This window comes from Scleropages formosus, chromosome 4 (assembly GCF_900964775.1).
Source record: "Scleropages formosus chromosome 4, fSclFor1.1, whole genome shotgun sequence".
Lineage (NCBI taxonomy): Eukaryota > Metazoa > Chordata > Actinopteri > Osteoglossiformes > Osteoglossidae > Scleropages > Scleropages formosus.
Genome location: NC_041809.1, coordinates 12,809,629 through 12,881,717, shown reverse-complemented (window position 1 = coordinate 12,881,717; position 72,089 = coordinate 12,809,629). Strand labels below are relative to the sequence as shown.

At 43.5% G+C, this 72,089-nt stretch overlaps 1 protein-coding gene across 1 annotated transcript; it reads right to left on the bottom strand.

Annotated features, from left to right (window-relative positions):
- Nucleotides 1-37,656: 37,656 nt before the first annotated feature.
- LOC108932784 (rho-related BTB domain-containing protein 1-like) lies at nt 37,657-55,724 on the bottom strand. Its single transcript, XM_018749359.2, has 10 exons — nt 55,637-55,724; nt 54,498-54,701; nt 54,158-54,261; nt 51,162-51,347; nt 49,519-50,474; nt 48,970-49,088; nt 44,682-44,832; nt 43,700-43,788; nt 43,433-43,538; nt 37,657-37,826 (listed from the first exon to the last, which is right to left on the bottom strand). The coding sequence occupies exons 2-10, from the start codon at nt 54,675-54,677 to the stop codon at nt 37,657-37,659; spliced, it is 2,061 nt and encodes a 686-aa protein (XP_018604875.2). The 5' UTR covers nt 54,678-54,701; nt 55,637-55,724.
- Between the last annotated feature and the right edge of the window lie 16,365 nt (nt 55,725-72,089).

Sequence of the window (72,089 nt, the reverse complement as noted above, 5' to 3'; positions counted from 1 at the left end):
CTACCACACAACTGTTGTGTATTGACAGAAAGATAAAATGTAGACATATAGTAAATGTTTATCAATTGACTATTGGCTTCACCAGGGGGTGCGGTGGCACAGTGGATTGGACCAGGTCCCCCTCTGGCCTTACGCCCTGTGTGCCGGGTTAGGCTCTGGTGTCCCGTATGGGATGAGTGGTTTGGACAGACAACAGTTGTATTTGAAACACAAATTATTTCACATGGCTTCAGTAGGAAAATATACCAATAGTTTTACAAAAGTTTGTAATGGCCTTTGCAATAACTTTCAAGGCCAGTATTGTGTTTAGAAAATAAGGGCTTATTTTGTCATGTGAATCTTTGCAGTGGCTGACATTTATCCAAGCACAGCCAATTACCCTGTTTTGAGCAAAAAGTAATCATAGAGCTATTCATAAAGTTACTGTCAGACAGCCTTCCATCTCCATGGATACTGCCATTCCATAGCCTGCTTAGTTCTACTCAGCTATATACTACTTGTGAATAACAATGACAGTGGGCACAAAGAGTTTGTCATGAGGATCACACAAGGCTACTTGTGATGCACCAGCAAACTGAAAGGTGACAATGTATTGTCAGTGCAGAACTCTAGTCAGAAAATAGTCACATTATAAAGGAAAGACCATTTCACTCTTTCTGAAGAAAAAAAGGTTTGCTGACTCCTACACTTCAGAAATACTACACCTCTCATTATCATGCTGTCAAAATCAAGATCATAACATAGAATGAGCAGTGCAGAAGGTCAGCAAACTAGGAATGAGAGATTATTTAAATGGAGATGCCCTTGAGGTCAGTGATCAACTCAATATACTTCAAAAATACATGCATACTACCAAGTTATCAATGTGGATTTTGAAAGCTGGTGATTAATAAAAAAGTAAAGGTTTTGTATTATTACAGCAAATAGTATAGTTCATGAAGGATACACAAACATGCAACATGGAAGCGGTTGTCACGCAGTACTTTCTGATGTACAGTATTTCATCTGAATTGCTACCATTAAAAATACTGAAATACATGTGAAAATTTAAAAGCCTAATAATAATTACTTTATACCACATGAGGATGCCCAGAATGATTTCAGAGTGCAGTCATTGTATCCAAATGTAATACATGTAATAGGGCTGTGTTCTTGCTCTATATTTGTCGAAAATCACAGGGATTGTAGCCTTGATTGGTTACACACCTCTTATACTACAAATAAAAGACCAACATATAATGGCTATGTCCTGTACATTTCTCATATAGGTGCAAACCGATTGCACCAGCAATGGTGTGCAAGTGTTGAATTAAAGTGAAAAAAATTACTAAGAAGACCATCCAGTATATCTGAAACCCTTTCTCCTCCAGCCACCATGCTGACTGGAGCAGCCTGTTGGGAAGGTTTATTTTCATTCAGCTCAGTGACACAACAAGGCTTGCTGATGCCCCTAGGAACACTGCCTGCTCTGTCATTACGAGTTTGAACAGCAGACCTTTATGGACAAAGATGGAGAGAAGGCATAATGCACTAGTGAAACGCTAAACAAATCTTTGCTGCATCTCTTTGGCTCTGCAATTGAAAGTCTGCAACATCTGCTCATTTTTAGATGTTAATACCAGTTATTAAAGACATTTCCTTTCAGTATCACGGCAAATGTCTGACGTGGCACGGTTATAGTTTTGTTTACAAACATAACATTTTTAGATCAAAGGACAGCCTGAAATTTAAAAAATAAAATTATGTATTAATGGACCTACCAATCTATCTAATTTATCACAAAATCATACCATTAGAAACATTAATTAACAGATAACAATAAAAGAACTATAAATAAAAGAGCCACACCGTGAGCCAATGTAACAGGAATTAAGATAACAGCAATAGCTTTGAAGCTGTGCAAGACCAGTAAATGTGTAGAAGTACACTCCAGGGAGTGATAGAGACAGAGTGCACATTTGTGCGTATGTCTCTTAGCACATAAAACCTTGTGACAGCAATGTCATGGGCTCTGAGGGACAACAATGCTGCCATTGCAAAAGCACAAAAGGAAACAAACAGCAGAATGTATCCCCCCATTATTGAAATACTGCATGCCAAACACTAACATTACAAATTAAAATGTAAATATGATAAAAATGATTTTCCTGATTTTTAATAATTAATAGACAGTAGGAATAATAAAACAGCATTCTTTTTTAATTTTATGCTTTTAAGCTCGCTTTCAAGGCAATGAAAGCATATATTTCTTTGGATTTTCAAATGCTCCCAAAGGGAGTTCCCAGACCAGTTCACATTAAAAACCATAGCAGGTATCTAAGTTTGATTGCTGAAGGTGCATTATGGCAGAAAGTTCCCATGGTAACCAAGCAAAACTGCATGATTTCTCCATGGCAACCAGGGCTCCTCGGGAATACTAATGCAGGCAGCTGCCCTTATGAAAGACACAGTAGCCTGCAAAAAGAGGTCTGCTGCCTAACAATACCAGCAATGTCTGGAATTTGATAATAGTACTCATAGGCAAAAAATACCTTTTTGAAAAAGCTTGTTGTATCATTACCCATTTCAAATATTTCCTGTTTTTACATGTGAACCACGCAATTTCCTTTTTAGCATATTTAAGCATCAGTTTAGTACTTCATTATGAGTTACTTATTCAAAATGAAAATACTCAAAATATTTCCAGCATTTATGCTTTTTTTGTCAATGTGGATGTAGAAGTTACATTTGTAGCAAGATTTAGTTTATCAGACAACCCAGTCTCCCGGGTTTCAATGGACTGGCCACACTCCCTCAACTATTCACCCATTTCAGGCTGTCCTCAAAGTTATTTGTGGCACTTGCCCACTTACATTCTCTATCACTTGGATCAGATGGTCCCCCCAGGACATGATTTCTCACTATGTAGGGCTTGGTTGCTAGGACCACAAACAGCTGGCCTGGAAAAAAATGACTGAGTGACATGTTTCGTCTTGCGGCACATACATCAACCAGGAAGAAATTCCCACTACACGCACAAGAACCACACAGGTCAAATTAAAAATTAACAGACTTAGAAAAAGAATTCATAATATCAAGATTCTTACTTGCTTATATTTTTCTGGCTGTTTCAAAATGATTTAACAATTTATCAAGCATAGTGATTGATTAATATGCAGAAATTTTATAATTATCAAATCTGAAATGCCCTGCTGCCTGTCAGTCATCTTCTGCTACACTGTTTCAGTCTCCTGGCAACTCCGAACAAAGCCCCATGTTACCTCCTCTCTAATTAAACAGGATTCTGCTGTGACTTCTGAATTAAGATTGTATCTATTCAACTTTAGCCTGTTAATATTAATGTGGTTATTTGAACGTGATGTGCCGAACTAAATTGACAGCTAACTACAAAAATTATTTAATCTCAGTAATGACTTACAGGGTTTCTGAACTCTAAAAGAAGCTTCAGGTTCAAGTCCCACAAGAGGCAGATTTATCAGGTGACTCCAACACAATCAAAACACAACTATAATCAAATATTTAATTACTTTTTCGGGGAATATATATATATATATATATAAAACAGGGGGTGCGGTGGCACAGTGAGTTGGACTGGGTCCTGCTCTCCAGTGGGTCTGGGGTTCGAGTCCCGCTTGGGGTGCCTTGCGGCGGACTGGCATCCTGTCCTGGGTGTGTCCCCTCCCCCTCTGGCCTTACGCCCTGTGTTGCCGGGTAGGCTCCGGTTCCACGTGACCCCGTATGGGATGGGTGGTTCAGAAGGTGTGTGTGTGTGTGTGTGTGTGTGTGTGTGTGTGTGTGTGTGTGTGTATATAAAAAAAAAATTCCCCACTCGCCCCCCTTTTTGCGGGCGGTCTTACTCCTTCAAGCTTGGGTCCTCTACCAGAGGCCTGGGAGCTTGAGGGTTCTGCGTAGTATCTTAGCTGTTCCTAGGACCGCGCTCTTCTGGACGTAGATCTCGGATGTTGTTCCCGGGATCTGCTGGAGCCACTCTCCCAGCTTAGGGGTCACAGCCCTAAGTGTTCCAATTACCACAGGGACCACTGTTCCCTTCACCTTCCACATCTTTTCTAGCTCCTCTATCAGTCCTTGGTATTTTTCAAGCTTCTCATGTTCTTTCTTCCTGATGTTGCCATCACTTGGGATAGCGACATCTATCACTACGGCTTTCTTCCTCTGTTTGTCCACCACTACTATGTCCGGTTGGTTAGCCATTACCAGTTTGTCAGTCTGGATCTGGAAGTCCCACAGGATATTACCTTGGTCATTCTCGACCACCCTTGGGGGTGTATCCCACTTTGATCTTGGGACTTCCAGCCCGTACTCGGCACAGATGTTCCTGTACACTATGCCAGCCACTTGGTTATGGCGTTCCATGTATGCCTTGCCTGCTGTTATGTGCTGGATTGTCTCAGGGGCATCTTTGCACAGCCTGCACCTGGGGTACTGCCTGGTGTGGTAGACCCTGGCCTCTATTGATCTTGTACTTAGAGCTTGTTCCTGTGCTGCTATGATTAGTGCCTCTGTGCTGTCTTTCAGTCCAGCTTTGTCCAGCCACTGGTATGATTTTTCTATATCAGCCACTTCTTCAATCTGCCGGTGGTACATACCGTGTAGGGGTTTGTCCTTCCATGATGGTTCCTCGTCCTCCTTCTTGGGTTTCTGCTGCCTGAGGTATTCACTAAGTATCTCATCAGTCTGGCCATCTTCCTGATGTAGTCAAGGATCTTTGTTGTTTCATCCTGGATAGTGGCTCTGACGCTCACTAGTCCTCGGCCTCCTTCTTTCCGCTTAGTGTACAGCCTCAGGGTGCTGGATTTGGGGTGAAACCCTCCATGCATTGTCAGGAGCTTCCTTGTCTTGATGTCAGTGGCTTCTATCTCCTCTTTTGGCCAGCTTATTATGCCAGCGGGGTATCTGATGATCGGCAGGGCGTAGGTGTTGATAGCCCGGACCTTGTTCTTCCCATTCAGCTGACTTCTCAGGACTTGCCTTACTCTCTGCAGGTATTTGGCGCTTGCTGCTTTCCTTGCAGCCTTTTCATGATTCCCATGCACCTGCACGATTCCAAGGTACTTGTAGTTGTCCTCAACATCTGCTATGTTGCCTTCTGGTAGTACAATCCCCTCAGTTCTGACTACCTTCCCTCTCTTTGTTACCATCCAGCTACACTTATCCAGTCCAAACAACATTCCAATAGATCAGGGAATCAATGCCTCATTCACTTTTGGCATACAGCTTGATGTCATCCATGTAAAGGAGGTGACTGATGTTTACTCCACTCCCCCTTGCCATAACATTTTGTGTTGTACCTCATCACTCTCTAGTTGTGATAGCAGTTGTTGGAACACTGAGCTACTAGTTGTTTAGGCATTAGTCTTGATGTGGGGTTTCAAAGTATCCATAGGTCCCACATCCTCTTCATGTAACCCCTTTCACTGGGGTTACTTGTGTAGTAGCATTCCAACAGTTCCTTATTCTCATCTCTTGTCCATGCATGCCTTGTTCTACTCCTAGTAGCCCACTTATCCCAAACATCCAGCACAGACCTTGTTAATCCAGGCAACATCTGAGCCAACATGACTCTTTTTGTTTGTTTCACTCTCATATCCAAGGTAGGCAGAGCCAAGCATAAGGAGGTCTTGTCTAGGACCCCCTACTGGAGGTAGGCCATGACTAGGATTCAAACCCCAGTCTCCCATGTGAAAGGCAGTGATCTTACCACTACACTATCCAGCTGCTAATATGTTATATTATATATGCATCTAAAGTTAAACTTTGACATGCTTTGAAATGCAAAATGGTACAGTTACACACCATTTAACATTGTGGCAATAATAAATAGTCATTTGAAGTAATACTTTACATTTAATGGTAAATACTTATTCAAGAAAACTAGGCATTACATTTACCCGACTCTTCAAAGCAACTTATAATGTCAGACTCTTTGCAATTACTAATTTATAAAGCTGTAAACTTCACTAGAGCAATTGAGGGTAAGTACCTTACTCAAGAATACAGGCTATAGGTAAACATTGAACCAGTGACCTTTGGGACTAAAGGCAGCAGTTCTAACCACAACTCCACCAGCCACATTTTAGAGTGCTGTCTCTGACACATTAGATTATCACTATAAAAGCTATCACTACTATAAAAAATAATAGCAGTAATCAATCGACAGAACTCCCTCTGGAGAACAACAGCAGGTTGCCTTTAGTAAAACAATAAACAAGTACTGCTCAGTCTAATAAGCACCTAATTGCTAAAGTCAGGTGCTAAAAAAGTACATGGAAAACTGCACTATGCAAAGCTAATCTTGAGAGAAGCCAGATACACCAATCACTATCTTAGCAGGGCTACTTTGTTCTGTGAAATCACCCTATTAGGCAAATTCCTGTTCTGAGGGGCTCACATTATTATCATTACAAAATCATGTTTGGTACAAATAATGTCACTTAAGAAAAACTTATATAGTACTTCTATGCACGAAAATAATACCTACATATTTTATAATTTTTTTAAAAAAAGGTATTATTTCTGGATTATATTTTAATGTTATACTTTCTTCGTTCGTTCATTCATTCATTCATTCATTCATTTATTCATGATGATTGTTCAATGCAAGATCATGGATCTATTTCACAAGCATAGGGTAAGAGACATGATACACTGGACACAGACGTTTTGATAATATCACTCATGGATGTTTCTCATATAGAAAGACAATATTTCAAAGGACATATTCTAAATCATTCTACAAAGCCTGAGTTAAGTTTCATGTTTATATTCTATTTCTAGAAGACGTTAAAGGACCCAGCTGTCATGCTGAAACAATGGAAGCTGGAGTGAAGGTGAGTGGGATCCAGTCGCGGGTTCTGTTTAATGAGCAACAAGTCCAAAAGCATGAGACAAGAGCAATAGTCGGGGACAGGTGTGGCTCAGGGGATGCGTGTTAGGGTTTCGGGGACAGACAAGGAACGTAGTCGATGAAAACAAAGCAAGGTCAGAAGCCAGGGGAGCAAGACATAAAATGGACGGGTTCACTGTAGAGATTGGAGATGTGGTTGCTCATGAGAGGTTCCACAATCACGCGTGGACTCCCAGTCCTTTTAACCCCTGCCGCCTTGATGAAAGGCAGGTGCTGGCTGGGTACATGTGACACCAGCTTCAAATGCCACCTCTTGCTGTAGTATCTTTGATCGAGGTTCCAACTCTGAATTGCTCCAGTGAAAATTACCAAGATGGTTAAATAATTATAAGCATCTTAACACCAGGAGTTACTTTGGAGAAGAGCATCAACCAAATGAAATAATAATGAATCTTCTGCTTCACTTGTGATATTAGATTGACATTAAGAAACGATTGTGACTGGCTGAAATTGTCTACATGATTTTACAGGACATTGTTCCCCCACTTTGCCTTACATTAAATTAATTTATTGTTTTCTAATTGTCTTAAATGTTCCCTTGAGTGTTTAGTTTATAGTTATGGTACCTACACCTTATCAGTGTGGGTTTCCTCCCACAGCCCAAAGACATTGTTGTTCAGGTTCTCCCATAATGTGTGAGTGACAGAGAGAGTGTGTTCCACTGATGTATGGGTGAGAGACCCACTGTAAGTAATGTATCTAGCAGTGTAAGTCACCTTGGTGAATAAGGTGTGTGGACTGATAACACTACATAGAGTAAATTGGATGTCATTTTAGAAAAAAGTGTCTGCTAAGTAAATAAAAGTAATATTTTTGTCAGTTCGTGTAGCACATAAGTGGAGCCTGAGTGAGAAAAAGTGACACTATCACTGAGTTATTTTCCTTAGCATGAGAGATAATGTTATGTGCTGTCATAGGTGTGGAAAAAATAACTGGCCCTTTATAGTCATTAACCGGTTGCACCATCTTCAGCTGCAATGACTGCAAATAAACGGTTCCTATAGCTACTAACCAGTATCTGATGGGATTGTGGAGGATGTTGTGACTCCCTCCCCTATGCAGAACTGATTTAGCTCAGCAACATTTGCAGGTCCTCCAGCACAAACGACTCTTTTCAGGCCTTGCCACAACATTACAATCAGATTCAGGTTAAGACTATCACTAGCCCATTCTGTACCTTTAATTTTTTCCTTAGCCATTCTAGTATAGTATCTAGTATATTCTAGACTCTACTGTAGTCTTTCAAACCATGGTGTCAGCACTGACTTGAGCTGTGGCAAGGGAGGTCTGCAAGTCCCTGTATGTGTTTTTTTTTTTGTACTCATTAATGGTTTTGTTTTGCTTGTTTACAGATTCTAGCAAAACAGCCCTTCCTAGGTAGGTGCTACACTACTACGAATTTGAGGTTCAGAGCCTTAGAAATGGCTCTGGAACCCTGTCTTACATGAAAAGATAGTACATTTTCAGAGGTCTTCATCAATTTACTGTAATCATGTTATGATACACCTCTATAAATGTTTTTGAAATTGAAAGTTATATTGGAGAGAGCTGGCCCAAATCAAAGGTGTTTGTATTCAAATTGTTGACCAATTGAACAGCTTAATTAAGGGCAATTGTTCTTTACAACTATGATTGAATATTCCATTACCTTTCACAGAAGGGAAATAAATTGCTGGGGTCATTTTTTTCTGTCTTGGGCTTTATTTGTATACTACTAGGAATTGTATAGCAATAGTAAAGGTTTGTTTAAAAAGTGTTTTAAGTAAATGAAAAATTATTTTACGAAGAATGTGTAAGAAACCAAACAAATGTGTTCCGTACTGCATTCCACCAGGATAAAAGAAAAAAAACATGCTGACAACATGGCGAGCCAGAGCCTAACCCTAACCCTAACCCAGTAACACACATGGCATAAGGCTGGAGGGGAAGGGGACACACCCAGGACGGGACACCAGTCCATCGCAAGGCACCCCAAGTGGGACTCAAACCCCAGACCTACGAGCAGGACCCGGTCCAACCCACTGCGCCACTGTGCCCCCCCAATAAATAATAATAAATTAATAAATAAATAATTAGTACAAACACAACACGCGTAATCATTTATAAGTGACTACTTGAAAGTGCAAGAAGGGTTCTGGATTATTAAAATAGTGCAATCAAATGAAATGTGCCATAAAAAATTTGAAACCCTACACCTAACATAAAACACATAACACACCACAAACCACAGCACTTGCATTCACCAAAAATAGGGGTTACGGTATTTTATAAGTGCGAAAGGATGTGTGTTACTTATCCCAGGATGGAGGATCTGCCACAAACCTGTGGGGTCACAGCCAGAAAAGGCCCTTCCACCTCTCTTTGGCTCTTTGAGTAACCCCATTGAGTGACATCTTTCTCCATCCTAAACGTGAGGTTGGCCCGGATTTTATGATACACACCCTGGACGCCCAAATCTACACCTGTTTGGACCAGCTGGGTTCTTGCGTTTCAAAGCATTTGCTTGGCCATGCTAATCACCAGGCACATTTAGACGGCTGCTGCCTTCTGAATGCCAGGGTTCCATCCCCTCAAAAGTTTGTCGTACGTCAAAACCATCTGCAGATCGAGATCTCTGCACAGGCAAGTCACCAAACGCCAGACCTCCCTCACCTGCCCGCAGTCCAAAAAAGCATGTGCAAGAGTTTCACTCTCGCCACACTGGAGTCGCGGGCAGAGTGGGTGGCTGGTCAATTTGTGCCTGTACAGGACTGCTTTGACCGACAACTTACTGTGTAGACAACGCCAGTTCAAATTTTGCAGATGGTGGTCAAGCCCCTTTAGCTGAATCCTGGCCCAAGTGCCCTCCTCGAGCCCTGGAAGAGCTCAAGTTCCTCTTCTCTCGACCAAGGCCCTGTGCTTAAGGAGGGTCTCTGCCTCGACCCTGGCCACCATGGTCTTACTCCACTTTACAGCGTGGCTGTAACGGGCGGGCCGTGTCTCGGCATTAGACTGTATTGGACTTCACCAACTGGCGCACTGGAAGGGCCAACCAAAGATGCACAAAGTACTGGTGTGGATGCTCAATCGGAGCTGCCAGTTGGTTACATAACTGGGAGAGGAAGAGACAATCCAGTTTAAGAGGAATGTCAGGCACATCCCTCCCTCCCTCCTCACGTACTCACACCTGCCCCCCTAGACGAGATCGAAAACGTCCTTTGTGAGGACTCGCCACATCATGCAGGGCAAGGCGTACACCTGCGCAAGGTAGAGCAAAGTGGGGAGGATGTCCACCTTCGGCATCAATGTTTTTCTTATTAAGGAGAGGGACCTTGTCCTTCACAAACCCATTTCCCATCTGGCTTTGGTCAAACATTCTTCCCAGTTAACCCTGGTGGCCCCTTCCGTAAGAAAGTTGACCCCCAACATCTTGAGAGGACCCTCGCATCGGGAAAAACCACCGATGCAATCTTCTTGATGTTTCCAGCTGCTGAAGAACTTGACAAGAGACTTTTCAAGGTTCAGCGTTGAGTCTGAGGCACGCCTGAACACCTGAACTAGGCCAAGTGCCTGACCGAGCAATCAGTCCGAACACAGGAACAGCGTAGTGTCATCTGCGTACTGGGCCAGCTTCACTGCCTCACCCTGTCAGAAGCAGACCGTCAACCCCCGGGTGGGCGTGTATGGCGACTGCCAGCGGCTCAATGTAAAGAACATAAAGGAGCGGGGATAGCGGTCAACCCTGCCTCACTCCACCCTGCTGGGGCACCTACCCACCGAGGGAGCCGTTGCTGGTGACTCGACTGCCCACCTCGGTGCAGAGCACACACACCCACCTCAGGAAATTAGGACCAAAGCCCAATCTGCTCAAGGTGTTAAATAGGAAGCGGTGATCCACTCAGTCAAACGCCTTTTTCTGGTCCAAACCAACCAGCACAAGGGGGACCTTTCGGTCCTCTGCCCAGACGATCGTGTCCCGGACCAGGTGCAAATTCCAGAACACAGAACGTCCAGGTACTCTGCACGTCTGGTCCCAGTGGACTAGGTCAGCCCTTACCTTCCTCAGGAGCTCAGTCAGGACTTTTGCTATGATCTTTGCATCGACGCAAAGCATCGGGAGGGGTCTCCAGCTGGCAAGATTGGCTTCATAGTCTTTCTTGTACAACAAGGAGAGCACCCCTGTCCTCATACTCTGTGTGAGCAAGCCCCTGCCCAGCACCTCCTTGACAACACGCAGAAAAACCGGCCCCAAGACATCCCAGAACGTGGAATAAAATTCCACTGGCAAACCGTCAATGCCGGTTCATCTTACCAAGCGCCTCCGACAGCTCGAGCAAAGTGATGGGGCTCTCTAAGCCGCCAAGGGTGTCCTCGGGAACCCGTGACGGCAAATTATCTAAAAAGCTCCTTTCTGTTACCTGGTCCGTTTCCCTGACTTTAAAAAGATTTCTATAAAAACAGGACGCAACCTCCACCATCTGGGTGGTGTCGGTGAAGGACTCACCCTGCTGATTCCGCAGAGAAGTAAAACCTCTCTTACGTTTCAAGCCCTTCACCTTATTAAAAAAATAGGAGGTACACTTCTCATTCTCCTCTACCTCCTTAACTCTGGTGCCAAATAGGAAGGCTTTGGCCTGCTGCTCATGCAGCCGCCTCAAAATAGCCTTTGTCTCCACGGTCCTATCATGATCAAAAGTCCCTCCGTTATTGTGGCAAGAATAAATCTTCTGGAGTTCCTCCTCAAACAAGCTGATATCCTGGCACCACAAAGCAGCACAGCGGATACATTAGTTGATGGTGAGGGTCTTGGCCTTCGCCTTGACCCCCTCCCACTAATCAGCCGCCGAGGGGTAAAAATCTATGAAATCCTGCCACAACGAAAAATTCTCATAAAAAAGGTCTCTAAACTCCTTTTCTTGCAGAACTTCAATCTTCATCTTCCAGTAGCCCTGGCCATGGGTCGGGGCCAAGATGGAAATTGTGGCTTCGATCATCATATGGTCCGTGGGACACTGGGCAGTTAAGAGAACCTTCTTAAAAGTAACGGAGGGTGATGCTAAAATGTAATCTAAACAACTACAGGCACTGCGACTGTTGCGCCAGGTAATACCCAGATCAGTGGGGTTGCATTTCCTAAAACCGTCAGTGAGGTTAAAATTGCTAATGAAGTTTTTAAAATGTTTGAAACTGGCATTATCCTTGCCCTCAAGAAAAATGTTGAAGTCTCCTAAACTAACAAATAATGCAGTTTATTCCTCTTCTTACTTCCCGCTTCCCGATTTACCGACTTGTGTCACCTATTGTCATTTAAAGCTCCACTGCCAAACCCCCGGAATCCGGATTGGTTCTCTCGAGCGCGTCGCAACGATCCAATTGGGTAGATGTGAATCGTTGCTCTGGCAGAGAAATGTGTATGCATCGTTCACTTGAAGTACTGTTTAGGGACTGCAAAGACTGCTTATTGTGAACCTGTTTGTCGATTCATTTATTGAATTAATTTATGGCCTACTTCGAAAAAATCATAATTCATTTTAATTGCTTTTCAGTAAATTAAATTATTTGAAAACCGATACACTTTAAATCTGTATATTTTTATCACCTACGTTGGTTTTTACGCTCATTGCATCATCACAGTATCATGGTATGACGACTGTGTTGGCTTATTTCTTGGTATTTAGCGACACCTAGCGTTTGTATCAAAACACAGTTTACGCGCAGAAAGTGCTTCATGAGGGTTTTTTTTTTCCGGAGAGTTACTTAAAGATCGAGAAAATATGGAGAATATGTCAAAATATTTTTCCAAGTTGCAAGATTTTGCTTTCATTCACTGAGTTTTCTATAATGCTTACGGTTCCGTTACTTCATTTTACCTCATCTCATGTCTGGTTTCTCTGCACCTTCCAATTCATTCTAGTGTGTAGGACTTAACAGTTTCTTTACGTGAACCTGGGTTTGTTTTTGCCCATTTGGTCAGGAACCTGTGGGGCTGTGTTCAAAATCAGACATAATTTCAGAAGCCAGGTAATCCCCATGAAAAAAATCAGACTGGAACGTGAAGAGGAGGGGTTCACACTACACCCGTTGGGGAAGTCTCATTGCTCAGAAGTTCAGTGTAACAGTGTTGTATGGTACAATTGTGTCAAGATGTTGCTTAAATAGAGTGTGGCTTTAAATGCACTACAGGTATTCTTTGTTTAGCCCAAATGGATTTGGACTTCTGTAGGTCATTTAAAACTCATGTTTTCATGCTCCTGTAGCCTTGTAGATGTCCTGATGCAGAGATCGAGTTTATACTTAATTTTTGAGTTTCTCTGAATAGCTTTGAAGAAGCACAGACAAATCTCTACTTATGTAAATTCAATTTACGTAAATCCGGATTTCCGTAAAAAAAATTCTGGGCATACACATTATTTACGGATAGCGCTTTTATTTTGCACAAAACATCTGAAATGCTACATGCACGCAGGTCGGCGTAGCCAGACAAGGCAGGAAGCTGCATCTTCCCAGTTTTTGTGTGTTTTCAGACATGAACTCATCTCCTTTCCTTTTCGTAGTGCTTTTTTGCATATTTTCTACCCTTTTCAGTATTCACAATTCCTGGTAGTAAATGTGCACCAACATATGAAGGTGGACAGAGATTATTGTTTATAACATGGGAACCAGGTTTAGCCATATCGACTGTGAATACAATAGTGAAGGATGCTGCACGTATAAAGAAGCACGTGAAAGGAACAGCTAGCATGAAAACAACAATAATAACAAAGAAAAGTCAAGGTGCAATAACTGAGATGGAAAATTTATAAATTGCACAACAACAGCACCCTCTTGTGTGCCAGCATACTACTAAATATAAGGTAAGCACGCACAGTACAATACCGTACACGTACCGTATGCAGTAGTCTATTTTTTAAATAAAATTTATGCTTTATAGAAAGGTAAAAAATTATTTAATTGACTAGGCCTATGTCTCATTACAGTATTTAATATTTCTAACATTTACTAGAGGATTATATTGTGTAATTTTTTATACCTGTGTTTGCAACAAATGCAAAGGAAATGAGAAGGCTTGGCTCTGTAACTGAGAGGGAGGGGGAATCTGACATGTTAATTTCAATTTATGTCAGGGATTGAGGAACGGTCTGCTTGCGTAAATCGAGGGGTGTCTGTATCTGATTCCATATCTTCTCTCCAGTGCATAGACCCTATTGTTGTCAAGGTGTGGTACATTGAACATCTATAACCCAGTCTCTTTAGCTAGGTGTTTGGTGCATTTTTCCAGTCCATCCAGTTTCAATTACCCCTTTCTCATGAGCAGGGTGGCGGTAATCTGGAGCCTATCCCAGAAGCATTGGTCACAAGGCTAGGGGTATACCAGTCCATTTCAGGGTAGCCACACACCCATTCACCTAGGGCAATTTAGAGTCTCTAATTCATCTGAACTGTTTGTCTTTGGACTATGGGAGGAAACCAGACCAGCTGGAAAACATGCAAACTCCACACATACTGAGCAGAGTCTAAACCCATATCCTCTTGCACCACCTAGGTGTGGTAAGGCAGCAACACTACTCCCTGTGCTACCATGTTGTCTGGTGCATTGTTTCTTTCCATATTTATTGAGGACAGAAATATACATTTTGCATTCATATAATGGGGTCCTCTGCAATGAAAAACTGCATTGTCTCATGAAAATTGTCTCACAGAGTGGACTGGAGACCCGGGTGTGGACCCAATCGTGGAATTGTTTATTATAAAGGTACAAGGGGCAAAGCGATACTCGTGGTCGGGGACAGGGGTGGTTCAATCTAAAGCACAAACGTTGTTCAGGAGGAGAATCCCAAGACGTGGTCAATGAAGCGAAGTGAGGGTCGATGCCGTGGGAGACAAGAACAGGAACAGGGAGACAGGCAAGGGAACAAGGAGGGAGATGCACAGAGAAGGACAGGTCAGGCGATTTAAATGTGTTGTGAGGAAGGGATGGTTGTCTCAAAGAGATTCGGCAACCAGGGAGTGTGGAATGTAGCAGTGAGCCCTGGTGCTCTTTATACCCAGCTGCTTTGATTGTGACCAGGTGCTTGGGCGTGACAAAAATATATAACTTTTTTCATGCAATGGTATTAGAAGAACACATCAGTATTTCTTTGCTTGATCAATTTTTGTCTTGATCAGAGAAAAAAGATTATTCCAGTTTCAGGGGGATTGATAGCCTGTAGAATCAACAAACTGTTGGAATACCTCTGACATATAGTACTTGATATTAGCTCAGTTGCTGACTGGTGCTTTTGACCATTTTGATTGATCTTTCAGTGTCTACAGATGCCATTTATTCAAGCAAATGTGATAATTGATGAAAATGTAAATTTGTTTACAAACCAGAGACAGCTAAACAACTTTCTATCATAGAATTAGATTTAATTACTTGTACACTGGTATATTATATTTATGATTTTGGTGTATTGCAATAGTCTGTTTTGAAGGACTGCATGTGTTTGGTCAGGTGGTGAAGCTGTTGTACTGACCTCCAGAGGTACTGCATAGAGTTTCTTGCTACTCCATTCCTGTGGGCATCTGGAGCATTGGTACAATTTTTGCTGAATTTGCCACAAAAAAAAAAACAGTATTTCACAGTGATTCAGAGACTGATCTGCTTTTCAGAATTTTTCGGTATTTCAACCTTCTGTAGTCCATCCATCCATCCATTTTCTTGCCCGCTTGTCCTACAAGGGTCACAGTGGCAATATGGAGGGCAGAGAGGCCCAGACATCTCTGTCCCCCGCAACTTCCTCCAGCACATCCTGGGTGATCCCCAGCCGCACCCAAGCCAACTGGGAGATTTTAATATCTCCAGCGGGACCTGGGCCGACCTCAGGGTCTTGTCCCAGTTGGCCGTGCCCGGTATACCTCCAAAGGGAGGTGCCCAGGGGGCATCCTTACCAGATGCCCGAACCACCTCAACAAGCTCCTCTCAATGCGGAAGAGTAGCGGTTCTACTCTGAGTCCCTCCCGGATGGCCAAACTCCTCACCGTGTCTCTCCTCACCACAAGATCTACCATATAATATGGATAGGCTCAGCACAGACTCAGTTCTGTTCTATTTTGTAACCAATAAAAAAGATATCGTTAACAACAAAAATATTACAATAATAAAGGAACAGTAGAATCCAAACATTATTTATAATCGCTTGTCCAGCACAGGGTTCTAATCAGGAGCCTATGGTGGCAGCATATGACACGAGGCAAGTACATAATTCATTCACGTGCACACACTGGGCAATTTAGAATCCATTATTAATCTGAAACAAACAGCTCTAGTTTTGCTGTCTTTTGTTCCTCCGTTTTGTTTTTTAACCACTAGATGTCTGTCTTTCCAATAACTTTGCAGAGGGTACAGTTCATTGAAAAAGAAAGTTTTCTTAAGTCATTATGTAAATAACTGCTGCATCTCCTTAGACATATGGGAAAACATATCTCAGAGAATAATACAAAAAGTGTATTACATCAGCGTTGACAAAAGGAGACATTTGGATGCAGACTTGTGATTCCTGAGTACAGTTAACTTGTCACATACCCCGTATAAACCAGTATACATTACACAAGTAGCTGCATATTGGATTTGTCAACAATTAGACAAACTGTTATTAAAAATGACCAAGCAAATAATGAACATAGGTTGACAGTTTGACATTACGACTACTATGTCTTGATTGAGGATTCAAATTTTTATCTTTCTTTGGCATTTTAAAAAGAGGCTGCTTCAAGTAATCATTTCAACTTTAGTAAAATATAAAAGTTATGGGACAACCACAAACGCACAAATTTTTGTGTTTTTTTTTTTTTTTTTTGGAATCATCATGCTTTCTCATGGTGCCTGCTGATGAAAACATTCTCTCTGTGTACCCCAGTAATTTGGCTAATTTCATTATGACTTATTTTATTAATTAGTTCTAATGCAAATCATTATTTAATTCCTTAGTACTTTTAAGCTCTTAAGAGTACAAAATGGTATAATGACTAATGAGTAATTAAAAGAGTTTGCTTAAGCATTGCCTAAATGAGTTAAGTAAAAAATGTTTAAATGGGCTGGAACTAATTGATCTTAGGGATTCCAAGTGAATTAGTTATTTGCTACCAAAGGACAGCAGTTGGAAATTTTGATTAATGTCTAAATTTAAAACAGGTAGTACTTACATGTTTAAAATGTATATCTGCTTTGGTGAAATAATGGCACACCACCTCCTGATTCACTGCTACTTATAACAAGTATCACGTGCTTGTCCAAATTATTCCAAAAAGTATCACAATAGTATTTAACACAGTATTAGTTTGTGAGAGGTTTTAGCAGGCAGTCCCTTTCTTCTGTGATTCTTAAAACACATTTTGCTTTTGTTAAACTTTTGAGATTGAATCTTGCATGAAACTGTGCAAAGCAAACACTGTTAAGGACTAGACCGTATTGTTTTGAATCTCCACTGTTCAGGGATTCCATGAAGAATTTCCTGAATTATTTTTGTCAATTTACTGTGTCATGCAGAACCAAGGGATCAGGCGAGTTCTCATTGTCGGGGATAGGCAAAGAGTCAGTCCATCGGCGGTCAGGGTGAGAGCAAGGATCCATGGATGTGGTCAGGGGCTGATGCAAAGGGTCGAAAGCCGAGGAACAGAGACAGGAAGTTTGGGACAAGGAAGCCCAGGCCATGGCACAGACAGGACAGTTACCCTACTGAGATTCCAGAAGTGCACAGGAGCTGAGGAGGATCTTTTAAGGGTGTGTACTCTAATTGGTGTCGGGTGCTTGACTGGTGTCAGGTGTTGTTGACTGTGATGCGGGCATGGACGTGACACTATGTAAGAACTGGAAATATTTTTTTCTTCTATAAATGTTGTTTAATTTTTTGCCCAAAACTCCATTTTTGATTTTTATTTACATTTATGCATTTAGCTGATGCTTTTCTCTAAAGGAACTTACAATTATTTACCCATTTATACAGCTGAGTTATTTTACTAGAGCAATTTTTGGGTAAGTATCTTACTCATAGGTACTACAGCCAGAGATGAGATTTAAACCTGTGACCTTTGGGTGCAGCAGCATAGTGTTAACCACTTTGCCATGGCAATGCAATACTTACCAGTTAACATTACATCATAACATTACAGCTCAGTGTAAGTCCATGGTGTTCTGTATTTTGAACCTAGTAGTAATTATTCATTTTGTCTTGTTTAAAGCACTATTTAATGTTCCACCATGACAACCCTCAAAATGTATGTTCTGCATTGTAAAAATGCTATGTTCAATAGTGACTGGAAGTTTGTGTTTAAAATGGTATTTACAGTATCTCATATACTGTAAAATAAAAATGGCTAGAATTTGTGAGACTCAGTGATCATTTCCAAATGGCTGAGCAATTGATGAATTAATGGATTAGAAATAATGTAGTGTTGCTGATAATATGTATTCTGCAAAATCCGTGCATCTGTTGTCAATAACCACTTGTCCTATTCAGGATCATGGTTACTGAAAGCTTATTCCTGAAACATATGCTGAGGCACAGTACACTGGTACACTCTAGATGGGATGCCAGTTAATAACAGGTCAGGAATGCACATCCTTATTCGGTCACACATAATACAGGCAATTTAGATTCAACAATTGACATGAAACACTTCTTTCGGATATGGGAAGAAACCAGAGCAGCCATAAGAAATGGATGCTAATGGTGAGGAAATGAAAACTCTACACAGATGAACCTGAACTGGAACCCACTTCTGAAAACACAGTCCAGGAGCTGTAGGGCACTAGTGCTACCAACTGGACTTCTGTCTTGCCCTAATCTGACCAAAAGAAGGCCAATGTAAATTTTATTTAAAATAAATTTAAATGTTTCCAAAGGTCCCCCCTGCATTGTTATTAGAGAGAGAATGAATGAATGAATTTACCATGTTAAACAATGTCTTGCTCTGCTTGTTTTGGTTAAAATCGAATATTCACATATCTTTGAGAATTCTAATAGTTTTTCATGTCAATGTGCATCATTTCAATTTCCTATATTGTAAATATAAAGGTCCATTTGTTCAGCTGAGGAAAAGTTGATTCACCATCATGCCTAAAATGGTTTAAAATAGGGACAGTGGAGCACATTCATAGCAACTGTACAAGGACTTTTTGGGCTGCTATTGCTGGCATCAAAACTGGGTGCTCAAGACTGTGGCACAGTCAATCTATATGAGGGCAGCATATATTAGGACATAACAACTGGCAAGGCAGACTGTTGTGTTTTTCAAAGAAGGTAAAAAAAATACACTTTGCATCCAACAGCAGTTCAAGGCTCTTAATGACACCCCAAGACTGGCAATTGATAACTGACTCAGAAAGACAACTTGGTTTCTGGGTACATCTCTGAAGCTAAAGGTCTGTCACTATGTCTTACTTTCTGAAAACTGTCAGTAAGTCACATTGCTTATAGTTCCTTGGGAATAATCTATTGAAGAGACTGCTGAGAAAAAGGTGGTGAGATATGAGGAACTAGTGGGATATTGCCACTTGAAAACTTGACGGCAAATTGCCACTGCTTGCAAATACTTCACAGGAAAGCCACTGTATAGCTTCGACACTGTGCTGGGTACCACAGATAGTTCAGAGGATGAAATGCATCAAAACTGTTATTGAGGCTCTGGAAAAAGCTTCTACATGGCTGTGAATCAGGAGTGCAGAGCCATTGATGAGTTCAAGGTATCACCACCTGGATGTAGGCTAGGATCTGACCAGCTCTGGTTGGGGCACCTTAGTCAGGGTGTCTGAGATTGAGCATGCTGAAAGACCCAACACACCCAGTGACCCCAGGTCACTAATGATGTATGCATGTGCATTTTAAGATGTATAAAAAAATACAGATGTTGCATGGATTTTAAATGCAAAATGTGTTGATGGATGATTGATCTTTTAATGATAAACATGTAAGTGTAATAATTTTTAAATAAGAATGTGTTGAATAGGGGGGTGCGGTGGCGCAGTGGGTTGGACCACAGTCCTGCTCTCTGGTGGGTCTGGGGTTCAAGTCCCGCTTAGGGTGCCTTGTGACAGACTGGCGTCCCGTCCTGGGTGTGTCCCCTCGCCCTCTGGCCTTATGCCCTGTGTTGCCGGGTTAGGCTCCGGTTCCCTGCAACCCCATATGGGACAAGCGGTTCTGAAAGTGTGTGTGTTGAATAGGGGGGTGTGGTGGTGGTGCAGTGGGTTGGACTGAGTCCTGCTCTCTGGTGGGTCTGAGGTTCAAGTCCCACTTGGGGTGCCTTGTAACGGGCTGGTGTTCCATCCTGGGTGTGTCCCTTCCCCCTCCAGCCTTATTCCCTGTGTTGCTGGGTTAGGCTCTGGCTTCCTGTGACCCTGTATGGGACAAGCAGTTCAGGAATGTGTGTGTGAATTTGCTGAATAATGGATAAACCTTTATGCAGTTACAGATGCTCCTTGACTTACGATGGATCAACTTAAGATTTTTCGACTTTGCAATGGTGAGCAGGCGATAGACATTCAGTAGAAACCGTACTTTGAATTTTGATTTTTTTTTCCCAGGGAAGTGATATGCAATGCAATACTCTCTCGCGATTCCCCTTTATCTATATTGTGCTTTGTGCTTCCATAATGTCACAGAAATTCCCATCTGTGTCTCCTGCTCCTGGTGGGAAGAAGAAAAGGAGTGCAATTACTCTTAAGGAGAAACTGATGATAATTGCCCAGCATGAAGGCAACAAGCCTGTAATGGCCATCGCATGTATGCTGGGCTGTGATGTTCGATTGGTTAGGTGTATTAAATGCATTTTCAGCTTACGATGGGTTTCGCGGAATGTAACCCCATCATAAGTCAGGAACTACCTGTACTCATGTAATGTGCTTTATTACACCTGTACATTTGCTTATTCATGCAATTATCTAATCAGCCAATCATGTGGCAGTAGTGCACTGCATAAAATCATGCAGATACAGGTTAAGAGCTTCAGTTGATGTTGACATCAAACACCATAATGGGGCAAAAATACGATCTCAGTGATTTTGACTGTGGCATAATTGTTGGTGCCAGAACGGCTGTTTGAATATTTCTGTAACTGCTGATCTCCTGAAATTTTCATGCACAACAGTCTCTAGAATTTATTGAAAATGTTGCAAAAAAAAAACATCCATTCAGTTGCAGCAGTTCTCCAAATAAAAGTCTCTTGATGATTAGAAAAGTCAGAGGAGAATGGCCAGACTGCTTTGAGCTGACAGAAAGGCTACAGTAACTCAGATAACCACCCTTTACAACTGCAGTGAGCAGGAAAGCTTCTCGGAATGCACAACACGTCGAACCTTGAGGGGGATGGGCTACAACAGCACAAGACCACATCAGGTTCCACTCTCGTCAGCCAAGAACAGAAAGCTGAGCATGCAGTAGGCACAGGCTCACCAAAACTGGACAGCTGAAGACTGGAAAAATGTAGCTTTGTCTGATAAATCTTGATTTCTGCTGAGGCACACAGATGGCAGGGTCAGAGTTTGGTGTCAACAGCACAAATCCATGGACCCAACTTGTACTGTGTCAACAGTCCAGGCTGGTACACACACACACACACTTTTGGAACCGCTTGTCCCATACGGGGTCACGGGGAACCGGAGCCTACCCAGCAACACAGGGCGTAAGGCCTGGAGGGGGAGGGGACACACCCAGGACAGGACGCCAGTCCGTCGCAAGGCACCTCAAACGGGACTCGAACCCCAGACCCACTGGAGAGCAGGACTGTGGCCCAACCCACTGCGCCACCGCACCCCCCTCCAGGCTGGTAGTGGTAGTGTAATGGTGTGGGGAATGTTTTCGTGGTACACTCTGGGTCCATCGATACCAATCAATCATTGCTTGAGTGCCACAGCCTATTTGAGCTGACTATGTGCATCCCTTTATGTCTACAATTTGCCCATCTTCTAATGGCTGCTTCCAGCATGAAAATACACCATGTCACAAAGTGAAAGTCATCTCAGAATGGTTTCATGGGTTAGGGTGAGTAATTGCACATGGAGTTCAGTGTTCATTGGTGGCGCTCCCAGTCATCAGATCTGAATCCAATAGAACACCTTTGGGTGTGGTAGAAGGGGAGGTTCCCAACATGAACATGTAGCTAACAAATCAGCAGAAACTGCATGATGCAATCATGTGAACATGCACCAGAATATCAAAGTAATGTCTGAGGCTGTTTTAGTATTAGCATAGTGTTCTTAAAGTGCTCAGTGAGTATACTGGTTCATATGGCGGTATGTGACAAATTGATTGTATTCAAGAATCATGTGTTTTCATTCAAATCTCTACTTTTGTTGATGTAATGCACTTTTTCTACTGTTCTCTGAGATGTGCGTTGCTTTGGAGGAAAGCATCTACTAAACGAAAAAACTAAACGTAATAGATGAGGCTACCGATGTACAGTATTCTTGATGAAAGTAAAAACCTATTTAATCATATTTCACTTTAAAAAATAAATAATTGAATTTATAAATTAACAAATACTGACAAGAAAGGTAAGATTCCTGAACCAGTTTCTAGTAGCTCCATAGGGAGATGCTACACTGGTGTCAGAGGCAGGATGGAGCAGGGTTCGAGCAAACAGACGGAGAGAACTCACCACAGAAGAGAACATTCTCTGAAGAAAGGAGACATTCACCAGAGGACAACTGAACTGCTGACCACTCTGGAGCAGCTGTGGAGATCACCACCACTGTGCTGGTAAGAGGCTTCCCTCATGATGGCGTGCGAGAGAAGCGGTATTCCCCAGCATGCCTGCCTTAGGGGGGAGCACTGTAGCGAACGGCGCTCTGCCTGCCGCGGTATTCAGGAACAGAGCTGTGGGAAACCTGCAAGGCACAGCTTCACCTAGCAGCGCATCACAATGGCTGGGATGTGGCGACTACAGCAGCACAGCTGGGGCTAGCCTTGGAGAGGAAAGCGCTGACTGTCCTGCTGGACGTGAGAGCGGACCAACATCACAACTTGCCCGTGCTCACGGCTGCCCTGAGATGCTGTTTCAGCCAACAGGAAATAGCGGACTATTACCACAGGCAGCTTGCAGCCAGGTGACACAGCAAAGGGGAAGCCCTTGGAGCACTGGCTGCGGATATCCAGCTCCTGGCGCGGCGGGCGTACCCGCAATACCCCACAGCCATCCAGGAAGACTTGGAATGCCTGCAGCAACACGTCAGGTTTGCCGCCCCGGCTAACCTGGACGCAGCGCAGCATGAGGCGGAATGCGTGTAAGCTGTCCTGAGGGACGCAAAGGAGCCCACGCACTCTTGCCGCTCGCTGGAAGATGTCACTGATGATGAGGCTGAGGGAGAAGCTGCGTGCCAAGTGAAGGCACCGCCCCCGCCCCAACGGCCATCTATCATCTGCTAGCGTTGTCGGCGAGGTCATCAGGCGAGTCACTGCAGGGAGCCTGCCCCCGCCTCGTCTCAGGGAAACAGCAGAGGGGCAATGCTGTGAGGGGGGTTTTGCCCTGTGACTCCGCCCCCTCTTGGGACATACCCTCATTCCCAGTGGGACACCTGGGGAAACTCCGCTGCCTTCAGCTGCCCTGCCTAATGGAGGGTGTGCCCTGCGAAGTCCTCTTGGACGCGGGATCTATGATCTCAATCATCCGGACCTGGGTGCTGCATGGAATGAAGCGCCATCCCCCCAAGGGATGGACTGAGGTGTTGGTGGGCCTGCACACGGTCACGGGAGAGACCGTGGCAATGTGGTGGAGAAAACATTTGCGCGTGGCCTTGGGCAGTCAGCTGCTGGAGCATGAGCTCTGGCTCACAGAGATCCAGGATCCGTGCATTATAGGAATGGACCTCCAAGTCGGGGGCGGTTCTGGACCTGGGCAGACGGTTGCTCCAGCTCGCAGATGAGACCATTGCCCTCACTTGCACACAGCAGCGGCGGAAGATCCTCAAAGCATGTGCCCTCTTCCCCGGTTTGTGAGTGGAGGAGACCGGGGCCACGCACGAAACGGCGCCAGAGGAAGAGCCTCGCGCCGCCGGTGCGAAGCGCATCCCACAACCTTCAGCCGCGACTTGCGGAGCGGTGCAGGCGTTATGGCAGCGCAGCAGGGCAAAGTTAGGAATGGATCAATGAGAGCAGTTGAGAGAGCTCCTGGACGCTTTCATGGACATCTTCACGGCCAGGGATAAAGACTGCACCAGGACGGACCTGGTGCAGCACCGCATTGAGACAGGTGACGCGGCCCCCATCTGCCTGTGGCTGCATCACCTGGCACTGACAAAGAGGCAGATCGCGGAGGAAAAGGTGAAGGAGATGGCAGCTGCGGGCATCATTGAGCAGTCCAGTAGCCCCTGGTCAGCGCCAGCAGTACTGGTGCAGAAGAAGGACGGCAGCTGGTGGTTCTGCGTGGATTATCGTTGCCTAAACGCGGTGACCAAGCAGGACTCCTATCCCCTGCCGCGCATTGACAATGCGCTGGACTGCATCGCGGGGTCGCAGTGGTTCAGCTCTCTAGACCTGCGGAGTGGCTACTGGCAGGTTGCTTTGGCGCTGGAGGCCCGCAAGAAGACGGCATTCACCCTGGGGCGGGGCCTCTGGCACTTCACAGCCATGCCTTTCGGCCTCTGTAATGCGGTCGCCACCTTCGAGTGGCTGATGGAGCGGGTCCTGGCAGATGTGCCCAGGAGTCAGTGCATTGTCTACCTTAACGACCTGCTGGTGCACGCCTCCTCCTTTGAGTCCACGCTGGCAAATTTGAAGGAGGTGTTCACTGCCATCCGCACACCCGGACTGAAGCTCCACCCCATGAAGTGCAACCTCCTCCAGCGGCACGTGAAATTCCTAGGCCACATCATGGACGTGGATGGAGTGTCCATGGACCCCAACAGGGTGTGGCAGGTGCGAGACTAGCATACCCCAGAGGACGTGTCAGAATTGCTGAGCTTCCAGCGCCGTAGTTTGGATGAGGTGAAGAAGGACACAGAGGCAGAGTTCATTTCGAACGTTTTATTCGAACACCAACGCACAGGGAAATAACGCTCTCGGTCCGAGGACCCCGTTTCCTCCAGGACCCGCACGTCTAGCCAGCCTTCCCATCCTGCTTTGTACCCCCAAGCTCTCTTCTACTTCTCTCCCCGGCAGACGCAAACACCCCCTTATATTCCCCGCTCTAAACAGTAACGCAGGATGTTACAATATTGTTGTGATTTTTTTTTATTATTTTATTTAATTTTACTTGTTTTCTATGATCATAGGGGTGCGGTGGCGCAGTGGGTTGGACCGCAGTCCTGCTCTCTGGTGGGTCTGGGGTTCGAGTCCCGCTTGGGGTGCCTTGCGATGGACTGGCGTCCCGTCCTGGGTGTGTCCCCTCCCCCTCCGGCCTTACGCCCTGTGTTACCGGGTAGGCTCCGGTTCCCCGTGACCCCGTATGGGACAAGCGGTTCTGAAAATGTGTGTGTGTGTGTGTGTTTTCTATGAAAATGGTATTATGTTACAGCTGTAACCCGTGTTCTGTAGTTGCCGAAGGAAATTAAATGTTTAATATTTGTGTTTCTTTTTTTTTTACACCAGTTCTTATGTTGGCGGAGGTTGTCAAGTTAAAGTTTCAACAAATCAACTAAACCATCGTCAGTCAAGTCTTCATCGGGGTCTGCTACAAACTCACTCTGTCATGACAAATAGTGAAATTTGTATTTGAAAGCTCAATTGGCAACACTGGCCTTTTGAATGATGTTTTGCCTACGATTATAAATAATGTAGTAATTTGCAAAATGTTCCACATTTAAGAAACAGCCTGTGCTAGTTTTTCTCCGCATATGGCCTATAGCTCCAAATAGGATGAGCACACATGATATAACATCAGTCACAGAAACAGTCAATTTATTTATCTGTTAAGAGAACCCTTGATTTAAGTACCCATCTTTCATACATCTCTTACTAGATGTTATGGGTAACCTATTCATGACAAATAAAACTTAAGTTAAACTATTTGTGCCAACACAGCACGGGTAGAAATTTGCAACATCAGTCACATTTAATATGTGTCACATTATGTAATGTCAGTCACAGTTTTATTTTAAAGTTAATTTACAATGTAAACAATAGGTGGCAACACATAATTATTCATATTTGTACAATAGATGGCAGTACAAATTATTACCCTCAATCCTCTATACTGACTGCATTGTTCATGGTCATTTTATGTGTGAAACTTTTACACAACTTTTTCAGCAAGTCACATCAGATGCATCTTAACTCATCAGGTAAGAAATATAATACTAAAAAGGTTCTTGTGAATTTTAGTAATATAAAACAGAAACAGAACAATAAGCAAACAGATTTACATATGAATTCAAAGACAAAAGTAGATTAATACATGATGGTCAAATATGTTAATTAACTGTGTTGTAGGTAAAAAAATTCCCATGACTGCTGCTGTGTGTGAGGTTAGATGCCAAGCCAAATTAAAAGAGAGCAGGAAGAAGTATAAGGAATATTAGAAGATGTTGTATTCCAACCAGGGTGTGTGGTGGCGCTGCGTGTTTGACTGGGTCCTGGTCTCCGGTGGGTCTGTGTTTCAAGTTCTCCTTGGGATGCCTTGCAACGCACTGGCGTCCCATCTTGGGTGTGTTCCCTCCCCCTCCAGCCTTGCACCTTGTGTTGCCAGGTTAGGCTCCGGCTCACTGCAACCCTGCTTGGGACAAGCAGTGTCAGTCTGTGTGTGTGTATTCCAACCACTCAGTGTCAACAACGTTGTGGTGAGTTGGAGCATACCCAGCAATGCAAGGTGCAAGGAAACACCCTAGACATCTCGTCTGTCACTAGCCACCCCAAGCAGGACTTGACTCCTGGACCTGCTGCACTGTGGGCACTGGCCAAACCTCCTGTGCCACCACACCCCCCTGATATTATAGTCAAAATGTTATATTAATGTTCAGTACCAAATGAAGACACACACACATTTAAATTAGCTGAAGCTGCTTGTCCCAAGCAGGGTCACGGCAAGCCAAAGCCTAACACGGCGTGAGGCTGGAGGGGATGTGGACACACCCAGGACGGGACACCAGTCCATCACCAGAGAGCAGGACCTGGCTGTAATATTTTTGGGGTTTCAAGACGCTTTATATTTAAGCTCCGGCACAAACATTTCTTTAACAACTGCTTTATTGTGCGGGCACCGCCATGTTAGTTTTTTTATTATACCAGAATGAGGCAAAATGAAAGAAGCACCTGCCACCACATCCCCCTCATTATACAACGAAAATAAATATCATATTAAACAAGGTCACTTACAAACTTTGAAAAGATCTTTCAATTGAAATATATAACTGCACGGTCCATTAATAGTATCCCTCAACATAACAATGCATCCACGAAAAGTATTTACAAACTTACTCTTTCCCAAGTTACACTGCAAAATGAAAAGCATGAAAATAAAACTAATACACATAACATAAGACAGCAAAAGTTTGTGCCCTTTTATGTCTTCACATTGGAACAGACATATTCTAAGAAATTGTTAGTGAAGTTATCTAGGGGCAGACTGCCTTACTCGTGTTGAAATGTTTTCTTTTCCTTTATTGATATCTTGCTGGTTTCTTAACAGTATTGCCAGATCGTGTACGGATGACATCAGGGTGATTTCCGACCTCGGTTTCTGTAACTGGGCATCCTTGTATGGTATCATCAGTGATCTGGGGTGTGTCATTTTGCGATATGGTTGAACTTGGTGGTTGATGCGCTTCTCTCAGAGGTGTCTCCTGTTTCTCCTTATGGAAGCACCGCTGGAAGTCTCAACAGCATATGATCTTGGTTCTGGGCACTGAGTTATGACTTTTCCAGGGGTCCAAGTTTTTGTAGAATTGTCTAGGACCCTCACTTCTTGGCCTGGATACAGTGGTGGAAGTGGATCTTTCCTGGCATGGGCATCATACTGGTGCTTCATAGTCTCATTTCTTTACATGAGTTTGTTTTTGACGTTGTCATCCACGTCTCCTTTTTGCCATGGCAGGAGGGTAGCAATAGTTTTGCCAAACAGCATCTCAGCAGGGGACAGGAGTTTATTGTCAACTGGAGTGGGGTGAATGTTGAGAAGAGCCTGTGATAGGCTTTTATGCACTTTTTGATGCACGATTTCACGGTTCGGAGTTGGCACTCGATGAAACAATTGGATTGGGGATAGTGGAGCGACGACGTTGTGTGTGTTATACCCCATTCTTTGCAGAAGTTATTGAATTCTGTTGCTAAGTATTGTGGGCCGTTGTCAGATCTTATTTGGTAAGGCCTCCCGAGCATGCCACACAACTCTTTGAAGACGAACGTGACAGACTTGGATGTCACTGGACTTTGTATTTCCTTAATGAATGGATACTTTGAGTAATAATCCGCAATGATGATGAACTGCTTTTCTTTAATCTCAAAAAGGTCCGTCCCAATTGTCTGCCATGCCTTCAATGGCACCTCGTTCTTAGTCATTGGCTCTTTCCTGTTTTTATCTTGCTCCTCTTGACAGAATCAACATGCCTTTATAGTACTCTCAATATCCTTGCTCATGTTCGGCCAGTAGACAGAATCCCTCGCAAGCAGTCTTGTTTTCTCAATACCAAGATGGCTCCTGTGAAGATGTATAAGGATGTCATGCCTCATCCTGCTATAATTTGCTTGAGTAGGAGTTAGAGTCTTAGATGCGAATGCCACTGGGCGTCTGTTTTGTAAGAGTGCCGCACCCAGTCCTTTCAGTGAGGAGTCGTGGTGTCGAAGTATGCCATACTAGAGTGCTCTGATATTGCATCTTTGAACATATCGTAGGCTCGTTGGTGATCTTCTGACCAGTCATATGGCATTTCCTTTTTCAGTAACTCACGCAGGCTTGCAGATTTCTGGCTCAGGTATGAAAGAATCCATGTATGTCAGTAGTCTTAGAAAGCATTGGAGATCTTCCTTGTCCTGTGGGCTAGGCATGATCTTTTATATCTTTTACCTTGTTTGGGAAAGAATGCAATTCGTCTCTGCTTGATGAAGCATTTGTCCGAGTTGAACACCAGCCCTGTCTCCTTCGCCCTTTCAAGGAGTGACAGTAGGCGTTTTTCATGCTCTTCTTCTGTCTTGCCAAATATGCCAATGTCATCTGCAATTCAAACACACCTTTCCAGGCCTTTCAAGATTTCATCCATGCGCTGCTGGAATATGTCTTAGCTTATGTTGAGGCCAAAAAGTAGGCGTGTGAAGCAATAACGCCCTAGGGGTGTACAGAATGTAGTAAGCACCTGTGATTATTCATCGAGTTGTACGTTTCAGTACCCAGCTTTAGCATCAAGCTTGCTGAACCACCTTGCCCCATGGAATTCTGGATTTATCTCTTCTAGTATAGGGGTTTTGTGGGGACATCACTTGATTGCTTTGTTAAGTCTTGTATGGTCCAGACATTAAAACGGAGTGACCCGTCTTTCTTGAGGCTGCATACCATACTGGAACACCAGTCTGTGTGTTCTCTCACTTTCTTGATGACCCCTAGTTTCTCCATGTGACCAAGAACCATGAGACGGAAATTGAAGGTGAGCAAATTCGTAGCAGTGCACATAGGTAACCCAAGTAACACTGGACCATTAGAATCAACGACATGGAGTTGTGTACTCACCCACCTGGATGTGTCATGCATTGCATGGGGAGCTTCCCGAAACATGGTATGGAGTGACCATTGTAAGACATCAGCTTCATCATACCCATCAGTTTGAGGACTTCTGTTGGTTCAGTACCGCCATACATCTGTTGGAATGTATGGAGTGGGAGTGCATTCTCTTGTGCACCCGGATCTATTTTTATTTTCATGAGTTTTGACTTGTCACAGCCAAGATATTTGATTTTAATTAGTGTATAAGCTTCATCTCAGGTGTTAACCTCTTTGCACCTTTTTTCTTCCTGCCATCTCTCTTCCCAGGCCTGTTTTGTCTCTCATTACATTTTCTATCTTTTTCAGATTGACACATCTTCTTCCAACGCCCCTTCTTCCCACAGCCCTTGCAAACGTCCTTATACGCCAGGGATGAGCGGGGTTTATGGTGTAGTCCACATTGGCCACATGGCTTTTTAATCCCGATGTGATCAATTTTCTTTTCCTGTAGAGTCTGTAACTGACGGGTGCCGATGAGGCAAGCTTCATGCTTTCTGCCTTCCATGAGCATGATGTCCTGAAGTGTTAAGCTTTTTTCTTTTCCCAGCAGCTCCCTGCGGAAGTTATCCATGGGCGTGCTCATTATGACAAGCTCCACAATTCTCTCCTGCATTTGATCCTCAGAGAATACACACAACTGTGCTTGTGCTCGGGCTCTAATGACGAACTCATCAAGGGTTTCATTTTCCCACTGTCGATACTACATTAAGCTTAATCTGTGGATCCTGAAATTCACTGCAACCTGTAATTGCTTTTCAAACAACTCCCATAATTTTTCGGGCCGTTTCTGCTCGTTGTTGGTCAAGCCGGACGCGTTCAGTCTCCATAGTCCTTCCTCGCTATGTCGGGACCGTTTGCGACACCATTATCCTCGCACACCAGTAGCATTTTCCGCTTGAATAGCTTAAATGCTTCTGTGAGATCACCAGCATCCCATTGCATAACTAGATATTTCGACGTCATTTGTTCGGGTGATTATTGCTGAGCCGCGACCGTATTATTGAGCGATTTCGGCTTGAATGCGCCTAGGGGGGCGGTGCCCTTGTTGCTGCCACGCGGTGAATTTCAATACGGAAAAAAATGCCGTACTCACAGCCTAGAGCTCGTACGTTCACTGGGGCTGCATGTTCAGTGGTCCTTTCTATCGCCGCTGCCACCATGTAGTGTTCTTGCGGTTTCAAGACTCTTTATATTTAAGCTCCGGCACTGAAATTTCTTTAACACTGCTTTATTGTGTGGGCGCCGCTATGTTCGTTTTTTTATTATACCAGAATGAGGCAAAATAAAAGAAGCACCTCCTACCACACCGGCCAAACCCGCTGTGCCACCACACCCCCGATGCTATAGTCAAAATGTTAAATTCAATATTCAGTACCAACTGAAGAGCAGGCAGGAAAAGAAAGAAAGAAAATTAAGTTTCCCAAAGAATCAACAAAAGCTGAACTGGGAATGAAATCGAAAAAAGAAACCATAAAGTGAGTAGGAAACGGGCATGCATTGAAGAAAGAGGTAAAAAAAAACATGAGGTCCCAGCTATGACAAAGCCATTTGCAAGTGCACAGGCCACTTTTTTAAAAAAAGCAATTTCTCATGCTAGAGAGGCTCTGGGGGCTGCATTGACATCAACGTCATGCCGTAAAAAAGCTATCTGTCATGAACTGTTCCAAAACACATTCGATGTTGGCAATGAAGAACTGTAGTCACAATAAGTCAGCAAGACAAAAGCCTCTGTCAAAGGAGACCATGACAAAGTTGTAGAATTTCATGAGAGGAAAGATATCAGCCACCATGCTCCAGAAAGAAAAGATGCAGTCAATATGAGAAGTGAAGCTAGAGAGAAGGAAAAACATGTGGGTGTCACGACCTACTGGGATAATACCTCTACTGGCCAGAGGAGGCGCCACTCAGTGCCGCTAGCCCAGACCCATGCACCTGTTCACAATCTGGTAGTTGCTGAGGTATAAAAGGAGCAAGCAGCAAGCAGCAAGCTAGCTCCTGTGGATTCTTAGTCAGCATTTCAATTGTGCTATCTTTGATGCATTAGTTTCCTTTGTTCCATAGGCATTCCTGTTCCAGTCCCAAGTTCCCATCCTGTCTACTCCTGCCTCTTGTTCTCCAGTCCTGGTCCAGTGTTCCAGGATGGTATTTCGTCACGCCTCCATGTTCAAGTCGTACTCAGAAATTAACATTTAATGTTTCACCTTTCACCTTTGTGCGAATACACTGTGTGTCTTTTTGTCCCGTGTTCATTGTTTCACCTTCACCCAGTACTTTAGTTTGCACTGCGTACTTCTAAAACCACTCTGCACGTGGCGTCATTTTATTTCTCTTCCATGTTCGGACATAACAGCAACGTGTGTCTGTGTCGGACTCCTGTCCAGACGCTAGTGGGAAGCGTATACATTTTTTATTTCAGAGTACCTAAAAACAACGACTGGCAAAAACAAATTTGCTGAGCATAGACCAAAGCATGGACTGTTGTTGAACAAGCTTCTACACAATGTATGTATGGGCAAGTACGAGGATTGTATACATTCAACTTATTTTTTAAATAATCTTCAATAAGACGTTAATTAGTACTGAATTCAAAGTATTTCTTTTAGCTATTATCTTTACAAACTGCAATGTACTAAATTATGAAGTTTTACTATTTGACATGCCATAATTAGATGGTAAAATTGTCTAGATTAGGTGTCTCTTATTTGGACGCACAAGCCTGAGGTAAATTTTGTTCTTTTCTGTGGGACTGTTGTGCCCATAGCCCCACCTGCCCGAAATCAGAGCAGCGGGGTATAAAGAAGCCGCACCTGCACACCCTGGTTGCGGAATATCATTTAAGAAACCAGTCTCTCCAGTGCTCTCAAGTGAATCCACAATAACCTACCTGGCCTTCGAAGTCCCTTGTTCCTGCTCCACACATCCCCGGCTCCAGATACTTGCATTGCCTCCTCGATTACAACATCAGATTCTCCCCAAGACCTACGTTTGCATATCGACTGACCCACGCCTGTCCCCAACCATGACCCTCGCCTGGTCCCTTGTGTACCAACAAAGATCATGCGATTAGGTCCACACATACCTCAGTCTCCTGCCCACTTAGTATGACACAGACCACATTGCTGTTAAGTGTCTCATGTGGGTTACTGTATTTGGCTTAATTTTTTCGTTTTTACCCATATAACCATGCCACCAAAGCGTAAATGCATTGCAGTGATGGTTATGCATCAAAGAAAAGGAAAATGATCACAACTGAAACTAAAGTGGAAATAATAAAGCAATCAAAAGGTGAAATGTCAACAAACACTGGAAAAGCATTAGGCTACAGTCGGTCAATGAGCAGGACAATTTTAAAGGACAAAGCGAAACTAATGGAGTATGTAAAAGCCTCGTCCTGATGTCTTGCTCTCTCTATTATAAATATTGTAGAAACATTATCTCTTGCTATGTCTCTATTATAAATGCTGTAGTTACATTTATTATATTATCAATCCATCATCAACTGTGTGTCCTGAGCAGGGTCACAGCAAGCTGGAGCCTTAGCTGGCAACATAGGGCGCAAGGCCAAAGGGGATACACCCAGGACAGGATGCCAGTCTGTCGCAAAGCTCCCCAAGCAGGGCTAGAACCCCAGACCTGCCACGCAGCAGGCACCAGCTGAATCCGCCGCACCACCACACTCCCCCTTTTGTTATTATTATTGTTATCATTATCATCATTACATTGTATTATTATTGTATCATTACATTAAAGCTGTTTTAGTGTATCAAGAAATGTTTTTTTAATGCATAGAAAGGTAGATGATATACTAAGACAAACATTTGACTAACTGACGTTAGACACGCACCTTACCTAACTGTTCCGACTTACGTACAAATCCAACTTAAAGACAGACTTAGGAACGGAACTTTCTCGCAATGCGGGAACTGCCTGTATTACAAAAGTATACAGTATTTTTCCTATTAGTCTCTGTAAATTATTGAGATAAGATCTTGCAGTGGAATAAGCAGTTATTTTCTACTTCAGATAGATTCCAGACAATTTTGAATCAGTTGACTAGATTTTTTTGCTTGGTGATTTTTTTTTTTTTTTTAAATTTCTCTCCATAATGTTAATCACATTTTAAATTTTAATCTAAGTGCAAGGAAGAGACCTAAGGATGAACTGACAACACTTTCACGTCAAGCAAGGGCCAAGTCTAGCTACCCACAAAACTTGCAGTAAATAATGACAGGCAGTGACTGAGGGACAAATGTCTTTCACACAACCCTCTTATTTGTAATGTCAGTCATGGTGGATTTGCCCAGTTGTATGTGTGAAAAAGTATTTGCCCCTTAACTTTAATCGGCCTTATTAAGGATGTAATTAAAGTCAGCTGTTTGACTATAGCCCTGTCCAATATAACTTTCAGCTGATTAAACATTTTCCAGCAGAAGTCATGCTGCCTAAACAGAGATCCAATCAGGCAGATCATGCCATGCTTAAAGGATTTTCTGTAACTTTCCAGAAAAAAAGTTGTTGAAGCCTGTTAGTATGGACAGCATTCCACAACCATTCTTGAAAATATGATCCTCAGTTAAATCACAGTGTGAGACATACTTGTCAAAAGGAGTAAGCCTGGAATATTAATGAATCTACCTAGGAGTAACAGTCCTGTCAAAATTTCTCCACAGGCAAGTCAAATCTTTCATGAGATCACAAAGCACCCCAGAACAACATCCAGGGAACTACAGGCCTCTCTTCCTTCAGCTCAAATCAGTGTTCATAACTCCAGAATAAGAAAGAGTGTGTAAAAATTGGAGAGTTGCAAGGCAGAAACCACCACTCTCTGAACAGAACATGAAAGCTTGTCTAGAGTTTGCCAAAAAGTGGGTAGGTGTCTCTAAAGACTCCTGGCTTGTTATGATTCTTCTGTGGACTAGTGAATCAAAAATAGAACACTTTAGATAACATGAACCCTATCATTTCAGAGTAAGCGCCTTCTAACAACAGCGGGCAGTTCATACAAGGAAGCCCACCGACATCCCTGAGTTGAAGCTATTTTGTAAGGAGGAATGGGCTAAAATGCCTCCAATCCAATGCGCAGGACTGATCAATATTTACCGGAAACATTTAGTTATAGGGTGGCGCGACGGTGCAGCAGGCTTGGCCTGTGCCTGCGTCTGCTCTCTGGTGGGTCTAGGGGTTCAAGTCTTGCTTGGAGTGCCTTGCGACAGACTGGCATCCTGTCCTGGGTGTGTCCCCCTCTGACCTTGCATCCTTTTGTTGCCGGGCTAGGCTCCAGCTCGCTGTGACCCCACTCGGGACAAGCAGTTTCAGTCAATGTGTGCGTGTTTAGTTGCAGTTATAGCTGCACAAGGAGGTCACACCAGTTACTGAAAGAATAGGTTCACATACCTTTGCCACACATATATGTAAATGGGATAATTTTCCTGAAATAAATGAACAAATGTAATATTTTTATCTCATTTTTAACCAGGTTTTACTTTTAGGAGTTGCGTGAAAATCTGATGATGTTTTAGGTCATATTTATGCAGAAATAGAGAAAACTTTAAAGGGTTCCAAAACTCTCAAGCACTACTGTTTGTACAACCTCTAATTAGTTATTCTAAATTAATTTATCTGACACTTTTCTCCAAAGCAACTAACAATGGTAGTCTACTTAGTTATTTATCCAAATACACAGCTGGGAAACTTTAGTGAACCATTTTTTTTTTTTTTTTTTAGGGTAAGTAGTTTGCTCAAGGGTACTAAAGCCAGAGCTGAGGTTCAAACCTGTGACCTTTCAGGTCCAAAGGCAGTAGTTCTAACCACTACTGTACCAGCTGTAGTCCTTGCTGAAAGTAGTCTCCTTCAGTCATCAGTCTAGATTCAAGATCAGCCATTCCACTGAGATAAATACAAAAGTCACAAGCCCTCTTGTAAGCTAATCACTTCCTTTTCCTTAGTCATTTCACTCAACCTGTCTGCAGCATTTTATACTGTCAACTACCAGATCTCGCTTTCCTCATTTGTATCACTTAGAATCAAAGGAACAGCATTCAAATGGTTTGAGTCTTATCTAACTCAGATTTTGTAAGATGGTTTGGCATATTTCTCTCTTTCCCTAAGTCTCTCTCAGCTGGTTTTCTGCAGGTCTTACTGTTGGACCCCTTACTCTTCCCCTGATTCCATCATTACCTCTCATGAGTTCTTCTGTCACTGCTATGCTGACAGTACCCAGTTCCTCCATCTCCTCTATCAGGCAAAAGCCTGGGAGTAACAATTGACATGTCTGCTTCTCCCAACACATTGATGCCATAACACAGTTCTCCAAATAGATGTCAAATAACATTCATAGGAGGTGCCCTTATCTCACTACCTACTCTACACAGCTTCTGGTCTAGGCCATGGTGATATCCCACCTGAACTACTGCAACTCTCATCTGTCCGGTCTTTCAGCCTTCGCCATCAAGCCTCTCCAGCTGATACAAAATACTGTTGCACAAGTTGTTTTTTACTTGTTAAAGCATTCCATTATGTCTCCACTTCTCATCTCTCTCCACTGGCTCCATGTGCTTGTCCATGTTAAGTTCAAGACTCGGAATACAGCCTACAAGAACTCAATACACCAGAGTCAGACTGCTACTCTCCTTAACTCTACCAGCTTGCTTGTCCCATCCACAAGAAGTCCAATGTCAAAAAACCAAAGGTTCTTGGTCTTGTATCCAGTGTGGTGGAATGAGCTGAATTCCTCTCAACATTAAAAAAAAGGGTCTCAAAGCACATACTTTTTAGACCCACTTCTCTCCTGAACTCTTATCGGTTCCATAAACTTACACTATTTTCTATTTAAAAAAATGTTTTCCTTCTGAGTTGTACATGCAGCTACTCCTTGTATGTGTGTTTGCAAAAATTTATTTTTATTTTTATATAGAGCGCTCTTCTCACGCAGTGACACAGCGGTATTGAACTGACTACTTCAAGAATATGCCTGTTTCCAGCTGTCTGTTGGTGAAATACACTTTGTTTGCTCTGAGTTGTACTTCACTTTGGTGAAAAGCATCTGTTAAATTAATAAATGTACATATACTGGAAGCATTTTGTTTAAGTTATTGCAGCTTAAAGATGGCACAACCAGTTACTTACTGTGAAAAGGGAATTACTTTTTCACACCTATGACTGTACATTTTATTATACTCAATACCAAGAAAATAACATAAATACTGGTGTCATGTTTTCTCACTCAGGCTCGATTCTTATACTAACTAGAATTGACTTTAACAAAATGGCAGGGCAGCATAGAGGTTACATGTAAATTCATTTAGCTGACACTTTTCTCCAAAGTGACATACAGTGTTAAGGTTAAAATTATTTACCTGTTTATACAGCTGGGTAATGTTATTGGAGCAATTTAGGGTAAGTACCTTGCTCACGGTTACAACAGCTCTCCGCTGTGCCGTGGAGATCAAACCTGTGGATCCAAAAGCCGGAGCTCTAACCACTACACTACTGGCTGGTTACCACAGCTCTCTTTGGATCCAGAGGTCACATGTTTTCATCCCACCTTCTGTTGCAGTTCCTGTGAACAAGGTGCACACACACACTGGCTGAAGCCACTTGTCCCGAGCAGGGTCGTGGCGAACCGGAGCCTAACCCCACAACACAGGGCGCAAGGCTGGAGGGGGAGAGGACACACCCAGGCCAGGACGCCAGACCATCACAAAGCACCCCAAGCGGCACCTGAACCCCAGACCCACCAGAGAGCAGAACCAGGCCAAGCCCGCTGCGCCACTGCGCCCCCAACTGTGAACAAGGTGCTTCCTTCTAAATTCCACCAAAATTGTGCTACCCAGCTGTGTAAATGGATTAGCCACTGTAAGTAGCTTTATGTTATGGGGCACTGGTAGGGCAGTGAATAGAGCTGCAAAGGAAGGGAGGTAAGGAGATCTATATCTATATAGATTACGTACAAAAACAAACCAAAAAAGTATGCCGGCTGTAAGATGGATAATGAAATATTGTATATGCTGCTATTATAGCTGCCCCTTTGTACATGTAAGAAGTTAATTCGATTATGAGTTGTGTCCCATTTGCAGGGACAGTGAGGAGCCTTCTCAGGCTACCGCTGGGGAAGTGTTCCAGAAACACCACCTCCTGCTGGACTGGTGCTTCCTGAGGACCATGTCTTCCCTCATGCGCTCCTTTCTCAAATGCTGGTAGTGGTCTTCTTCCTTCAGATACCACACAGGGGGCCAGCGGTGCTTCTCAAAGTACTCTTGGTTTTCTGCTTATGTCACAGGGAGGTAGAACATGTTCAGCAGGTGAGTAGTAGGCATTAAGTGCTTTACAGTTTTTATAGCATTAGCGCATTAAGGCCCTGTACTAAATCTGTAACCTGAATGATGTTCGGTCAAGACCTAGGAAGTCCCAGACTATTGTATTCTTGACCAATATAGAGAACCTGATTTGTTTCAGTAATATATCCAGCTACTTAAATGGGTAAAACTCAGTCCGGACCATAGTATCTTATGCAATAGACCTAAATCCCCGGTTGAACTAACAGGCACTTTTCTTAAGTAGTTCCATTCCTACTTATCTAACTGCCAAAAGTTTTTGCTGAAATTTGAAGTCTGCATCCCTTTATTCTCATCCAAAATTGAATGTGGTGCGGTTTGGGGTTCTGTGTTGGGTCCATTATTGTTTTCACGTTATATGCTACAATTGGGTGATATTATTCAGAAGAACAATGTCAGTTTTCACTGATATGGTGACAATACTAAGTTGTTTCTTTTAAGCCTGATGATCCATTACATGTTGCGTCTTCAGCAAATTGGTATACTGATACAAAACAATATTTATCATTTAGAACAATTATTCCAATTATCATTTGATAATAGAAATAATTTATTTCTCAACAATGGTAAAACAGAGGTATTTGTGCTGGGTTGGCAGTACTCATCCCACAGCCTAACCACATCAGTTTGTAGTGTTCATGGATTGAATTTCAGGTGTACAGCATGTGTTAAAAATGGTGTTTCATTGGACATGTGTGTCTCACGTTGCTACATTGACTAGGTTGTGCTAAATATAGCTAAACTAAGGTGATTCTTGCGTAGGCAAGATGCTGAGAAGCTGCTTCATGCCTTTGTTTCAAACAGAATTGACTACTATAATGCTCTGTCATCAGGCTGTTCATATCAGACCCCTTGGACCCCTAGAAGTTTATTGTGTTTGGGAGTTTTTGTTTTCCTTTCCTCTGTTGCCAACTGTCTTACTTTATACCTTTGCTACCTAGTGTAGTTCTTATAGTCACTAAATGTATAGCAAACCTTTTAATAGTATCTATAGGCTAACTTTATATCTGCTATATCAGTTACTAACATGTCTTTTGATCCTTTGTGCAGCACTCTGTGTCACTATGTGCAAGCTCTCTATAAAAATGAATGGAATGGAATGGAATGGAATGGAATGAAATGAAAGTGAATTGGGCTATAGTTAAATGTTTTTGGCACCCAAGCAATTTTAACTATAGTTCTTCATTTATGAGTTTTACTGACAATTTAAACAACTGACAGATTATACTGGTAATCTCTAAAGGCTGTGTAAGTACTGATTTTTGGGCAGCAGTACATTTGCCCAAGTCTTTTTATATACAAAAGTGCTAAGCTTTGAAGAGTTTGTTTATTTATTCATTCATTTATCTGTTTATCTCACAGTGCCTGGGCTATTTCGGTGTAAGTTTGAATCCAGCTTAGTCTGTGTGGTGCTAGCATGTTCACCCCATGTCTGTATGAGTTTCCTCTGGGTGCTTCAGTTTCCTTGCACATTCTGAAGACATGCAGTTCAGGTGAATTGGACAAAATAATAATTTCCTATAATGTGTAAGTATATGGGTGTATACCCCCACAATGCTCCGCCCAGTGCTTTTGGGATAGGCTCCAGACTGCTGTGACCCCATCCAGGAGAAGTGAGTAAGAACAATGAGTTACTGTTTTAGCTTCAAGTTGTGAGTGAAAATGAAATTCGGAGTATGTTCCATTGTTCTGTTTCTTTTTATTGTAAGAAATATAATTAAAATTGTTCATTTGGCAATAAATTTGACTATAACTTTGTTTCCTGGAACCTTATGGTCCTGATAGGGTGTCCTTTGACAAGCAAGTCTGAGGGGAGAATCTAGACAAAGAATGGATCTGTGAGGGCATCATGAGTATGCTTTAAAAACTAAGCACACTCTTGTGAAGCAAAAGCGAAGAAAATCAGGACCTGTAAGTTAAAGGTCATGGTCCTCTTTCAGAAGAGAGGGGGTTGCTCTCTTCAAATGAGGAGGGGACACTTGCCTCCTGTGGAGGAGATTAAGTATCTTTTTGGTCTTGTTCGAGTGATGGAAAATGGGAGCAGGAGCTTGATAGGCAGATTGTCATGGGACAGATACTGGAGACAGGTGAGTATAGGATCCAAGCACAGGTGAGTTTTATTCAAGTAATCAGGTTTCAGGGACAAGGCAAAACCAAGGTTGGGGACAGGCAAGGGTCTTTGTGGTGCGAACGTCACAAACCGGGAAATCCAAATCGTGGTCGAGGAGAACATGCTGAGGTCAGAAAGAGGAGACAGGCAAGGCACTAGAGACAGGAACGCTGAGACTGCAAGGCACAAGGCGATTGCAAGAATCCACATCGGTGTGTGGATGCAGAGCTCCTTTTATCATGCATCTCCTTGATTGTTGGCAGGTGTTGCTGCTTTGCTCATTGTCGGGGACGTGACACAGATTGAGGTAGCATCGGCAGTTATGCTACCACTTTACTGATCTATGATGGCAAAGCAGGAGGTGTGAGAATGCGGTTTCTTTGCAAGATTTGTGGGCTAATTCTCCTGAAGAAAGTGAGGTGCTTGGTTAACTGGGACAGGCTCAGAGTAGATCCGATGCGCATCCAAATCAATAGAATTCAGGTAGTTCAAGCATGTTGCAAGAATTCCACTTGGTCAGCCCCAACTGGAGTTATACTGGGTATACCCTACTGAGAGGAGACCCCAGGGCAGACCAAGTACATGTTTACATTTTACATTTATTTATTCATTTAGCAGATGCTTTTCTCCAAAGCAATGTACATCTCAGCGAAAATAAAAATGTGTGCATTACATTAAGAGAAAGAGACGTAGCTGCAGACATGATTAAAAAACCTAGTTTGTTACTTTCCACTTGATGCACCAATGTTCATTGCTCAAGTAGATGCATAAAACACAGGACAGATGAATCCTGATAAGCCTTTACACAGCCTCAGGAAGGTTATCTGGGGATGATCATAAAGTTACGGTGCATGAACATTTACACTATACATGAGCTGGAGAGATCTTGGGCGAAGTAAGTCCGGAAAAGATGAGTTGTTAGACCCTTCTTGAATGCAGACAGAGTTTCTGCAGCTCTGAGTGAGAGGGGGAGGTCATTCCACCACAACGGAGACCAATACCGAGAACCTCCATGCTTTACTTTTCACGCGCGGGACCACCGAGCGAGCAGAAGAAGACGAGCAAAGGGGTCTGGCTGGGGTGTAGGGGTTGAACAAGTCTTGTAAATAGCTGGGAGCAGTTCTATTGATGCATTTGTAGACAATAACCAGGGTCTTGAATTTGATCCGGTCAGCTATAGGAAGCCAGTGCAGAGAAATGAGTAGAGGAGATACATGGGAATGCTTTGGTAAATCAAACACAACTCCTGCAGCAGCATTCTGTATCAGCCGCAGAGGTTTGATGGCAGTAGTGGGAAGGCCACACAGGAGAGAGTTGCAGTAGTCCAGACAGAATGTCACCATGGCCTGGACAATTAATTAGGCAGAGTCAGTTGCGAGGTAGGGATGGATCCTGCCAATATTATGCAGGATGATCTGCAGGACCGGACTGTGGCTTCGATGTGCTGAGATAGAAAGATAGACTCGTGTCAATCGTCACTCCCAGACTCTTAGGCGAGGTGGTAGGCAAAATGAGTGAGTTGTCCAGGTTGATCGATAGATCGTGACTGGAGGACAGGCCAGCTGGGAGCTGAAGAATCTCTGTTAAGGAGAGGTTGAGTTAGAGGTGGTGATCAGACATCCATGCAGAGATGTCTGACAGGCAGGCAGCATTGCATGTGGAAATGTCTGATGCTCCAGGTGGAAAGAAGAGAGAGAGAGCTGGATATCATCAGCATAGCAGTGGTATTTGAATCCATGGGAGGCTATGACTGGGCCCAGAGAGGAGGTGTAGCTCGAGAAGAGAAGACTTAGTACCAAGCCTTGCAGGACACCGGTGAAGAGAGGGAGAGGAGAAGAAGAGAGCTCCGCCAGACCACTTGATAGGATCTGTCAGGTAGGTAGGACTCAAACCATCTTAGTGCCACTCCTTTGATCCCAAGCTGATTAAGAAAGGAGAGTACAATCTGGTGGTTGACAGTGTCAAATGCTGCAGACAGATTGAGGAGGATGAGGACAGAGGAAAGGGAGGTAGCTCTAGCCAATTGGAGAGCACTAGACACCACCAGAAGCGCCGTCTCATTGGCGTGACCAACTTCAAAACCAGACTGATATCCATTGAGGAGATGGTTCTGGGTGAGGAAATCAGATAGCTGATGACAGGCTGCCCTCTCTAGAGTTTTAGACAGGAAGGAGAGGATCTGAATTGGGATCCAGGGAGGGTTTCTTTGACAGAGGTGAAATGAGAGCAGTTTTGAAGGCAGCTGGGAAACAGCCAGAGGAGAGCAAGGAGTTGATGATCTTAGAGATGAAGGTGCACAGTTGCGGGGAAATGTTCTGTAGGAGTGACGATGGGATCAGATCAAGTGAGCAGATGGTGGGTCTATGTGATATCAGGAGGTTGGAGATTTCAGATTTGGACAGTGATTTAAATTTAGAGAGCATAGCTTCGCAGAGAGGTCCAGTGCGAACCGGGCAGGGTGATGTTGAGAACTTGTCAGTGATTGCTTTGACTTTGTCTCTGAAAAACAAAGCAAAGTCATCAGCAATGAGAGAAGGAGGAGGAGGAGGTGGTGGAGGACACAGAAGGGATGAGAAGGTGGCAAAGAGTCTGTGTGGTTTCTTAGTTGCAGACTGTATTTTTTTGTGGTAGAAGGAGGTTTTAACTGAAGAGACAGCTGAGTGAAAAGTAGTTAAGAGTAATTGGTAGGCATCCAGGTCTGAGTGAGTCTTGGATATTCGCCATCTTCGTTCTGCAGCCCAGCATTTGGATGCTGGATAGAGATTATCTCTTAGTTGGTCTGGAAACACCTGGAAACCCCAGGAAGAATTAGGGACTGTTGCTGGTTAAATGCAGTTCTGGGCCTGCCTGCTCTCATACCAATGTGACCCTCAGCAAGAATTGTGGTCCAAAGAAGAAACAGAATAAAATGATAATAGAATCAATAGGGTTTACAGGTTTCTCATGGTAGCAGAAAATGATATATCATTGCCTTATTCTTCATTTCTTATTCAGTGCTCGTTCTCTATACCAACAGCACACAGATCTAGGCCTTGTAGTCTGAATTACGGCTGATTTTCATTACATCTGAGCCCTTGCGTGTCCATACGTTTGAATTCCCTTACTGGAATTTGACTGAATACATTGCACAAATTGATGTTAAATTTCATATGATCATGTACTCTATTTTGAAGAAAAATTCCATGATGAAAAGTTATCATTTGGTTGCCAGCTGTATTCATGACATCAAAGCACAGATACAAAATATATACAGTATATAGGTAAACAGACAACTGAAACACCATTAAAATGCAAAGTATGTGGGAGACCAAAAAGTCACTACTGTGAGATTTACTTTTGTATGGTTCATGTAAGCTTGATGCTATAATCATGTGATAGTCCTTAAAGTAGTATTACAAGCACAGACAATATAACAAACATTTTTACCTGGTAATTTTGACTTGATCTCTTTGCGGTACTTGGAGCAGATGGTGTTATAGTGAGTACAGATATGATGCAAGCACCAAGCTGCTAACTGATTGGCATTATGGAACTGAAATAAAAAAAAAATGAAATGATCCAAATGTACTTCTGAAGAGAGCAGCAGCCAACTGGAAGTATATAGCTGTGATTTCTGAGGTTTTACTTTTATGCAGTTATTCTTGATGAACACAATTCCATTTCTCTCTCATTGAAATGGGTCTCTATACTCACCTGGGCCAGTTCAAGGTAGGTGAGAACATCTCCATCAATGTCTTGTCCTTCTCTTGAAGCTTTTATAAGCTCATTCACAGCGCACTGTTCTGTCCAACAAAATAAAGAAATGGCCCGAATATGGACATGAAAGTCATTTTCAAGTAGTGAAATTAGAATTGACCTCTAAATTCAATGACAATGCAGACATAAAAATCCAGTTCATGCAGTTAAATTAAAATTCTCTTCTAAATTCAGTGAGATACTAGAACCAACATATTCTACCATACTACCATCCTAAGTTGGTCAAACCTTAATTAAAACAATATATGCACTTGCAGTACCAGTCAAAAGTCCGAGTTCATTTATTGGAAATTACTTTTTTTAATGAGGCATTCAATGATCAGTTTTCATCAGGAAATCACCCTGCATATCTTGCCTGCTCTTCTGTGTAACATGTAAGACCCTTTGTGGCTTGTCCAGTTTTTTTTCCCATACAAGTATGCCCAGGTGTACTCAAATGTTTGACAGGTACTGTATATAGATACAAAATCTGCCCTGAGGACAAGACCAGCCATCCATCGTCAAGAACAACTTGTCCAAGGACAAGCCAGAGCCTACCCAGCAACACAGGGTGCAAGGCCAAAGGGGGAGGGGACACACCCAGGACAGATCACCAGCCTACCGCAGGGCGCCCCAGGGCTCTAACCCCAGACCTACCACACAGTGGGCACTGGCCAAACCCACTGTCCCACCACACCCCCAGGACAAGACCAGATTTAACCAAATCACTGTCAACATGTTCAACATTTTTAATTAGATGTCAGCATCTAATCATCTTCATTCCTGATAACTGACAAGTAGATCTAGGGTAATGTTATAAATCTAGTGTTAAAAAAAAAAAAATTTCTCCTTGAGACTGAAAGATGAAGTTGTATATTTTGCAGTACTCTGACAACCATTTGTCCAGGAAACCTATTACTATCACACTGCAGACACCAACCTGTTAGAGCTACCAGTCGGGGAAGACAGAGCCTATTTGCCAGAGCCAGCAATTCCACTGGGTCTAAATCTTCCAAGGGGGAGAGTTGATTGGTGTAGAGGTACTCTAGCACTGCCTGCATACACACCCTACTGGTGTTTGGGAACAAAACCTGTGAAACACAAACAAACAATCAGCCAATCACGGCATGGTTTACCATATTATAACGTCTTGAGGTTTTTTTTTCCCCCAGAAGTCCAACAGACTACTGAAAAAACATAAAAAGAAACTAATTAAGAGCTTAAATTCACACCCTAGGTCTTAATTAAAGAGAGGCACAGATGTGATATAGTTTCATACCATTGGCCAAAGCATTTCTGCATGTCTCAGATGAATAATGAACATGGTCCAGGAAAACTGACCCATTGACCCATTTTGCAGATGTTATCTTTTATCCTATAAAGATTTTACAGTTTCAATATATTTCCCCACATATTATAGATAAGCCACCTAGAATTTAAAAATACAGAATAAGCATTTCTTTCTTGTGCAGGAAACTTCATTTTTTGTGCCATAAACATTTTTACATAGTCTTTATGCAGTTGATGTCAGGTGAGATTCTCACCACTCCCTTCTGGTTGAGAAATAAGATAATGATGATGTTAAGTTTATGATGTCTATCAGTACAATCTGCTGCCTAATTACAGAGCAAATTCATTCTAGTTACTGATGAGCTTGGTCTTCCAGTCCTCTTTTAATACTCTTTCAGATCTATAAGCATCAGATCAATTTGCTTCTGTTATTGAGTGATGCTTGGAAGATTTACACCAAATTGTAAAATTAACAGTGTAATTTATTAGATAGAAAGGCAGATAATAATGACATATTTTCTCCACTGCTTGTCCTTAAGTAAATTTTTGGAAAAATTGTACTTTGAGTGATGGACTGTTGTCCTGTCCTGAGTGTGTCTTCTTCCCCTCTAGCCCTACGCCCTATGTTGCCAGGTTAGGCTCCGGTTTGCCGCAACCCCACTTGGGACAAGCGGTTTCAGTCACTGTGCGTGCGTGCGTGCGTGCGTGCGTGCGTGCGTGTGTGTACGTACATACTTTCAGTGGGAACTCTTAAGTGTTCAGCTGGCTGTCTTGTACTGTCTGTGATGTCTTTGTCAAGACTGATATTAAAAAAACATGCATGTGTTTAGTAAAGAGCACTTTTTCAGAACCCTGTCTCCAGTAGCTCTGTGGGAAGGATGCTATGATGGTGTAAGGAACAGGATGGATTTAGAAGGGTTCAAGTGTGGAGACCAGATCTGTGCATTGGAGGAGGAAATGTTTACTGGACATGCAGTACCAGTATTTGCAGCAGAGGACCACGGAAATGCTTGCTGCCCTGGAGTATCTTTAGGGACCACTGTGGGAAGACCAGCAAGCAACTCTTCCTGCAATGCCTCAGGAAGAAACTGCCACGCACGAGACAGCCCCAAAGAACTTGCTGCAGCGAACTGCGCTCCGTCTGCCATGATTCTTGGGGTGGAGCTGTGGGAGGCTTATAAGGCCTGGCTACAGCTAGCAGCACAGCACAACAGCTGCAGCACAGTGACTACAGCGGCATAGCTGGGACTAGCCTGAGACAGCAAGACGCTGACTGTCTTGCTGGACTTCAGGGTGGACAAACACTGCAAGCTGTTTGTGCTCACAGCTGCTCAGAGGCGCCGCTTTAGACGATGAGAGATAACGGATCGTTACCGCGGACAGCTCACAGCCAGATGGTGCAACGAAGGAGAAGCTTTAGGGGTACTGGCCGCTGACATACAACTTCTGGCATGCCGGGTGTACTCTGAATATCTCTTGACCATCCAGGAGGATTTGGTGTTGTAGGCGTTCCCCCAAGCGCCTGCAGCAGCACATCAAGTTCACCACCCTGACTAACCTGGATGCAGCACTGTACTAGGCAGAGAGCGCAAAAGCCATCCTGCAGGGTGCCGCAGAGCCAACGCGCCCTTGCTCCACTCTGGAGGCTGTCACTGACAGCGAGACAGAAGAACCTGCCCACCAAGTTGAAGCGCTGCCCCCCCCAATGCCAGACATCCATCGTCTGCTGGTGCTGCCCAAAGAATATCACTTGAGGGAACCCACCCCCTCTTGTCACAGGGAGATGCCAGAAGGGTGATGCCATGAGCGGGGCTTCACTGTGTGACTATGTCCCCTATCAAGAGGCACTATCCATCCCAGTGGGTCATCTGGGGACGCTCTACTGCCTCCACCTGCCCTGCCATGTAGAGGGCTTACCCTACAAAGCGCTTCTAGACACGAGGTCTCCAATCTCCACCATCCGCACAGGGGTGTCGCCCGAAACTGCATGCCATCCCCCAAGAGATGGACCAAGGTGATAGCAAACATGCGCACAGCCACAGGAGAGACTGTGACAATGTGGAGCAGGCAATGCCTGCACGTGGCCATGGGCAGCCTGCAGCTGGAGCATGAGTTCTGGCTCGTGGAGATCCAGAATCTGTGCATTGTGGGGATGGACCTTCTAGCCAAGATGGGAGTGGTACTGGATCTGGGCAGGAAATTACTCGCAGGGAAGACTATAACCTCACTCTCCCTCCGCGGTGGGAGACCCATGATGTCCAGGTTCCCTTCCCCGGTTTGCAAGTGGATGAGACCCACGCTGTGCGCAGTGCGACACTGTACAGAGAGACTGGGGCACACAGTGAGACAGAACCCAGACAGCGCAGTGAGGATGCCACAGGCATGATACGCAATCCACAGCCCTCCGCAGAGACTTGCGAAGCGGTGCAAGCGCTGTGGCAGCATAATGTGGTGGAGATGGAGGAGGGGCAGCAAGAGCAGTTGAAGGAGCTCCTGGAAGCCTACACGGACATTTTCATGGTGAGGGAGGAGGGCTGCACCAGGACGAATCTGGTGCAGCACCACATCAAGACAGGTGATGCAACCTCATCATTGGTTCCAGCGATAAGGCAGATTGTAGAGGAAAAAGTCAAAAAGATGGCCAATGGAGGCATCATCGAACCCTCCAGCAGCCCCTGGTCAGTGCCAGCAGCCCTGGTCCAAAAAAAGGATGGCAGCTGGCAGTTTTGAGTGGACTACCTGCACCTAAATGCTGTGACCAAGAAGGACTCATATCCACTGCCTTGCATCGATTATGCACTGAACTGCATTATAGGTTCGCAGTGGTTCAGCTCCCTGGACCTACAGTGTGGCTACCGGCAGGTCACATTGGCGCCAGGGGCCCGCGAGAAGGTGGCGTTCACACTGGGACCGGCTGTCAGATGTCTACTAGGTGAGGATGGGACACAGATGTCGTCCAGTCATTCTGCACAGGGACAGGCTCACCTCTTACCACCCCAAGGAGCCTGTAATGGAGCCTCCCATTGTGAGTCCACGAGCTCCAGTGGACTCACTGTCTCCACGCTGACCCAGGAGGGAGCGCAGGTTGCCTCAGCGCCTTAGGGACTTTGTGCTGGAAGGATCGCAGGTCACGGGGGAGGATGACTCCTGAAGGGGGGGCAATGTAACAGCACTGAGGGGAGCTAGTGTGGATTAATGTAAATAGTTGGTCTTAGTGTCTATTCTTGTACATAGTCCTGTGTTCCTTTCTGGTTGGCCGTCATGTTACTGATGCTCAGTCTGCCACTGGGGAATTCTGGGGGGTTCAAGGGGTGACCCCCTCACCACTGTGTGGAGTAAAGGGGCTCAGAATGACCTGGGGGAACTCCCAAGTGTTCAGCAGACTGCCTCATATGATCTGTGGCATCTTTGTCAAGACTGCTGTTAAAAGGCATCTACATGTTCAATAAAGAGCAAATTTCCAGAGCTCCGTCTCCTGAACCTGTCTTCAGTAGCTCCATGGGGAGACACTACAATACTTTGAAAGTAACAGCACTTTTACTGGAACACTATGTTTAGCTACTCTACCCATCTCTGATTACATGTAACTATTTAAGTTCAAACCTTGATGTTAATACAACATAGAAAGGTTAATATGTCATCAAATACTGTATCAGCCAGTACCTCTCTTTAGGTGTTCTAATTGTAAAAATGAGAATGGAGCTACAAAAACATCAAACAGTTTACCAAAAAGACTCAAAGTTATTTTGTTTTTATATTATGCTAATACAGTTTCTTAAGTGGGCTTTAGACCATATATGTGTGTTTGTACAGTATATGTATGTAGTGGGAGCAAGTGCCATCTGCTGAGGATTTTAATATCAGTGTTGAAAAGTTATTCACATCTGCTGGCAAAAGCTAATTTTTGCAGAACTTAATTATCATGTTATAAACCTCACCTCATTGTTGGAGCTCTCCAGAAAAGAACCACTGAACAGGGCAGCCATCCAGTCACAGCTTGAGATCAGTAAGGGCTTATGCGCGCTAATAGTTCCATCATCCATCCTAAAAATGACATCTATCAAAAAAGCAAACTTATGATTCCTGTCCTTGGAAATACAAAACCAGCACAATCTAGACATAATCAAAAATATTAGAACATACTTTGAAGCTATTCTTCTGAATATATCAATTGGAAAAATATTTTATTCTATAGCTTTACAAGTGACAGTAGTAGTACTGAATCCATGCTTATAAAACCAAAAGCTACCAAAGTCTCAAGGGAACCCCTGCCTTATGTGCGGAAGTATTTAAGTTGAATATAAAGATATAATAAATGAGTAAAACTGTAAGGTGCTTTTGATAAAAGCCTCAACAAAGCAAGAGAATAACTGGTTATCCATTCCCAGAATGGTATTATATAATTCCATTAAATTTATTGTACTGAGGTCAATGTGTTATGATGATTCATTCTTGAAGAGCAAAGCAATAATATAAGAAATTCAAACCTGTAAATGTTCCCTTTGCTAGGCATTCTTTTATTCTGTTTGCCTTTCTCACGTGAAAGGCTTTTGTGATTTCCTGATTCATGAAGCTCTCATTATTCATAATGTTCTCCACCATCATTCTGAGGTCAAACACTTCCAAGATTTCTGCTATCTGAGCAATTTTCATCAGGTCCTTCTCATTCTCATCTAGCTGTCCTGTGTAGAGGAACTGGAGGACTGCAGTGAAGGGAGCTATCTGGATAGATTGGTCCATCTGGACCACAGTAATGAGCACTGGGCTGCCAGTCATGGGGTTGTTGACCACCTCTTTGTGAATGATGCTGAAAGCCCTACTCCAGGATACCAGAGACAGTTCAGTTCCACTGTCCTTCACACCGTCTGTCACGTTGAGGGTGTCCTCGCTCCTGGATGTCCTCAGACCACAAGGCGAAGGAGGTTGCATGGCCTTGTTATTCTTTTTCATTTCCATGCTGAGTGTCCTGAGTAAGTCATCTAGCTCTCGCTGCTCACTTGCAGCCAAGCCCACTGTCTCATGAGGGAGATCCATCTGAAAGAGGTCGTGGAATTTTGAAGATGACGTAGACAAATAGATTCTATGAGCAAAAACACGGACATGATCCTGAACAATAAACATGACATCTGCACACAGAGGATTGTCAAACAGATGCCCAGGGCCATCTCTATTCTTATGATGAGATTCTGGAATCTTTATCAGTGGGGGTGGAGCCATAGGAGGCAGGAAAGGGGCTTGAAGCAAGGGCTTATGGACTTTTTTCAGGTGGGACTTCCAGAACTGCAGGTGCCTCCTGGAGAAGAGAGCTGCTCTAATGGCATTGTCAAATGTGTCTTTAATGCCAAACTGGTCAAACACACTTGTCTCATAGTATGGAATGCCAAGCTCTTTGGCAACCTCACGGCCACTCTCAGGAGGTAAGATGTCTCTTGGTTTTATGGGCCTGTAAGGGAAAAAAGAAAATTCTAAATTTTGCAAATTAATACAAAAAAATTACATCAGGAAATGGGGGTGCGGTGGCGCAGTGGGTTGGACCGCAGTCCTGCTCTCCGGTGGGTCTGGGGTTCAAGTCCCGCTTGGGGTGCCTTGTGGCGGACTGGCGTCCCGTCCTGGGTGCGTTCCCTTCCCCCTCCGGCCTTACGCCCTGTGTTACCGGGTAGGCTCCGGTTCCCCGTGACCCCGTAAGGGACAAGCGGTTCTGAAAATGTGTGTGTGTGTGTGTGTGTGTGTGTGTGTGTACATCAGGAAATGTATTAGAAATTTTATTTTAAAAGTAGGGGGGTGCGGTGGCGCAGTGGGTTGAACCACAGTCCTGTTCTCCGGTGGGTCTGGGGTTCGAGTCCTGCTTGGGGTGCCTTGCGACGGACTGGCGTCCCATCCTGGGTGTGTCCCCTCCCCCTCCGGCCTTACGCCCTGTGTTGCCGGGTAGGCTCCGGTTCCCCGCGACCCCGTATGGGACTAGCGGTTCCGAAAATGTGTGTGTGTGTGTGTATTCTTCATTCTTAAGCTCAGAAATTTAGAGGCTATGCTTTATCAGCAAAAACTAACAGCAGTATATACAAATGCTGAGAGAATAAAAAAAATCAGTTACCACATATCACAATGGTCATAAAAAAAATGGCAACTATACCGTGCCAAGGGCCTCCGAGCTCGGTTGACAGCTTCCAAGTCTGCGTAGCGTAGGTCAAGCTGGCATCCCACCAGAATGACAGGTGTTCTTGGGCAGAAGTGCTTAATTTCTGGATACCACATAGTTTTCACATGATGGAGTGAGCTGGGATTGGCAATGGAAAAGCACAGCACCACCACATCAGATCTGAAGAAGAATGATGCAGAAACACACATGAATCTTAGTCATATTCTGATCCTGCTAGCAAAACAAAATAAAGAAAAGCAAGCAATTCTTAGTACAGCATGCTACAAATTCTTCAAATGTGTTGCAAGTCATGACTTATAAAGTAATCTGCTGCTGTGCCATACTTCTGTGGAATGAGAATGCATGCAGAAAAACTATCATTCAATTTCATCGTCATCATTCTATATAGATCAGTGAAAAAGCCATTGGCAATTTTTTTTTTTTCGTTTAAATAAACAGGCCTACTACACATATTGAAAAAATAGATAATAAAAACAAATCCATGCACAGGTTTACAACTCAGCAGCAAATCTCTTATGACGTTAGGTTAGTACATTGTTAATACTCAGAGGAGCACTGCTCATCACACAGAGACAAAGTAAAGTACAGTCATTGCACTTGTCAGTGGAACAAAGGCAGTCGTGCACCATGGACTGATGCAACAAGCAACAGGCTCAGCAAATTCTCCTTACAATACTGGGTTCAGTTGCAATGATACAGGAATGCATAAGGCTGCAGTCATCTAAAGTCCAATGATGTCAAACTTACAGTTTCTTTCAAGTCCGGAATATAGATCATAAGAACCCTACAAATGAAAAACGTATAATGCAGCACCTTTCCTTGCTTGGTAAATTGTCCAAAGTTTTCATCATAAAATATATATTCACTTTCATATTTTATCTACATACAGCTGATTATCAATGATGTTTATATCCAGTTAAATGAAAAGTGAACATTTAATTTGAAAATTTGAAACTTTACAAAAGGCATTGCATGCATTTAATGAGTCATGCCTAAATTTCTACAAATTCTGTGCGTTAATATTTTGTTAGATGTTACATACATCTGCACACATTAAGAATAATGCAAAATAATGACATGAAATTACTGCAGTTATGAAAATATATTATATGTATAAGTATGCATAGGTATGTATGATAAAAAAATAATAAGCTCAGTTGTATGCACAATTTCACTTTAAATATTCCATATAAACTAATTAACAATTTTTACTAGTAATGATTCCACATACGATAAGCTACAATGATTAGCTTTATAAATACATTGATAATGTATTATGCTAGTTCTGTAGCTTCTTTGTCTCCTGGTCTGATGTATTGGTTTCTTTGCCTTATGCCTGTGCTCAGCACTCTGTGTCACTGCGTGAGAAGAGCACTCTATAAAAATAAATTGAATTGAATTGAATCTCTCTGCATTTCACATGTGAGGTACATTTTGACTGAAATACAAATGCAGCACAAATAAAATACTCTCCAGACAGAAGATACAGATAATGATGTACTCATGATGATGTAACTATATATCGTATTATATGATAATGATTTTTTAAATAATTTATAATTAAATTATAAGAATATATTATATGATTATATATATCCCAGCCATTATAATAAAAATTAAAAAAAATAATAAATAAATATAAAAATAAACTAATTGATTAATTATTATAAACCTGAATAAAATACGTAATATTTTGAAGGAAAATTAAAGGATCGTCCTGTACAGCGTAAAAGGGATGGTGTCTGCATAAATATTCTGGATGAAAACTTATAAATTAGGTCACTTTTCCTATGTTTACTATTGCATAAATCACAAGGGAAGTGCTCTTTAATTGCTTTTGCAGTGAAACTAAGATATGATAAAAAAGCAGTCAGGGGAATTAATGTCATCCAGCTTTCCAGCAGGATCCCTCTGCTTGTAATTATTTTAGAATGTGCATAACTTTTCTAGCTATTTCAGCTTCAGTTCATCAGGTTGAAGTGTGTCTTAATATTAGTGAGCTGGTAATGGCAGGTAAACACACTTGTTTTCAGGTTTAGCTGCCTCAGGGAAAAACATGCATCACACAATGAATTATGAAGAATACATTTTATTATACAAGGATAGCAAATATTAATTTAAAAATTATATTTATAGTAAAATATAAGTAAAATTTGTTAATAGCTCAATAGGGGGTGTGGTGGCGCAGTGGGTTGGACCACAGTCCTGCTCTCCGGTGGGTCTGGGGTTCGAGTCCCACTTGGGGTGCCTTGCAGCGGATTGGCGTCCCGCCTTGGTTGTGTCCCCTTCCCCCTCCGGCCTTACGCCCTGTGTTGCCGGGTAGGCTCCGGTTCCCCGTGACCCCGTATGGGACAAGCGGTTCTGAAATGTGAGTGGGTTGGACCGGGTCCTGCTCTCCGGTGGGTCTGGGGTTCGAGTCCTGCTTGGGGTGCCTTGTGACAGACTGGTGTCCTGTCCTGGGTGTGTCCCCTCCCCCTCCAGCCTTACACCCTCTGTTGCCAGGTTAGGCTCTGGCTCCCTGCAACCCCGAAGGGGGCAAGCGGTTCAGGATAGCAAATATTAATTTAAAAATTATATTTATAGTAAAATATAAGTAAAATTTGTAAATAGCTCAATAGGGGGTGTGGTGGCGCAGTGGGTTGGACCACAGTCCTGCTCTCCGGTGGGTCTGGGGTTCGAGTCCCACTTGGGGTGCCTTGCAGCGGATTGGCATCCCGTCCTGGGTGTGTCCCCTCCCTCTCTGGCCTTACGCCCTGTGTTACCGGGTAGGCTCCCTGACCCCGTGTGGGACAAGCGGTTCTGAAAATGTGTGTGTGTGTGTGTTAATAGCTCAGAAGGAATCCTGTCCTGTAATATATTTCTTTCTTTTTTAAAGAGATTTAAACCTTTATCAGTTGTCTGCTAACCTTTATCAAGTTACAGCATTTTATTAAAAAGAAAAATGAGCTATGGAAAAATCCAATACTTACCTTCCATATGCAAACCTTCTGTCCTTATGATGATCACCGAATGTATCCCAAAGCCTCAGGGATACACTAACTTCATCTACGATATCGCGAGATCGCTCCAGAACCTTCATTCCATTTAAATAGAAAACAAAAAAAATAAAAAAAAGGTTGGTAAGTGGAAGTTATTTATCTAGAGCCATCTAAAGCAAAATCAACACCCATGTCCTCAACAAATTTTAACCTTACAACATTATAATGCGATTATAATAACTAGCCATAATTTATAGTCTACTGCATGCTACGGAGAGGCTGTCTTTGCTTCAGAGACAGGTTTGTAGGCCATTCTAACAGCAATTCATACCTCTTGACAGACGCGATACTGATCAATGGCCCAGACAGTGGGTACATGGGTCGACAGAATCTGATACTGGCTCAAGGTGGTGTTGCAAGCTCTGGCGCAGATAAGCCGAGTCTTCCCAACAGCATTGTCTCCCACAACTACACACTTGATGGTCTCGACATTTGGCCTCTCGTAGTCCATAGCAAGGTTCAAAAAACTATTCCCCTTGTGGCAAGAAAAAAATACTTTTGTATAATTTTTCTACTTGAAGTGTGAACATACTAACACCACAATGGTTTCACTGCTTCAAGATTCAGCTGTGTAGCCATGTATACATATTTTATATACACACATTACCTGTGTATATACATTATATATCTGCTTAACATGGTCTTCCACTGAACACTTGCATTTTATATTATTCTGTTACGAATATTCTTTATGATGCTTAGAAGAAGATGATTTAATTTGCAAACTGATTAAACAATGCCAGATATGCTGTTGTCACTTAACCTAACAATTATTTAACAATAATTAAAATATCACCATAGATGTTTGTATTAAAATAGAAAAGTGTAACATTAAAACAAAGTACAAACTATCTAAATGCATAATGAACCACATTATACATGCAAATCACGTTTTTAAAAGTGTATTTGATAACTCCTGGTAAACACACTTGTATTTCAGTTTGACAATGATATGGTGATCAGACGGTCAGGCACTTCAAGCTCTTTGAAGCTCAGCTAAAACCGCATTTAAGCAGATTCAGTCTTAATGACAAAATTACAATAAGTGTGACAATTACTGTGAAAAGTGTATCACATGTTACATATCCACGAAATAATGTTAGGAACCAAGAAGTTATGCATCATGACAAGGTCAAATGAACGTGCACCGAGCGTAAGAAGAAATAAAAAACATTAAATACAGTCTTACGATTCAAATGTAAAAATAATGTCAAATAAATCACGGAACTTGTCAGAATATATCAGTATAACAGTATTTATTTCCTTATTATTTACCCATCCCACCCCGATGCTCCTGACATCGGGTTTTGCTCAGTCCCACTCAGGTATTCACTCAGCAGCATTCAACTCTTAAAAACACATCACCTGCGAAAAGAGGGACTGATATGTTCTGATGACAGAGGCACCTACCGTTTCCTTGGAGTTATATATTCTTTATTTATTTATTTTACTTCTACTAGACTTCAGTCTAAGCCTTAGCCTGAACCCACCATTTGAATTGAACAATATACAGTAATAATGGCTGCCAAATCTAGTCTGATGCTAGCTTGGAAAACGCTCTGAAACCATGATTTTGTAATCGCTATCTCCCAGTAAGAGAGACAGAAATAAACAACTGTCCTTCCAGAACTACATTTCTCTTCCTGAGATCCTGGAAAACATCTGCTCCGGGAGCACGCGGCACATTTTTGAGCGTCCGCTGTGACGTCAGCGACCTCTTGTCTATTTATAGCCGGCACGAGATTTCATTGAAAGAAAAAGGTGGTCCTGGCTGCCATCGCTGGGATTCTGAGGGTGATAATGCAGAGTCGCATAGAGGCACAGCTGTGCATCTGCCTTTGCAAAAACTAATAACGTGCACACAATGATTTTTTGGGGCAAAAGTAAACAACGATTGCAATAATTATTATTAATTTTTTTAAATCATTATTTGTTTGCATCCGTTCTGGAGAAAGCAACTTAGAACCAAGTGGAAGTCACAAGAACTTACTGCAGTTCCACTGACTCAGATGCTGACTCTTTATACTGTGGCGCGTAGTGCCGTGGGTTTGGATGGGGTGGAGAAGGACGCAGAGGCAGCGTTCATGACGAACGGCTTACTAGAAAACCGGCACCAGGAAAGTGATGCTCTCGGTACGAGAACCCCGTTTTCTCCAGGACCTGAGCCTACAACCAGTCTACAACCAGCCTACAACCAGCTTGTTTACCACCCTCAGGCTCTCTCTCCCAAGACACTGGGAAACAGTTACCCCATCATTTTAAGTGGTCGCAGACACACACACATTTAGCATTATTTCCCATAATGCAACTATTTACATTAGACGGGTTTCCCTCCTAAATACAAGTAAGGCGGGTCGTTACAATAGAACAAAGTTGACTTTGACACTGTTGCTCTTTAAGCAGGCAATATTTTGTTCTCTGCAAGTCAACAATAGTTGTGAATTGCAATTTTCTTGAAAATTGAACAGTTTCAGTGGAATTCAGCAATTTCAGAAGAAAGATCATTTGCTTATCATATATCCACACACACTTTCTGAACTGCTTGTCCCATACAGGGTTGCAGGGAACCAGAGCCTAACCCAGCAACTCAGGGCATAAGGCTGGAGGGAGAGAGAACACACCCAGGACGGGACACCAGTCCATCACAAGGCACCCCAAGCAGGACACGAACCCCAGACCCACTGGAGAGCAGGACCTGGTTCAATCCACTGCGCCACCGTGCTCCCCTATCATATATCCATCACTTTTTAAATTATTTAGCTTCACCCAGTCTTAAACCCAGATTAACATTTACATACAATACTTTTATCCACAGCAACACACATCTCAGAATAAACAAAAGTTCCTCTTATAACAGACAGAAAAGTAATACATGCAAACAGAAAGCACAGATACCACTTTTTTGCCAGCAAATATTAGACAAGTAGCTGTGTATAAAACTGAGTCTGATAAGCAATATAAAGGTTATTGTGACAGATGGTGTGATGCAAAGTATGGAGGCTGTTAGAAGATCAGGAGAATGTGGGTCTGACAGAGACGTTTTTCTTGAGCTCTCTTGAACGCTAAAGTGGATTCAACAGTTCTGAGGAAGAGACAGAGTTCATTCCACCACATCAGAATGAAAAACAATGGTCGTTTGATTTTGGAAGCCTCAGGAGTGAGATCAGCATCCAGAGGTGGAGGTCATCGGGAGTGATTCTGTCTGGTAGATACTGAGGTGCAGATCATTTAACGATCTTGTTGGCTGTAACTCATTTGTTTTCAATCTCTTTAGTGTTGTACCCTTAAGTAATTTATGATATTCTGTGGTGTCCCTAGTCAATTGTCTGTTGGAAGGGTTTCCCTAAAAAACACTTTGTTAATATTGTATTAATGTATTATAAAGGGGGTGTGGTGTGGTGCAGCAGGTTTGGCCGGGTCCTGCTCTTTGGTGGGTCTGGGGTTCGAGTCCTGCATGGGTTGCTTTGTTGCAGACTGGTGTCCCATTTGGGGTGTGTCCCCTCCCCCTCTAGCCTTGCGCCCTGTGTTGTTGGGCCAGGCTCCGGTTTGCTGTGACCCCACTTGGGACAAGTGGTTTCAGACTCTGTGTGTGTGTGTGTGTGTGTGTGTGTGTGTGTGTGTGTGTTAGTTATCAGGCAACTTGGAACATCTCTTAAAGAAGTCAAACCAATCAGATGAAAACTGGATTGTGGATGACTATAAAGAACATTCAAGATGTTACACCCCAGGTGTATATTACAACACACAAAGACCCAGTCCAACTGACCTCACCATGAAGCCACAGAGAACAACATTTAGCATTGCCAACATGTATCTCCATGACTAGAAAACAAGAAGTTTAATTTCCTTCCTGACTTACACAGTTACTGGGTAACCGACATGGGTATTTCATTGAGGTTGTCAAGTGGGCATCTCCCTTCGTCGGTGTTTCATTGAACTAGGCCCACGACACCTCCAGAAGGCTCAACAATGTAGTCTGGTGTCCCAGACCCACCCCCCTCCACACACGTTAGATGACCTTCACCCTCAACAAATACAGCAACACCGCAAACTCGCCTACCCCAGTTAAACTACTGCTCCAAACATACCTTTAAATCCACCATCTTCACAGATTCAAACCATACAGGATCACACCAAACCTGCCAACAAAATCTGCAGATGCACCACTCCACAAACTTAGCGTCATGCTAGAACAATGGAAGTCAGGGCGAAGGTGAGTACGACCCAATTGCAGGTTTCGTTTATTGCAATCAAAGCCAGGGAACGAGACAAAGAACCATAGCTGGGGACAGGCGAAGGTCGGGCGATAAGCACTCAGGGTTTTTTGAAGCTAAGCAAGGACGTAAACAGTGAGTTAATGGGAAGGTCAGGAGCCAGGAAAGCAGGAACTAGAAAAGGACAGGAATTGCTGGACACATGGGAGTAGCGGTTGCTCAAGTGAGTTTTCCGCAAGCAGGCATGGAATTCCTGTCCTTTTATCCCATGCCGTCTTGATGAGACGCAAGTCCGGGCAAAGTGCGTATGACACTTAAACTAACCTATACTGATTTTATTGTTTTATTTTTTAATTTATCATTGGCATGACAATTTTAAGAATTTGTTTATTGAATGAAGATTTTAATTGTCAGCAGTGATGAACTGAGAAATTTTTACCTGTTGAGTTAGACAGTGTGTGGAACCAGACACCTTTGGTGGGCTGGTAATCCATTCTGACCTGTAAGAAAAAAAAATTAACAAGGCCATGCCTCCCTATCTACCACCAGCTGCCTCCCATTACTAGCCACCTTCTACTAATTTTACCAACCACTACACATCTCCCTGCAGCCTGTAGCCCCAACTACCGTTTTCTCTCCTCAACCATAGCCACTGGCTTACCTTCTCAGCAGTCTCAGACAGGGCCTTTATTGCCACCCTTAAGAAACAGCCTCTAACTCCAAATTCCACATAGCTGATTTAGCCACAAACCCCCTAACACGTACCTCTACCGGTCTCACATGAGCCCACCACCCATAGTCTCTTACTTCTCCCACCATATCTGCAAACTTTAACAATTTCCGCTCATATGCCTCCTCAACTGACCTGTGGCACCTGGAGCTGTTTGCCCACATCAGCCAGCAGCTTCCAGTCCCATGCGTTACCCCACCTACCAAGACATGTCTGCTCTTGCACAGTGTTACCTTCTCCTACCTATACAGATCCAGCTGTTTCATCTATATTGCAAACAGGAAAAGAATTCACCAATAGCTGTTTGCTCTCAAAAACGCGTGTTAGACATCTAAGAACTTGATTATGGCACCAAGTATGGCACCCCTGTGCCAAGCTAACCTTAGATCCTGACAAAATGTGTCTTAGCATCATTGCACTGCTACACAACTTGCAACAACCATCACCATCTGCCCACTGCTTAACATTCTGTTGCATTGACAACACGTCATAAGTCACTCCAACAATGAACTGAATGTGATTCGCTTCCATAGCCCACACATCTTGCCAGCATAGCTTCCTCTTCTCCACAGCTTCCCAGTTCATCCACTGACTCTGCTTCACTAATGTGACCGCCTTCACACGCTTCATCTCCTCTTGCTGCTTCTGGACCTGCATAACAACCAGTCGCCATTTGTCTGCTTCCGGTGCAGCACTCCACAACTGCCTCATACAGCGAGAGCCAAAGCCTGCCTTTCCCCTCTGAATGTGTCCAACCATGTCCGACAGCTGCAGCGCCCCCTTTGTGCTTTAGACCGCATCTCTGGGGTTTCATGCCCTACCCGTCCTTACCAATGGCACCACTTTTTTTACAAACCCATCTTTGAAGACTGTTAAAGTCATCTCTAAACCTACTTTCGTACACTATTCCGCAACCAAACTTGTCACCGGCAGCTCCACCATACCCTTACCATACAATGCTACACTACTTAAATGGTGTGGCACTCCCAGCCACCTCCTTACTGCCTTGCTAATAACCTGCTTGAGCTTCTCAACCTCCCACACAGAAAACTCATATATTGTAAGTGGTCACTTAATGTGCGACAACAGCCCAAACTGCAAACACCACAACCTCAATTTATCAGGCAGGAGGGATGCATCGATGCTCTTAATGTCTTTCACAACCACCTCCCTTAGTGCCACAATCTACTCCTTATCACTTAACATGGAATCATACCATCTCCCCAGGCTCATAATTGGCTTTTTGAAAATAGATGGAATTAACTGCTTAGTGAAACAAAACCTCTCCTGCACCACCTTTCCACTAACAATAGAAAGACTCCTCATTTTAGTAGCTGATTAAGCCAAGTAAAATCAGAATCAGAACGAGCTTTATTGCCAAGTATGTTCACACATACAAGGAATTTATGCTGTGGAAGTTTCTGTCACCAAGACAAATTCCTTGTATGTGTGAACATACTTGGCAATAAAGCTCGTTCTGATTCTGATTATGATTCTGATTTTACTTGACTTAACCATCTACTTAGCCCACTTCAAGTTATCATTGAGCTTAGACAACAAACGATGAGTTCAAGGAGCCGTAGCAGTAACTGATGTCATATCATCAATGAATGTTCTAATAGGGGGTAGACACGTCCCATCCAGCAGCCTCTCACCACTAACAACCCATTTGGAAGTCCTTATAATAACTTTCATTGCCATCATGAATGCCAATGGTGAAATTGTACATCCAGCCATGATCCCAACCTCCAACCAATGCCAAGATGTTGTATAGCTTTCTGTACTAAAGCAAAACTAAATATCTGCAAACTAGACTTTCACCAGCATCGTGACCCTTTCAGAGACCTTAAAAAATCTGAACACCGCCCACAGCAAACTGCAGAACCGACCTAAAAACATTTTCCCAGTCCAGGAACACTACACTGAGATCTCTTTTTTCTTCTTGGCAGTCTTTATCTGATGCCAGATCGTATTAGTGTGTTCCAAGCAACCCGAGCATCCTGGAAACCCTGCTTTCTGCACGGAGGTATCAATCAACCTGTTTGCCTTCAAGTACGCCACCAACCTCCTTGCCACGATGCTAAAGAAAATTTTCCCTTCAACACTGAGAAGGATAATAGGCCTAAACTATCTCCAGGATGAAGTCATGGCTACAGCGTGCTGGGAAAAGTGAAGACATTTGTAGATATAACTGTAACTGTTGTGGAAAAAGAGAATATGACCTGAGTATCATCAGCATATCAGTGATACAAGAATCCATGAGAGGCAATAACAAAGCCAAGGAAGCAGTGCATACAGAGCCCTGCAGAACAGACATGGAGACATGCCAAACCACCTGATAAGATTTACCCCACAGGTAAGAATCAAGCCATTTCACTGATGATCCTTTGATTCCAAGCTGTGATCCAACGGAAACAAGGATCTGGCAGTTGACAGTGTCGAATGACGACAAATTGCAGATGAGCACTGAGGAAAGGGAGACAGCTCTAGACAACTGGAGAGCTTCTGACACTGTAAGAAAGTCATTCTAGGTGGAGTGAAGATCTTGAATCCTGACTGATATTAATCGAGGAGATTATTCTGGGCAAGGAATGCAGATAACTGTTTTGAAGGGGAAAGGGAGAAGAGAGACCGGCCCGTAATTCTGATCTGAATTTGGGTCGAGAGAGGGTTTCAGCAGTGAGATATTAGAAGATTTAAATGCAGATGGGAAACAGTTAGAGGACAGTGTAATATTTAAAAGACGGACGAAATAAAAGGAATGCTGTGGAGAATTGGGATGAAAGAAAAGAGAAGGGATGGGATTAATAAACAGGTACTGACTCAGTATGAGAGCAGAGGAGTTATTTTATTATTTGTATTAACTTCAAACTGTATTAAAATGAAAAGCTGTTTGAAACTACTGAAAATAAAAAAATACATCTTCTCCTCAGTGCAGTTTTGAACTGCCGCACACACAAGGGCAGGAGATGGAGGTAGGACCCAAGTGCAGGATCTGTAATCCATTGTCCAAAGGGGCAGACATGGGTCGAAGAATCGAGGAGTGAATATTGTCCTGAGAAATGATCCAGAGTTGAGTCGGAGATCAAGGCAAAGGTTGTAGACAAGGGCAGCAGGACTTAGGGACAAGAAATCAGGAAAGGAGAGATGAAGCAGGAACACGGGGCAATGAACAAGCAAGGTGAAGTGGCAGGTTGCAAATGCAGAGGGAGGGTTGTCTCAACTGAGATTCTGCAACTCAGGAGCATTGGTGTGGCTTCCTTTATACTTGCCCCTGCTGATTTCTGCTAAGTGCATTCGGCTGGGGTGAGGTTGGGAGAGTGACACTATGCCCCCTCCACAGGCAGCTCTCATTGCCCTGCAGCCTTTGGCAGGGGGTCGACCACTGGGAAAGGGTGCAGGCTGATCTGGATGGTCCCTATGGAAGTGAGTAAATAGAGAAGGATCAAGGATGTCACGTGTTGGAACCAAACTCCATTCTTCCACTAGGTAGTACAAAACTCCTCACCAGTGCTTTGAGCCCAGGATGGAATGGACCGTGTAGGCTGGAGAGCCATTGACATCCAACAAGGGTAGAGGTGCAGTCCTGGCAGGAGTGTGGAGGAGGGAGGTACTATAGGGTTTGAGGAGAGAAACATGGAATGTGGAACAGATTCGAAATTGGGGAGGAAGCTGCAGGCTATAGGTAACTGGGGTGATGCGTTGGATTGTCTTGAAAGATCCTTTATACTTGGGGCTGAGCTTTTTGGAAGGCAGCTTTAATTCAATGTCCTTAGTTGATAACCAGACGCGTTGCCCTGTATGAAACAACATGGTGCAGCATGGCTTATCTGCTTGTTATTTATGCTGTTGGCTCCTTTGGTGCAGCTGTTCCTGGACCAAGCTCCAAACCTCTCCGCTGTGTTGGTGCCAGGCTTCCACTGCCAGCACTTTGCTGTGGGAAATGGGGCGGCCGGTAACCTAAAAGACACTAGAACAGGGACAAACCTGTGGATGAGCGGGTTAGTGAGTTATAGGCTTATTTGGCCCAAGATAGGAACAAAGACCATTGATTCTGCTTGATAGTACAGTAGTTGCATAAACACTGTCCTAGGTCCTGCTTTAAGCATTCAACCTGACCATTAGCATGTGGGTGGTACCCGGAGGTTAGGCTGATGGAAACCCCTAGTTGCTTCCAAAATGTTGTCCACACCTGTGATTGTGAACTGTGGTCCTTAGTCGGACATGATATCTTTGGGTAAGCTGTACAGCCAAAAAATGTGCTGGAAAAAGAGTTCAGCGGTATCCAGGGTGGAAGGAAGATTGGTAGTGGGTATCAGGTGACAAGCCTTGGAAAAACATTCAATAACCATGAGAACGGCGGTTTGACCTTCAGATGAGTTCTCAGCATCAGCCTGTCCGGTTCATGCTAGACCTCCCTGAGAAGCTATCCTCTCTGAATTCAAGGCGCTCTCCGAATCAGGAATCTCTGACCTCATGATACTGCGCAGAGCCACCATTTGCTCACTTGACCCTATCCCATCGTTACTCCTACAGAACATTTCCCCCCAACTGTCCACCTTCATCTCTAAGATCATCAACTCCTCGTTCTCCTCTGGCTGTTTCCCAGCTGCCTTCAAAACCACTCTAATTTCACCTCTATTAAAAAACTCTCCCTAGGTCCCAATCTGGTTGAAAATTACAGACCGGTATCTATCCTCTCCTTCCTGTCTAAAACCCTAGAGTGGGTGGCCTGTCTGATTTCCTCACCCGGAACCGTCTCCTTGATGGTTATCAGTCTGGTTTCAAAGTTGGTCACTCCACTGAGATGCCCCTTCTGGCGGTGTCTGATGCTCTCCAAGCCGCTAGAGCCGCCTCCCTCTCCTCGGTCCTCATCCTCCTCGATCTGCCTGCAGCATTCAACACAGTCAACCGCCAGATTCTACTCTCCTCTCTTAACCAGCTTGGGATCAAAGGTGTGGCACTAGGATGGTTTGAGTCCTACCTACCTGACAGATCCTATCAAGTGGTCTGGCAGAGCTCTCATTGTTCTCCTCTGCCTCTCTTAACCAGTGTCCCGCAGGGCTCGGTATTGGGTCCTCTTCTTTTCTCAATCTACACTTCCTCCCTCGGTCCGGTCATAGCCTCCCATGGATTCAAATACCACCGCTATGCTGATGCTACTCAGCTCTTCCTCTCCATTCCACCTGGTGCATCAGACATCTCCGCACGCATTGCTCCCTGCCTGTCGGACATTTCTTCGTGGATGTCTGATCACCACCTCCAACTCAACCTCTCCAAAACAGAGATTCTTTATCTCCCAGCTGGCCTGTCCTCCAGTCACGATCTATCGATCAAACTGGACAACTCACTCATCTTGCCTACCTCCTTGGCTAAGAGTCTGGGAGTAACGATTGATGCGAGTCTGTCTTTCTCTCAGCACATCAAAGCCACAACCTGGTCCTGCAGATACATCTTGCATAATATTCGTAGGATCCATCCCTACCTCACAATTGACTCTGCCCAACTACTTCTTGTCCAGGCTATGGTGACATCCTCTCTGGACTACTGCAACTCTCTCCTGTGTGGCCTTCCTGCTACTGCCATCAAACCTCTGCAGCTTCTACAAAATGCTGCTGCACAAGTCGCGCTTGATTTGCCAAAGCATTCCCACGTATCTCCATCCATCCATCCATCTTCCTCCGCTTTTATCCGGGGCCGGGTCGCAGGGGCAGCAGTCCGAGCAGAGTCCTCCAGACTTCCCTCTCCCCGCACACCTCCTCCAGTTCCTCTGGGGGAACCCCAAGGCGTTCCCAGGCCAGCCGGGAGACATAGTCTCTCCAACATGTCCTGGGTCTGCCCCGAGGCCTCCTCCCAGTGGGACAAGCCCGGAACACCTCCACCTGCCAAAAGCATTCCCACGTATCTCCTCTTCTCATTTCTCTGCATTGGCTTCCTATAGCTGCCCGAATCCAATTCAAGACCCTGATTATTGTCTAAAAATGCATCAAAAGAACTGCTCCCAGCTATTTACAAGACTTGATCAACCACTACACCACAGTCAGATCCCTTTGCTCGGCTACTGCTGCTCGCTTGGTGGTCCCGCACACGAAAGGTAAAGCATGGAGGTTCTCCGTTCTGTCTCCATTGTGGTGGGACGACCTTTCCCTCTCACTGAGAACTGCGGAAACTCTGTCTACATTCAAGAAGGGTCTGAAAACTCATCTTTTCTGGACCCATTTCGCCCAAGATCTCTCCAGCTCATGTACGGTGTAAATGTTCATGCACCATAACTTCATGAGCATCACCAGATAAAGCCTTTATTCAGCCACTACTCCGGCATTGTTTTTGTTTGCTTGTGTATCTTCTAGTATTAAAAAAAAAAAAAAATTGGTAGGAGGGTGTCTGTTGTATTTTTTATTGTTTGAGTTGGTGTTGTGTGGAAAGGTGTTGTTTGTATTTGGTTGTCAACTTGTAATTGCTGATGAATGATTGGCATTGAGTTTTAATTGTACAATTTGGAATGCGATTTATAGAACTGCCACTAGATGTCCATACATTAATTACGTTCTTTGTTTTTTGCGTAAATGCCAGAGTAGTATGAAGAAGAGTTTTGCTTCAGAGTGTACAAGTGGAACAACGGATGTTTGTTGGTATTTTAATTAAATGTAACATTTTATTAGAAACCCCGGAGTCGGTCTCGTCATTTCCGAACTTGAGAAGCTGCAACGGGGTTCGTGACAACAAGTGTCAGGATTTGTCTATCCTGTGTTTATGCACCTACTTAAACGATGAACCTTGATGCAGCAAGTGGTAGGCAACAAATTAGGTTTACTTGAGTCACATGTCTGCAGCTGTGTCTCTTTCTCTTAATGTAATGCATAAATTGTACTTTTCCTGAGATGTGTGTCGCTTTGAACAAAAGTGTCAGCTAAATGAATAAATATAAATGTAAATGTAAATGTAGATGAGGGGAGATCCATGATGAAATCTATGAACATGTGGGAGCACAGTCTGGAGAATATGGGCAAGGGTTCTAACATCCCAGCAGGTCTCTGGTGCGGGGTTTTTGCCTGAGCACATACCTCACATGCCTCTATAAACTCCTAAGCATCTCCCTGGAGGGAAGGCCAACAGAATTTTTCTTATGGGACTCCTTCGACCATGAGAGTTGCATTCCTTTCCCAAGCAACAGGTACCTCAATGGTGCTGCAATAGCACTGAAGTTCTGGATAAAGTGGCAGTAGAAATTTGCAACCCCAAGAACCTGTTAATGCTTTAACCGTCTTAGGTTTGAGCCAGTTGAGAACTGCCTGGACCTTCCATGGATCCATTTCTATTCCATACCAACTTAGGAGAAAGCCCAGGATCAAGATACATTTGCAGGGACATTAGTCCCCGTCCTTCTTTCCGATAAAAAAGAACTCTGCAGAGGCTGGAGAGGTCAATGCTGGTATAATTTCAGAGGCAAGGGCCTCCAAGACGTATTCCTCCCTTTCCTTATGCTCGGGCAGAGACAAGAGACATTCTGCCCCTAGGGCACAGTCCCAGGGTTGGTGCTGGGGCAAGGCAGTGGCCTTTGACTTACTAAATGCCACCATGAGGTCTTGAGATACGCTGGCTGTGTGGCAGTTCTGTGGGGAGCGCCATTTCTGATTCAGTCCTTGAACCGATAACATCATGAGTAGAGTGCACACGCAAACTTCTTGACCAAGTTGAATAAAATTGAAGAATAGAATTTGAGAAAATCGTTCAATTGTTGTTTCCACTGCACACGGATTCAGTCAGTTTTATTTTTTTCCTGGAGCAACAACGAACTTTTACGCAAAGACGTAGATGGCGAGCCACCGGAAGAACCGAGTCTTGGAAGACTGACAGACCCATTTCCAGTGTGGTAGGATAGCTCTGAAAGGTGTATTCACAGCTGTGGAAAGGATTCAATTTCCGTACAGTTTCTTGACTTACGCAGATGATTTCCAACCTTTAAGTGAGGAGTTGTCATAACTTTTGTGTTGTAACAAACACTACTACTTGTTGGACACACATTCCCTCTGCTAAATTGGGACAGCACTGGAATGTACTTGGAGCATTGGTATCCCTGCGGCATACTATTGAACTCCCAGAAACCTAAGGGACAAGAGAAAGCAGTCTTATGTTTATCTGACTCTTCCACCTCAATCTGGTAATAACCAGACTTCAAGTCCAGAACTGAGAACCAACGAGAACCAGTTAAAGCAGAAAAAGATTCTTCAAGATTAGGCAAAGCGTAAGAATCTTTTACAGTCTGCTGGTTAAGTTTTCTATAGTCTATACATAACCTTACATCACCATTCTTCTTCCGCACGACAACAATTGGAGATGGAAAAGAAGACTCAGATTCTCTGATTACTCCAGACTCAACTCGCAGCAACAGAATTCCATTGACTCTGTAGCCAGCGTCTGGAACTGTAAAGCGTAAGTAGTCACCCATCAGTTACCTTGTTTAAGGATCATCAGGTGATCTCCAATTGTTCTTTCCGCTGCAGGATGAACAAAAACACCAACTCAAATGCTTTTGGAACTGGGCGTAGGTGGTGGCAGCATGCATCCTCCAGATCGCAGTTGCCCAGTCAAGAGCGATGCTGGTGAGTAATGACAACAAATAAGCTACCCGGCTCTCCTCTGTGGAGTAAACATGTGGCAGACTGGAGAACAGCAACTAACACTGGAACAAAAAACCCTGGCATTTCTCTGGTGAGCTGTCATAGCGTATAGGCGTGTCCAGGTGGGGATTCATCACTGGTATCGTTATGGAGGCAACAGGTGGTGTGACGGTCCCGGAAGAACCTTTTGTTGCCATATCACCTCTCCGATGCAGGATCTGCAGCACCTCACCGACCAAGTCACTGAAATGCCAGAGGGTTAGTTCATGTGAGCCCAGTAGAACCCCCTGGGCTGCAACGACTGTCAGGAGTTTCCTAATCTCCCCTGGGTCCATGTCAGAGGCGGAATCTTCTGTCACACACACAAGGGCAGGAGGTAGGCGGTAGGACCCAAGTGCGGGGTCTTTCATCCGTTGTTCAAAGGTCAAGGCAAGAATCGTGGTCTAGGGGAGGCGTGAGTCAAAGAATCAAGGCGCGAAGGTTGTACTGAGGGATGATCCAGTGTCAAACTCGAAGAACGAGGCGAAGGTCGTTGACGAGGAATGCAGGACTTGGGGACGAGGAATCAGGAGAAGTGAGATGAAACAGGAACATGGGGCAGGTTGCAAACGCAGAGGGAATGGTTGTCTCGACTGAGATTCCACAACCTAGGAACAGTGGTGTGGCTTCCTTTATACTCGCCCCTGCTGATTTCTGCTAGGTGAGTTCAGCTGGGGTGAGGTTGAGGGTGTGACACTAACTCATTCATTTTAAAAGCATGTCCAGTGTTCGTTAGCTTCTGGTCACTTTCATCTTTTTTATTATCGATACATTTGATAAAAGCTTGATTGTTTAATTTTTTTCTTGACTAATTTATGGGTAAGGCTATTTTAAAACTGTCTATACCTATAATAAAAAAAATACCTTGCAAGACTTTTCATGTTGACATTTTTATTAACTTTGACCTAATTTCTATACACTAAGGTTTTTGACTGATTCATAAGATTAATATGTGCAGCGTTCATCAACTTATTGATCATCGTAGTAACAGATCCAAGTTGTAAACATTGCACAAGTCAATTGAATTAAGGCGACTCTACATAACTGTTTCTCTTTTGTAAAAACCAACCACTCAACCAGTGTCAACAACTGCTTGTCCTGAGTGGGGTGGCGGCAAGCTGGAGCCTATCCCAGAAGCACAGGGTGCAAGGCTGAAGGGGCTGGGGACACACCATGGACGGGATGCCAGTCCATAACAAACAAAACACAGTTCTGCACAGTCAAAAGTCATCTTATAAATTTCATATTTGCTTTCAAATTAAATATTAGACTAAGTCTTGATTTTGTAAACTTTATGATCCTTTTCACTGGCCCTTTTATTGCTGAAATAACTGCATTTACATTAAAACTTAAATCTGTTATTAAAATCATTACAAGAATTATTAATTATTTAGCCTACTGTAACAACATTTAGGCTCTTCTTATTAAATATTTGTCTTTTTCTTTTTTTTGAGCAGAAGAAACTTCCCATATAACGCCATTGGATATATATTTTTCTAGGTACTTCTGAATGTAATACATTACGTATAGTAATTATCATTTAAGTGCTTTAACCAAGGGGCAGAGTGGCGCAGTGGGTTTGGCCAGGGGTCAGTCTGGGGCTCAAGTCCTGCTTACGATAGACTGGTGTCCTGTCCTGGGTGTGTCCCCTCCCCCTCCAGCCTTACTCCCTGTGTTATTAGGTTAAGCTCTGGTTTGCTGTCAGCCTGCTTGGGACAAGCAGTTTCAGTCCGTGTGTGTTTTAACCAAGAGCGCTCATCTAAAAATATATAAATCCATGTATATAGCCGGACACTGTTACTAGATGACATTTGTATCTCTCTGAAGGGTATAATTGCTGCTGTCCTGTTGAGTTGAACAGAGATCTGTTTTGCTTGAATCTGAAACAGTTTTTCAACAATGATATCTTTTTACAATAACTCTGTCAAGACAAGTTTACACTAGTACTGTGCTGACTACACCTCAAAAACTAACACAAATATGTTGATTGACAGACATGTTATATATGACATCTCTGTAATACTCTTCAAACAGAAAATAGAGCATGTCCAGTGAAGTATATTGCTGTGGCCCAGCAGTTGTCATCTTGCAACTGAAGTACCTGGGCTTCAGTCCTGCACCTGCTGCAGTGTTCTTTAACGAGGTACTTATCCGAAATTGCTGTAGTAAAAGTCTCCCAACTCTATAAATGGATAAATAATTGTAAGTACATTCATATATAAACATAGCAGTGCAATTTGCTTCAGTGAAAAGTGTGATCTAAATGAAAAAGTAGTAATACTGTAAGAAATAATTTATATCACACACACACACATTTTCTGAACCGCTTGTCCCATACGGGGTCACGGGGAACCGGAGCCTACCCGGCAACACAGGGCGTAAGGCTGGAGGGGGAGGGGACACACCCAGGACGGGACACCAGTCCGCCGCAAGGCACCCCAAGCGGGACTCGAACCCCAGACCCACTGGAGAGCAGGACCCAGGCCAACCCACTGCTCCACCACGCCCCCCTAATTTATATCAGTATATCAAAAGTGTTCTTCACTGCAGTAGTTCTGCATTCAGAAAGACAGTACTCAGACTATACTAAAAATTTTGTCCCAAGTATCATAAACTGTCAGAATGTTTTGCTTCTGCAGCCATTTCTGGGGATTAGAGTTCCATGGGTTGTGACTGCGCATACCGAACACTGTCACATTTGCGAAAACAGCGCAAAACAGCAAAGGACAAATTGTCAGACCATGTCACACTCCCGCACTCCTCATCTCTCCCAAAGATACATTTCTAGGTGTTTAGACTGTCCTGTGCTCAGCAAACCTGCTCTTTAGTTGTGCTCTGACATGTACTTCTGCCTGTCTTTACACTTAACCTGGTGTACAGTGTTATTATTTTGTTATTTCATTTTACTCATATATTTTCTCTATGGCTGACAAAAACTTTGATGGTTTCTCTTGACAAATTTAAAATGTAAGGAACCTCTGTTGCTGGACCTCCTGAGAACTGTCCAGCAACAAAATTGTCCTTTTCAATGTCACTGAGGTCTTCTGCAGGTATTCTGGTACATAACACTGAAGGAAAACTTGGTCTGCTTAGTCAGTATTGTCAAATTGTTTCTTACTAAAAGATGAACATTCTACTGAAGCAACTCAGGTGATTTACTCAAGAGCAATTCAGTAGGTCCTGTCCTGAGACTTAAAGCATTCTTCTTCAAATTAGAAGCTTCTGTGCTTTCCCATTAAGATCCCTTAGTTCTGTGTAGAAGAGAAGAGTAGATAAACTACAAGGATAGCGACACAGGATATTTTTAGGAAATGAGGATATATTTAGCACTTCATATTTCGACTGTTGTCTTGACATTTCCATATTTTTGTTCAGGAACTGCACAGTTTAAAATGAAATATATCTTTGGCCACTTTCCCCACTAGTTTCCCATAAGCATGTCTTTATGGAAAACACTCTGCTTGCAAGCCAATATGATTAGTATACAGATAAATGCATTTTTATCTGCGTTAAATGTGTAATTCACCAGCTGCTAATAGACAAAGTAACAGAGAATCCATAATGTAAGTTACAGGAGTTTATGGCAATCTGGATACAGATCAACTCACTCATTACTACATAAACAAACTGAACAGTTTTTTCTTTAGCAAATAAAAAAACATCTTCCAGTAACAAATTTTGGCCCTATCTTCTACTGTTATTAAAACTAGATGTTGTTCAGAATCACACTGGTCATTTACCATTGGTAAGCTCATGCTGCTGTAGAAAATGACAAATTTTCTCATCGCTCATTTAAACAGCTAGAGAGTTTTCTTGTGCTCAAGGGCACTACAGCTGGGCCCTACCTGAACCAGAAACGTTTAGGTTTCAAGACTTTGTCATTTTTTGTTGTGCTACCTGCCCTAAATCACAGCAACAGAGTATAAATAAGCCATGCCGGCTCATTGAGTCAACCTGTTTTGCCTGTGGTTGAGAAAAAACCTCCCTTACCTCTTTGTCCTTCCAGTCCCTCTTCGTCCTTTTCCCTTCATTCCCTGTTCTCTGCATTCCCGGTTCCATATCTCCTACTTTGCCTAATCGACTTTGATTCCAGTCTCGTCCCAAGAACGTCTGCGCCCTGAACGACCCACGCCTGTCCCCGACTACAATCCTCGCTTGCTCCTTGTTTGTTACCACAATAAACAAACCCGCAGCTGGATCCACACCAACTCCTCAGTCTCCCGTCCTTGTCCATGACAGCTGCCTGTTGGCCTCCATGT

Bases quoted from the DNA above. Each gene is read 5' to 3' on its own strand.
- LOC108932784 (XM_018749359.2), bottom strand. From the start codon at position 54,677: ATGGACTACGAGAGGCCAAATGTCGAGACCATCAAGTGTGTAGTTGTG. The intron at 49,089-49,518 runs GTTTGAATTTCT...CTTTTTTGATAG, and splicing joins AGCAAAGGGAACATTTACAG to ATGTCATTTTTAGGATGGAT. The intron at 43,539-43,699 runs GTGAGTATAGAG...TTTTTATTTCAG, and splicing joins CCTACCTTGAACTGGCCCAG to TTCCATAATGCCAATCAGTT.